The sequence below is a fragment of the Fulmarus glacialis genome, unplaced genomic scaffold, assembly GCF_000690835.1.
Source record: "Fulmarus glacialis isolate BGI_N327 unplaced genomic scaffold, ASM69083v1 scaffold1718, whole genome shotgun sequence".
NCBI classification, from domain to species: domain Eukaryota; kingdom Metazoa; phylum Chordata; class Aves; order Procellariiformes; family Procellariidae; genus Fulmarus; species Fulmarus glacialis.
The window spans coordinates 61567-133655 of NW_009226144.1; the positions used below are offsets into that span (position 1 = coordinate 61567).

General features: G+C 41.4%; 1 protein-coding gene across 1 annotated transcript; it reads right to left on the reverse strand.

The window, feature by feature from the left end:
* Positions 1-5456: 5456 nt before the first annotated feature.
* Positions 5457-34772, reverse strand: LOC104080336 (engulfment and cell motility protein 1). Its single transcript, XM_009582696.1, has 6 exons — positions 34609-34772; positions 28785-28897; positions 20693-20800; positions 16981-17063; positions 11434-11511; positions 5457-6775 (listed from the first exon to the last, which is right to left on the reverse strand). Exons 1-6 carry the CDS (start codon positions 34767-34769, stop codon positions 6575-6577), a joined length of 744 nt encoding a protein of 247 aa, XP_009580991.1. The 5' UTR covers positions 34770-34772; the 3' UTR covers positions 5457-6574.
* Between the last annotated feature and the right edge of the window lie 37317 nt (positions 34773-72089).

The following is a 72089-nucleotide window of genomic DNA, read 5'->3' on the forward strand; positions in this document are numbered from 1 at the left end:
GTGGATGAGCCATTTTCCTCTGGGAAAGATGCAAGCAGTCAGCAGCTTTGCACAACGTACTGCGCCTGCATCTTCGGCGTCCTCATTTTAACCATTTACGGAAAACTTATTTTTTTGAAGCCTGGCAGTTTCCTGCATTACTTTTCCTGACTTCTTCAAAAACTACCCCAACACAACAAACTCCCTGCTAACTGGCAGGGAATGAAGTCCCACAGGCTCAGCCTCCCACCTGCGCGTGGCCTGCTGGTGGGAGAGCAAAGGTCTCCGGGGTGCCTCCGCCCCTTGGGGCAGGTGGGGGGGAAGGAGATACTGAGTCTGAGGCATTTCAAGAGAAACTGAGAGGATACAGACACACATAAAAAACCGCTGCCTCTTATTAAGCAACAGACAACCAGCCTCCCTCCCCCTCACGACAACCCAGAGGAGTCCCAAGACATAATCAGCTTAGGCTGAACACCATGTTGCCTACAAGATTAAAATTAGACTCACAAGGTTTCATCAAGGGAGAGTTTAACTGCCGTTCTCAATCAAGCTGCAAAATCCTCTAATGACAATTGAACTAAAGTCATTCAAGACACATCTTTAGGTGTCAGAGGAAAGAAAGCCTGCCTTTGGCTGCACCCCTTGGCAAAATTATATTAGGTGTCTCTTTTCCCTCCCACCCTCTACATGCACTGCTGTCTTGTGGCCATACCCTCCCCGGGATGAAACTCAAGGCCGGCGTCCTGTTTGGGACAGGCAGCACCAGGTCCCCCAGCTTCGTGACTGTCCTATAGGTCGCGTCTTATAGGAAATGGTCTATAAACAAGAGGCGAACAGGATGAGAGAGGGTTTGGGTGAGGCTCCCAACATGAGGAGGCTTGTTTGGCTCTTCCAAGACAGTATAAAACCACAACAGCTACTGATCTCTGCATAACACCTCCAGCGAGGTGGCTACGGTAAAGCTGAGAAACCCTCTGTTGAAAAAACCTCATCAGTTCAAAAACCTCTTCTATTTCCAATAGCAATATCCCCACTTGGAGAAGAATGGCTAATGAAATGTTTCCTTTGCCCTAGGTGTGTCCCTGCAAGCTAAGCATCATCAGACCAGCTCTGCTCTTCAGAGACCTTCAAGGCCTCCCAGCTAGAAGTGAAAATAAAATGTAAATATATGCTACTCAATGAGTTTGAAACTGTCTCCAGTTCTTTTAACCTTGCCCTCGTGAGGCTGCTGCAGAACGACGTTCCCTGAATCAGCAGTTTAAAATCACCTTGGTATAAAAATTCACGGTTCTTCCAACATCCATTTTACACCTGGTCATGTCCTAACAAACTTGTGCTTTTGACACCACTCCCCTCTCAAGTTTCAGCCTGATTTAACACAGAAAGGGGTTCCCTTTTCAATACTTTTACCTCTGTGTAAGTCCCAGCGATGCATGAAGCAGCTGGAGTGATGTTGAATAATCAGGTGGCATCTTGTTCAACCTCCTGAAGCAACCAGTGGTACCCAGTCCAATTACACATCACTCAGAAAAATCATTACTTGCGCTGCCTCCAAGCACGTAGCGAAAACTCAGTAACAGGTAAAATCGCCTTTCTGCTCACACAGGCCCTGATCCAGCCAGGTCCCCGGGCACCCACCTAAATTTAGGTGCCTGTTTATCAAACTGAAATCAAGTCTCCTTTGCTGCATGGGTAAGTGCTTTGTTAATCAGGGAACTTGTGTAAGCCATGTGGATGCTTAATATTCAAATATAATTATCATCTAGTGAGGGAGGGAGCACTGAGCGAGTCTCGTCCTGATTTAGCAAGCTCCGGGGAAAGCAATGACAGCTCAGCCAGCGGTAAGCGACAAAAAACTCTGTCCTACAAATGTCTTCCAGAGTTTGCAGGGATTTTACCCTCAGCAGCATGCAGAGGTTGTGGGAAATCCTTTCCACTTGCAGCTCCTCGATGCTGCTGTAAGGGGAAGGGCTCTTTTCTTATGCCAGATGCTTAGTATTCCAGGCTTGTTTCTGACAGCTAAGATATCCCGAGGTCAGTAAGGGCTAGATTTAAGGGCTAGATTTTTTTTTTTTTTTTTTTTTTAAACTCTCAAGAAGAATGAAACAAGAAAGGAGTAAAATCTCACGTTCATCTTATTACACTCCTTAGATGAATGACTTTCACATGACAGTGAAGCTAATGGCATTTACTGTGTCAGTGCCGCAGCAGCAACAAAAGAGAGGAAGGCGGGGATATGGCAGTACAAGAGTGTCCTGCTACTCCCAACATCTTCCATTGCTGGTTATTGCTCAGGATTAACAGCTTGCACCGCTGTATAGCTGGACGCATCAGAGCCACCTCTGATCACTGCAGTCCAATGCAATGACAAGCAACCGAAAAGCAGGCTGGCGTTCGGGGGCCTTTGATGCCCATGCCCCTCTCTCCCCGTCTCCCCCTGCTAGAAGGTGGTTTTGCTTCTCCTCCCTTTCATCCCTCCCTCTTTAAAGAGCTGTTCACTGGCCAGAACCTGTGTGATCGCAGCTGGTGGGCTACAGGGCTGCTGCGGGCACGCAGGGCTCCCTTGCGGCTCAGCCGTCAGCCAGAGAAGACAGGGATTTCCTCTGGGCAGTGGATCCCACCGGATTTCCATACAAGCCTTCACATTCCTGTACACATGCGACATGTCTGCATTACCGAGGACTACTGATGGGAGGAGAAATGTCGGTAACAAGCACCCTGGGCAAGCAAAATGCAATCCTGGGTAGGGCATGAAGACATGAAAGGATTTCGCAAATAAAGTAATCAGGATCTTGCACGGTCATTTTGCAACCCAGAAGACGGTCATCACCTGCCTGCCTTTTTGCAAGAGAATGTTATTTTTCCCTGCGAGTTGTAAGGTTTAATAAAAGAGTTCTCTATACTGAAAAATTAATTGCTTCTGAAAAGCAGTAATGAAAGTCCAGAGAGTGCAAGCTCTTTCTATGACATACAGCTTGCTTTTGTGCAAGATTACTTAGCATTGCTGCTCTTCTCCTTGTCCTTACGAGCAGGGCAAGCAGTTGACTTAAGAAGATACATATTTTTCTTGATTCAAGTTTTCTGGTAAAAGAATATATTCACTTTTAAAAGCAAAGTCATTTCAAAAACAGGAGCTAAAATTAGACCGATTATTTTTTTCGTTCTCTCTCCCCTTTATGGCTTTTACAAGCAATTACCCACTTAATGTTTTGAAATTATACAAGAAACTTCAATAACTTTAATTTTTTTCCTGCTGCAGCTCCTTGAATGTGAAGCCTTAAAAGCTTTTCCGGAACACACAACAGCATGAGCAAATGAATTTGCCATTTTCATTCTCATTTTTTTTAAATGAATGGGAAGCAGCAGGATACTTGTTCATCATTAAACTTTTTTTTTCAATTTCATAATGCTGAAGTGAGCCTGTATGACAGCTCTACAAACTGAAGGCAGGATTTTTGTTTGCACCATGGCCCCTCGTATTGCTGTGGGAGCGCTTTTAAAATAGCTGCATAGGCTATTACGCCAACGCATCTCTCGAGCCTCTTCTTTCTTGTGGCAGGATGGGACACGTGGGGGGTGACAAATTTAGCAAAACATGTGACCGGCCCACATGATGCACAACCAATACAAAGAGCTGGGCCACGCGAGGAGACGGGGCTCCTGTAATGCAGGGCTGCAGCAGGCGGTGAGCTAGAGCCACATGGCAGTGCCACCGCATCCAGCCGGCCCCGGACCTGGACCCTCCCAGCCAGGCTGCGTCCGCCCTGGGGAGTCTCAGGGCAGGAGAGAGGCCGCTGGGCTGTGTCGCCTACCTGCACGAGCCCCGAGGGGTGCCAGGAGAGAGTCAGCTGCGAGTATTTCACGGTCAAGAGCCCCATGCTGCCCAAGTGGTGTCGATGTGCCTCTGTGTAATGCAGATGGCCACGAGGTGTTGGTAAAAACTGAGGGCTGGGTTGGCACTTCTTCTCCCACCACCTCCCCTGGGCTCTTGGTGTGCAATTTGGGGCACTCACCTTAGTGGGGGAGGCAAGTCTAACCTTTCCCTCAAGCTCAAGTTGTCTGCCGGAGGAGAGTTTTTGTTTGCTCCTTTCTGATTGTCATGCAGACGCCTACCTGCTAAGATCACGGCATCGGATTGCCACTGAGCCGGCAGCGTTTGGCTCTTATCACTTGGGAGTGAAAGGTGTTTCTTTTGACAATGAGCAATACCCATCTGAAGCACCAGCTCTGCAGTCTGTAAATAAAAAGCAAAGGTTATGCACAGCCAAGCCAGCCAGCTGCGTCAGGGAGATTAATAAAACAACTCAGATTCTCTGTTCTGCTCCGAGTCTTGTCTTCACGCAGACAAGAGGCAGCATCAGCGTCTTGTAAAGAAACGCGTTCCTACCTCCGTCCCCCAAGCCCAGGACCCCTCCAAAATCCCCTGTGGCAGGCAGTGCCTGTGCTTCCACTCATTCCTGACCCCTGACTACCTTTGTTATAGTCTGATAAGGCTCTGGAGAATAAAACATCTCAAACTCTCACATCTCACGTTGCACATCCCTGTTCTCATTCAGACTGAGAACTGCTCCAGCGTTTAACTCAGTCTCTTTTTTCCTTCCTTTACCATCCATTACCACCTAAACCAACTTACGTCTCCTTGTTAGATCAAGGCATTCATGAAATACTGCACACAGCTTCCGGAAGGCACCTTCCTTAGGATCCTCATGCTTGAATTCATACAACGTTCTCCTCATCCTCTTTTTCGTTGCACCTGCAGGACGTCATTTCTCTCCTCACCTGGTGTGAGGTCAGTCAGGATGTCTGCCCCAGAGCCCACTGGATGGAGCAAAGGTCACCTCAGTTGAGGTCTTCTGCATCTGTCTAAACTGGAACCACCCTCTAGGTTTCTCACTGATAAAACCCCTTCACAGTCTTTTTCAGCTGGGTCAGAGTAGGAGAGGAACTCACACAACTAAACATCTGTCTTCAGCCTGTGCGGTGGGAGGGAAAGGGCTGGTGGGTTCCTCTAGATCCAGACCCAGCACTTTTGGAGTAAGAGATATTGAACTTAGTGAAATACCTAGAAGAACACGAGGAGGGAGGGAATCCATCCTGCAAAGCCCAAAGTTCCCCAGTACCAATGTGCTGCACCCAGAAACACTCTCAATGGAGGAAATGGAAACACAGGAACACAGTTACTCCAGCAAACACAGTAAAGGCAGCAGCCTTAAACTGCCCATGAGCACATCAGTATGCTGTGATTTCGGATTTCACAAAGGGTCCTTCTCACAGGAAGGCTCGTTTACCCATGGCAATGGAGATCTCTGGATGCATCTCATCCTTGTCACCACAAACAAACAAACAAGTAAATTAAATCAGGTGCAGATAAGAAAGTTTCCACCTTTCCCTCTCCACTTTGTACCAAACACTTCAGAATTGCTAGGAACCATAAAGAATAAAACACAACTTCAGAAGAAAAACAATGTTCCAAGAATCATCACAACTCAGATTTTTATTCAACAGTGAAGTTGAAGGGAAATATAATTTTTCCCTTCAGGGAGAATGTTCCAAATGGAAATTAAGTAAAAATATTGTCCCCCAAAAGTACTCACAATGAAATTAGTTTTCATTAAATATATTTGTTTGGCAAAATAAAATAAAAAAATTAGAACCCGTACAGAAAAAATCCCTTGCAAATTCGTAACACTGTAGCAATGACAACAATGTAAACCTGGATGTTTGGCAGTTGTAATTAATTTGTGGAAATTACTGTTGAACTTTGGACCAAGAAAATAAAAATCACTTTGAATAGCAACAAGCCAATTTTAGAGGCAACTGAGGCTTAGGGAACGCTACAGGGGTGGGACACACTAGTGGCTTCATACACAGTTTGTGCGAGTGATCTGCTAGTGTGGGGCTATTTAAGAGCTGGGAGGAAAAGAAGTTAAAAGCTGTTGCAGCATTGCAGCGTATGGTACAGCAAAAACCTGCAGACTTTCCATTCTGGGAGCCGATCAGTTGGGTGAAGGCTGGTGGCAAGAGTCGAGATGCAGTGGAAAGAATAATGACAGTGACGAATGGTGCAAGCACTGGGAAGCAGTTAACGATTTTCATCATCGCATTGGATTCAGTTGTGAGCAGACTCTTGGGAGTGTCTGGGGAAATCTTCTGCTTACAGTAGCTGCTTCTGCTCCCCACCTCCCTCCTCCTTCCAGTTAAAGCCTCTGCACTGCCAAGTGGGTTTCACAGGCATGCAGTTTGATAACATCGTCCTTTAGTTAAGAATGTCTATTCCAGTATTAAAAATGTAAAAAAAGTCCTCGGGAGGGTGCTTCTTAGTGGCAGTCTTTGCCTTAAGCAAGGCCAACGGCCTGCAATTACAAGTTAATTAAAGCAATGTGGATTTGGATGAGCAATGGGGAAGATGTTTGGATGGGGAATGGGGAAGGAAGGGATGCAGGGAACAGGGAGGAATGCAAGTGTTTCTACACCCCTCCCCAAAGCCAAAATCCAAGGTGCACAAGTGGGTTTCTTTTTTCCTCACACTCTTTTTTTTTATATCTCTCCAGTTATAATATTTCCAGTTTTGAAGCAAGTTTCAGTGGCAGCCTCAGTTACAGTCATAAACAAAGTCGTAGTTGCTGGGCTCCTTTGGGATAGGTGGGGGAGCATCTGGGATCTGTATGTTTTCCAAGTCAAGGAGGCGTAGCTTTATCTCCATGCTGAGCAGCGTGTCTAAGTCATTCCGTGTTAGATCACTCAACATATCCTTCCCAAGGAGAGCGTTCAGCCCATCGGTCCATACACAATACTGCACAGGGAAAAGATAAAAACTGTCATTAATAGACTTTCCATACACAAATTGCTTGTTTGTCCTGGTCCTCTACAGTTATTGCTCCCACGGGGACTTAGGAAGAGACCTAAAATGAGGTTGATTCATTTTTTTTCGCTTGTATCATGAAGAATCATAGAATCATAGAATCATTAAGGTTGGAAAAGACCTCTAAGATCATCAAGTCCAACCGTTAACCCAACACCACCATGCCCACTAAACCATGTCCCTAAGCGCCTCATCTAGAAGGCACGTTCCACTGAACGGCTCAGAAAATGGACAAACAATTCCCTAAAAATGCGAAGAAATTACAATATTTAGTCGTTTGATAGTTAGGTATCTCCTCCAAACTTCTTGTTGAATATTCTTCAATAGCTGTGGGAGAAAGAACAATACCTGACTTACGACAATGAACCTCTGGAGATATCTCCTTCTCCCCCTCTCTTCCTTTTTCTTCAATACTTACACAAAGAGCCTGATTATCTTACACAAAACTTTTAATTCCAAGACAACTTGGAATTAAGTTAGGTAAACTGAATCCCACCCAAAATGCTTCTTGACTCTTTGTGTAAGAAATCCTGTATCAACTATCTAGTTTTACTGTGGTTTGCTTTTCTGTAGATTAAGTGGTATCAATTGACCTACACAAAGATAGGCTCTCACTTGCATATCTATGCCTACTTTATCACTATTTTACACGAAATAACATATTGTGAAAACTACAGAGTCAATCAATGCTGTGACTTTCATGAAAATTAAATGCCAAGCTACCTGGTGTAATTCTAAATGCTGCAAATGCTGAACTGGCCTCTAAAACCCCTTCCTTATTGTTAGCTTTTTCCTAATAGGAGATGCCATCTTCCCCAACAGCTGACAGCTTGAGATAAACATGGGCTGAATAACCATTTTAAATAAGGAACAAACTCAAGAGAGATTGGTGATCTAGAGTCAAATTCTATCAAATAAGTCACTTCCATTTATTACTACAAGCCATTTATTCAACTATGAACAGAAGTACTCAAATGCTATCATCTAAAAATAAAGCTTTCAATCATGAACTTGTGTCCTAGTTTGCAGGAGAAAATTAAATCAACCGTAACTGCATTTTTATCTTACAAATACTTCTGGCTAGATTTCATGCCAAAAAACGGATTTTAAATTTAGCTGACCACTTGCTACATGATACTGCCAAGTTTAAAGATAGCTATGGTTGACTTCATCCTACAGCAGAAAGGAGGATTATTTTTAAGGAAGAGAGAGAAAACCCCCTCTTGGGGTATGTCTTCATCCAGAAAAAGGGCATATTTTTAAAATAGGATGGTTAACACACTTCAACATCCAAAGTGAAATCCGACCCATTTAAGTCAGTAACAAAACAGTAGCAGAGCTAAGATTTCACCCAGGGTGTTGGTAAGCCAAGCCGCAGCTTTAATATGAGATTAGCTATATAGAAGAGACTTTGGGGTTCAGGCTGTCCTGCTAACAAGTACTAAAGAAACAACTTAGCCTGCCTACTCTAGGCTCTCAAAGTGTGTCACTGAAGACAATTAAAGCATGCAATTTTTGTGGAGTGTACGCAGAACATCAGGAAAAGAAAGAAGCTATCCTAGAAATGTAATTATTTTTTAACAGACTATAATTTTTTACGATTGTCTTGAAAGCTTTCTTTGGGAAAGTCTTCCCAGAATTCACTTTGAGGAAAGGAACAGAAAGCCAAAAGGCTCTGCTCGGGTTACAGAACTGCAGAGCATCCATTCAACAGATGCAGCCCCTGATGTAAATCGTCCATCACCTGCTCAGTGAGTACGGCCAGCGCTTTCTCTGGGGAGAAATCCCAGCGAGCCAGAAAGCAGAAATGCATTTCTCTCCTCTTGCAGATATAACTCATTCAGGCCCCAGAGAAACCAAATTCTGGCCACAGTTCAGATGAGTGCAATGGCCTGGAAAAGGGGCTTCCTCTCTAATCTCCATATTGGCAAGTGCGTCTAATTAAACTCCTGTACATTTTGAGCAGAGAGAAATCCTAATGAGATGGTGGAAAAACAGAGGCATTCATTCAGAAGCTTTTTTCTTTTTAATATGCAAAACAGACTAAGAGCCACTGAAAAATTAATTTACTACAGATTCATTTTCATAAAACTCCAATGAAACCTAATTATAGCCTCCCTCATCAGTTTCTCTGTCAAAAATCAAGGATAAGATTAATTCACCTTTTGCTATGTAGTTGAAACCAGCTATTAGTATTTAAATTAAAAACAAATACGATGGAGTGATCTCACAGTGCTGAATCCTCTGGCTAGCAGTAAGCTCCAACAGATGGCTAAGGGTGTTGCCAAACTTAAGGGTGTAAGAATGAGGTCCAAACCTCAATGATATTGGTTCAGTAATGAGAATTTATTAAAGAAATACCTTGGGAGTCTGTCAGGGGAACCAGACAACCAGAAAGGTTGTGCAGGCTTCATCCATCTGGATGCAACCTGGTCTTAGCTCATCGCTGACCTGCTTTGAGCAGGAGGTCAGATGGGGGATGCCCCCAAGGTCCCTTACAACCTGAATCATCCTATGATCCTTGTTCAATTTTTGTTTTTAGGACACATCCAATTCCCACATTCAGACCTCACTCTACAATCACGAGGACTGTGAAGTGCTTGTACTAACATCATTCCTGGTGCTTCACACCAAGCTTTCTAAATCTTAAGATGTCACCCACCAAATCTCCCAAGCTGACAATGCCGCTAAACTTCTATTGACAAGCACCCCAGTTACTTTGTTGAAGAGTCATGGGCTTCATAACACGCTACTTGCCTTTCCTTGTGGGTGCCTCTTGCACTTTTTGCTTTAATTACAACTCACTCTTCTGTAGGCCATGGAAAAGTACAGAGGAAGTGAGATGCCCTTTTGAAAACATTCACTTGGGAACTGTCAAGTAGCAGCAGAGACTGCTGCCTCTCGCCGTTTTTTTGAACATACTAATTTTGTTTCTAAGAAGTTGCACAAGATCAAAAGGAGAAATAGAGATAGTAGGTGTGTTAACACAATCACGGGCAACTGGGTTAGTGCATCTCACAATGCTACTGCCCATCAGTGGGGTGCAGTAGCAGTTTTTGAACATTTAGACCATGACAAAACACCTGTAGCCATAGGCTATATTTGAGATACAAGTGGCTGAAAAATTTGTCGATTTTCATGACCATTTGCTCTACTGAGCTGAATCAGACTAGAATTCAGTTTCTGGAGAATTTATATCAGAAAGCATCTAACATATGTTCAGTACAGAGGATGAAGACAATCATGCTTTGCTTAGACCTACAGCTCTAATGGCACATTATGCCTGGGATCCTATCGCTGCTTTCTCTTAGATCAAAACTGACCAGCAAATATTTCTCTGGAATGAACATACTTGAAAATAACACTCAAATATTAATCCCCAGCAAAACCCAAATGAGCATAACTTAATTTCCTCTCCTAAAATGAACATTTATTTGAAGGTTTTAATCCAGAATTGCAAATGTTGAAGCTGTGTAACTAAATACATTTCACTTGTAATGCAATTTCATGCACTTTAATAACACTACAGTATAAGGCAGCTTAATGCAATCATCTGTGTTTCATCATCTTAACACAGTGTCCTGAACTGAGACCAAATGCGATACCACAAACTAAGTGTGCAAATGGAACACCAACTCTTGTTGCTTTAGAAATAAGAAGGAAAAACTTTATTCCTTCTTTATTTTTTAACATAGCATGTTCTGCTAAATCTTTACTTGGAAGTTCTTTGAGAGAAAGACATCCAATGCTTCCACATAATTAGGTAAATCAGTTCCATCACCTTCCAAAAGGCAATGATGTTGTTTATTTCCTTGTGTTTTCAAGTAAGACAAGGAAGCAGGGAGGAGGCTGTCATTCTGCTTTGCTATTGGTATTTATGCTGTTTTCATATAAGTAAAACCCATTGCAAAACAACCCCCTGTGGAGATGCAATAAAGAGGACCTTCTATGATCACCTGTCATGAATGGTCTTAAGCAATGTGAAACTAAGAATAAGTGGATATACTATTCTGGAGAACACAAATCTTTGGCTGAAATTGAGACCCAACAATGGTATAACTTCCCCTGATTACGTTGGCATCATCAAGATGAGCTGAGGATGGCAGTGATTCTTTAAGAGCTTGGCTGTACAAATCTTCGGTGTTGAACTAAAGTTCACTAAAGTGAACACACAGCAAAAATCCTCCAGGGTAGACCACACAGGAGAAATCTTTACTACATCAGGAAAAGGTGAGCAAGGTCTGTGGAAACTGTGAGGTCTGCCCGAGCTCTCTTCCTTCTCTTACTTATGGTTCATATTTCAGTAGGGCTTAGAAATACTGATCTTGAACTAGGACCCCCATGTGCTCTATGATGTACAAATACAAACGTGTTTCTTCTGTGGCTCAGGATATGCGTGAAAATTGCAGAAGGTCTTGCTCCCATACTAATCTGTCTGCTTTCAGTTTGTTGCAAGATATGACACAGGTTTATATGGACCTGCACTCTGTGCCAGGATGACCATTCTTACGTTCTTATAAAGCTGGCTGCTGCCATAAAAGCAACTAAGAGGGCTCCAAAGAAGTTTCTGTACTCTGAACTTGACTTACCTCATGCTTGTCTGGAGCAATGAAATTCAGCTGGCCACTCGAGTCATACAATATAGAGAAAGCAAGCTCTAGCACCTCCTGGAATACAAAGAAACATATATTAATGCTGCATGAGAAAGCCATTAATACATTCAGATCTGTCTTTCTTTCCTACCACTTATTCCCCAAAACAAGTGGAAACATAGGTTATGGTACTCTCCTGCCTGGCCAAAGCTGCAGCAGTACCAGACCATTGCAACAGACTGGCACAGCAAGAACCCCAACATAGATGCTTCAGTGAAAACAAACTCACCCCCCTCAGTGCTGACTGTAGCTCACTCGGTCATGGATTACTTTAGCATTTTAGATTTGAGCTTGGCAATGGCGAGGATTAAAATCAATATAACCCGTAATAGTACACTTGCAACAAACTCTTCATGAAGACCCACGGTTTCTTCAATTTGTATAGATTAAACTTGCAAAGTTCTGCAAGGTTTGATTCCCTGTGTCAAAAATCTTGCCAGGACAATCTCCCGGTATATGCTTATGCTCTTTTCACTGCTGGAAATATATTAAATTATTCATTCTCAAGAGATTTTGGTCATTTTGCCTCTACCTGAACCAGAATCAAAAGTCTCAGTCAAACTGAACTATCTGGTTACTTAGTCATAAAGACCCAAATTAATCTTGGGAAAGGAAAAAACAATAATCTTTTTTCCCCTCAGCATTGAAGCTGGAATTTCAAAGGTGCCAAAGTGAATTCATTAAGCACCGACCTTCCCTAAAAGTCACCTGGACCTGGGTTCCTATGGGGAAACCCATCCAATTTGAATAAATAATGAACTTCCACTGGCCAGCAGCGAGCACGTAAAGATGTTGTGTTATCATGGTTACTGCACAGATTACTATAAGCACCATTACAATCTGTAAGCTAACCGATATGGATATAATAACTCTGTGGATAAAAGACCCAGCTACAGAGGAGAGTGCTGACTTGTAACTACTTTGATCTGTATCATGTCCTGTTCTTTTTGCCTCTTGGCTTCCTAAGCCCCATAATACTGATCGCCTTCGCTGACGCTCAGTTGAAGACGGTCCCTACACTGCCAGCAGCGACAAGAACATGGCTTCTTAAATTTGCTACACTAAGTTTTAAAATGGAAGAATTGACTGCAGGGCCTGCAGCATATGCATTGCTCTAGACTTCTACTCCTGATCTCCTGGTCTGAAACAGACACAGGTCTTTGGATTTCAGTAAGGGTTATTTCGTTTTTGAACTTGTGTGATTAAGTGCAGAGTCTGATTCATAAAACTTGCAATCCTTAGGGATAATCTTGGATGATCAGAGATCAGGCTTCTCATGGGAAATGCTCTTGATTTCCTTGAGTTTAATTATTAGGTTCAACTTGCTGTATTGCCAGGCCACAGGAGACAAGGCTGTGTTAAATCCCCACGGAAGCTGCAGATACTAATAGTGCTGGTGCACACAGCAAACAAATAGCTCACGGCTCACACAGCCTTTTTGTGTTTTAGGCATGTCTCAGCCACACCTTATTAAGAGTGATGTCCCTCATTACAGAAACAAATTTACCTCTGCCCACACAAACCTGGCATTATCTCCTCACAGGGTGTTAGAAATTACTGACAGAACATGCCAAGTCATGCAACTGAGGTTGTGAAAATAAAATGTATCACTGAAAAAAGGTGTTGTACTGCTCTACTATGATCTTCCTGAATTTCATGAAGGTCAACGACAATCCCATAGGCCTGGCCCCTGTATATTTGTCCTTTGGGAAATTCCAAGGGATTAAAGTTTTTGTTCATCTCAAAGAAAGGAAAAGGAGAGAAGAACCCTGCCTGAAAGAGGAATATCCCAGGGAGTCATGGGTTTGGTCATTGCCAGTCAGGCAGAGAATGAGAAAGGGCTACATTTAGGGGACCAAGCTTCCCTTTATGGGGGAGAGTGGGACTTTGGCAGCCCTGCCTCCAGTTCAGCTTCTTTGCTGGCTGCTCTGGAGACTAAAGGAATTACAGCTTCCAGGTGCCAGCGTCTCTGTTACCTCATGCACAGCAAACTGTCAAGGAAAATGGAAGCCTAAGGAGCTGGAGTTGCCAACTGGCCCTCCACACTGATGGTGGTCTCAGTGGTTGAGCTGGCTGACTTGTCAAAACCCCACCTGGTTTTGTTACATTCTCAGCAATGACAGGTGATTTTGAGGAATCTGCAATTTCTAAAGGAAAACTGGTCAGTCTCCATCAGCCAACTGTGGCTTTCTCCTCCCTTTTCTGTCCTAATTCTCAACCTTTCTTAAAGTCATTTTCCACCCCAGCTTTTCCCACCAGTTTCTCTTGCACTCTGGTATTTCTTCTCTCCCGTTTCTTCCAACCTGCTCCTTCCCTCTTTGTTTTGCTTTCCTCCTCCCCCACCTCAATCTGCTGAACACGCTCCCTTGACACTCCTAACTCTTTCCACCCTTGCACATTTCAGACCTCTGCCCTTCCCTAGATGCCTGTTACCCAAAGGTAACAGTATTGGGACCCACGACGTGCCTCTCTTTCGAACTTCACTGAAAACAGGGAACAACAGACTCTGCGCCTGCTGGCTGGACACTTCCCACTCCTTGGTTTCAAGTCTGCAGGGAAAGCTGTTGCAGGCGGTACGAGGGGAAGCTTGTTCTCCCACGCCCAGAGCTTCTCTCTTCTGCAACCTCCGCTGGCCCGCACGTGGGCCAGAGACAAGCTATTTCTGATGAAGAGGCATTTTAGGTGCCTACGACTGAGTGATCCCATGCAGCTGGAATGACCTCACTACTCTCTGCCTACTCTGTCATTAACAGCATCAAAATAACCATGTCTTTGCTGGAGGTTGAGACCACAGCCATCTTAAGTTTCTTTGCCAGAGCCAGAAGATCCCCCCCCCGAGAACTATGTATACATGCAGCGGCAGGGAACTTGTTCAACCAACATGAAATAAAAGAGAACAGAAGCTGCAGAAGAAGGGGGAAGTGAGCAGAACCATTTCTGTTGACTAAAAAGGCACCAAGTCTGAGGCCTGCCACATCAGCAAATAAAGGGTGATAGAAGAACACTTCGAAATACATGGCAAGGTTTCTTCCAAATTCTTCTCTCATGCTTTGTTTTGAAGGCTGCAAAATCGAATATATTTCATTTCCTTGAAATTCATTAATATTACTCGAGAGTCAGAAATGAGGGCTTTAAAATTAAACCTAATTTAAAAACACAAGCAAGATGAACAACAATGGATTCAGGTCTGGTCCTATCAAGTTGCTGCAGCTTCATATGCATGCAAATTCCAATTCAGTTTAACTCTTATTTACTTCTAAATGGTCCCACTGGAAGAATAACGGCCATGTGCCAGCAAATGAAGAGATGCCGAAGCCTTTGTAATGGACATTCTGCCAATTCCAGCTATGTTCATAGCACTGGCATTCTGCCATTCAATTTTCTTTTCTGTCAATGAATAAACATTAAGGTGGTCGTTATATATGTACAAAGAAAGCACAGGATGAAAAGGCCTCTTAAAAAATATATCACCAATTGTGAAATTTCAGGAAGTGAGAGGTTTCATACACCAAACTCAGCCAAATTGCATTCTGTGTCTGGCTTTTTTTTTTTTTTTTTTAGTTTTCATTTCATTGTCCACATTAACCTGGTACTCCACAAACAATGACGTGTTATTCCTATGATGTCAGTTAGGTAGTTGCAATATTGCACATGATAGTTTGATTGGGATGACAACTAATTTCACAAATTCTGTGATTCTCAGGGGAAAAAACAAGGAATCGAGGAAGGAACACCCCCCACCCCCACCACACCAGAAACAGTAAAAAGATCGTAATTATTATTGCTGGGATCACAAATGGAATGCTCCAGCTACGGATGCAGCCATGCTACCTATCAGCTCCTGATCTTCACATTCTCAGCCAGCAGTTTTATGCCAATCCAAAGTAATGGGGTGATGCTGACAGCTGACGAAAAACTCATCTGCAGCATTGCTATTTAGCATTAAATACTATCTAGACATTACTGCTCCATAAAGATGACACATTTCCATCACTGCCACCCACTCCTTTCCTTCTTCTCATCTTTCCTTTTTGTGCGGACATATGAGTGCTAAGACAAGGAAGCACTAAAAATACTTTATATGCATCATATAAATGCCCCAGCCAAATGCTGTTGATGGTTCAGCTGTAACATGAGGTAGGAGTTGTATGCAATCTATTGTGTATGTCTGTGTGTTAGTGCCCTGATTCAGAAAATCAACAAGGAAAAATACTCCTGTGTTTTTTTTCCTGGTTGGCTTGACTTTTTTATTTCCAACCATGTAAAGCCAATGCTAAAAGGAGATGACGGTATCCTGATAGACTTAGAGCAACTCATGTATGAGAAACACATGCAAAGAATACTCGAGATGCTCCGAGTATCTGCGTATAGTTAAGGAAAGAAAAGTTGCAGCTATGAAGCTGCAACAGTTGTGTGATGTAGTTTTGACAGTGCCTTTTCATTTTCTGTGGTTCCTATGAGAACTGTTTTTTCCAGTATTTATTTGAACACTAAATGCATGCATTTTATTTTTAAAGTGCTGAAGCAGAAACTCTTAACTTCACTATTATGTCCATCAAAATATCTTTCTGGTTGGACCCAAAATTTCTCAGTTTCAGGAAATTCTGATTCAAATCCTCTGATCTGGTTCCCAGACCTCAAGGTGTGGTTCTAGAAATCATTAGAGTCTCACTCCTTCTCATAAGGTCAGACAGCATGATGTGATGGAAAACTTATGAACATACCTCATACAATATGGCATGAAGGCCACCACTACCAAAGTTGTCAGACTTTGCTAGTAACTCAATTTCTTCTTGCTGTAGCGGCAATTCTTACTAACAAAAACTCTGCAAGATTCTGGCACTGTACAATTTGAGTCCTACTGTCAGTTCACAGCTCTTGATCTGAAACTCTGAAAGGTAGCATAAATCTAATTTAAGCTGACCGTTGTCTCCTACACATTTTTTCCCAAATGCACTGCTGAACGTATCTTTATACACCTCATTAATTGCCTAGCATTTACCTTACATCCTTTTGTTGGCAACTGTTTTTCTACCTGACTGGACCTGAAGTTATCATCAGCTGGACATTAATTGCAAATTTGGCATATGCCAGTGTTCACTGAATGTGAGCTCATCAGAGAATACAGTTGGAACAAACTAGTTATTTATCAGAGACAATATAGGAGTAGGTACCAACAATCATTGCTGCTCTGCTCTGTAGCAACAGTCAAAACTGCTTTGCTTTAGAGGTGGAAGACACCACTACTAAACACTATCCTAATGTGCTCTGGGCATATGCACGTCTGCCATGAAATCTGAGTAAAGCAGCACAGACTGTCCTAATAATTTAACTCAAATGGTCTGAGGTGAAAACGAAGTGTGTGTGCATACACAAAAAGGTAGCAGGCTGGAATGAAAAATACCTGTATTACTTCAGGGAAGGTCAAGTTGACAAGCTTTGTATTCTGCAGGGTGTGTGTTCATAACAATTTGAGAACCATACCTTGTTTTGTTTAAGAGCTCCTTTCTCCTTCATGTGAGGGCAGTCTTTCCCAGTCACAACAGCTTTTATATCTGCCACTGGCACTGTATTAAACAAAAGCAAAAACCAGAAAATGAGTTACAACCAAGGTGTGTAAAAGCTACAGAGTCTAAAAAGAGGCAAGACTAATGTGTTAAAATTGCCACCTCCTTTGCCATTTCCAGCCTGTTGTAAGAAAGAAAACCAGAAGAAAACAACTAAAATAGGGATCAGTGAGTCTTGACAAAATTTCAGGCATCTGGATAAAAACCTGAGTATGCTTTTTCTTGCCTGTTGAGACTACTTTAAGAGTGTTTCATATGGACGCATACCTGTGTCTGGACAGTTTTTATGTGTACTCGTGTATCTAGAAAACATACACTGTTTTCTGCCTTACTAAGGTAATATGCCTGCCCTCTTGCTGCTCTTTCCTAGGCATCCAGGTAAAGTCTCTGCTGGAGAGAGGATGCTGGGCGAGTTGGACTCTAACTCACTTGATACTGTTGTCCTTCTGTTAATGCCTGTGTGAATTTTTCAAATAGTTTTCTATTTTACTCCCATCAGCAGTTTAGTCGCTTTCTGGTATTAATAGGAATAAGGACTACTAAGGCTTATAATGACCCACTCCAATTGCTTTAAAATGCGAAATGATCAGAAATCATTAAAAAAAAAAGGTAAGAAAAAAGTATTGGAAGCTGCTGACACTCAGACTCACTCACAGAGTGAGGTCACTAAAACATAAAGATAAATTTCTCTGAGTTTCAAGTGGAAGTCAATTTTCCAACGGTAATTACATTATGGAGAATCTATATGCTCCACAACAGAATATGGTCAGTGAGTGACAGTTTCTACAATCTATAAATAATCCATTATCCTTGTGGATGCAGAAAAGCATTATATATATATAGAACAGCATAATAATATGAAAGTCTGTTACTGCCCAGTTCTTTACAAACTCTAATGGAAATACTGGAGAGGAGAAATGCATTTTCTCTTCTAGTGGGTACAGCACACTATGTATTTTATTACAGATTATCTCGGCACTGGGAGATAACAGACATTTTTAAAAGACTTTCTTTGCATGGAAAACTAAAAGAAATGGAAATTATTTGGCTCTTCTCTACTCAACCTCTCCCGCCTTTAGTCTCAGCATTTCATGCTGTGGCCCTGCTGACTTTTTATGTCTCTGACACTACCGTATTTTTTGGCAAGAAGAGATATTATTTGTGAGAGGAGAGAGTGAGCTATGACAAACTGGAAAGTAAAGGAGATATTTGACTGCAACTGTGGTAGAAAGGTCTTCTTAAGAAGAGTTCCTGCCATTTGCTGAAGATGCTCAGAAAAACAATTTCTCTGATTGCATAAGGTAGGATTTTCTCAAGTTAGATCTCTCAACCAAGAAGGCTTTTCTCCAGGTTTCATACACTCGATCTCTCTGATCTGGAATGCAGTTACTATGGGAGATCACAGACTGATGTGACATCCCGATCTTTCTTTATGTGGAACTTGGCCTATTCTTTGCTTTGGAAAAACAGGATCAAAGACTTCAGATGGTATCAGAAGCTGACTACAAGATGCTGGAGGGTGTTGAGTGCAGATGTGATGTGCTCACAACAGATAAAGCCCTGAGAAAGAGGGCAGCTGTTTACTGTCCCAGCTGGAGTCTGCACAGCTTGTTAACTCTGCCAGCCTGGAGAGAGAGGTGACATTCACAGAAGTGAAAAGGTTAAAAGCCCCCACATTTATTTTTGGAGATAGACAGTAGTTATTCAAGCTTGGCAAGGAGTATACAAAATGTCCTATGCTGCTTCTCTTGGTCCTCTGTTTTCTTACCCTCCTATTCTCTTTCATCTGTTGACCTGCTCCCAAATGCTGACAATCTGGTCATCATATTCAGACCTTAATAGTTCAAAATTCAATACAAGTCTATACAAAGAACGCCAGAATATTTCTGGAAAATGTTCTGTAAAATTACCAAACCAGTTTGGCCTGACACGTTTCGAACAATAGTGCCACTTTATAATCTTGTATCTTGCAATATTCTCAACTCTGTTTAATTAAACTCTAATGTGGGTGGCACTCATATCCTTCATCACCTGAAAACCTGAGATATTGATGAAATAACCAGATCTTTCTCAAACTGCATCAGTATCAGCAGGCATCTCAACCAGCAGGCATGCACAGGGAATATGTGGGTCTGGCCCAGTGGTTCCTAAAGTAGGAGCGTTCTGTCCCCATGGGATCCTGACATTCCTGAGTAGGCTCAAGAGCCTATGGAAAGTGCAAATGGAAGATGAAGCTTGCAGTCAGGGTCAGGGGTTTGAGTGTGGAAGTGGGCTCAAACCAAACAAATCTGGGAACTGCTGGTCTCGCAACTGTGCTTGCAGTTCAAGTGTGACCTTCATTCTTCTGCCATTCTGACGCTACTGTTAACGTTCAAGGACTATTTCTCTAAGCCTCGTCCAGAAAAACAGCCTTTTCTAGTGCCAATGCAGCAATGTGAACCCCCGTCCTACGTTCTGCCAAAACTGCAGTAAGAGTGTGAAACATCCTTGAGGCAATCTGTAAGGCAATGAAAATAAGGGAACGTGACTGCGAACTGCCAGGGCTCCAGCATCAGACAGGCTCTGCCTCTTTACCTCCCAGACTGTGTCTGGGAGCACTTAGAAATTTTAAAAGGTGCTGCCTGGAGATAGGTTGGGGGAAAAGAAAAGAGAAACAATTCTTTATTTTACTAATATAAAGGAAAGTTTAAAGCACTGATTTTCTCCTTTCTCAATTTTCAGGCTGGAGAAATTTCCAGTGTCTGAAAAATGGGTCTTTCTGCTATTCCATGAAAGAAGTGGAGCTACAAACTGGAATACTTGTACAAGTGTGTCTAATTTAATAACGCCAAGAATGGCATTTATTACTAACGAGGGTTCAGAAAAGAACAAAAAGAAATGATTCCTTATTCAATGCTTGATTTCTTGGAGTCACTTTCTGGTGACAGAGCTACACTGGTAATTATCTCAGTCACCACAAAAAACTTTCCCACGACTGCAGGTAAAACATCTACAACTCATGTTGAAGGATTAAGAAGAAATTTTCATGAGAGTATGATTTTCTGAAGAGCTCCAAAATTACTTTTGTCCATAAAAAATATCCCGATAAATCCCCTTGTAGGAGCTGTCACAAAGGCATGTCCTCTCCCAGTTGGGCACACAGTAACTGCAAGGTCCTCTCAATACTGTTCACAGCAATGTGTCATCTTTAAGTCCACTCTCCACGCTAATGAAAAAGACCTCTGCCTGTCACGGATTTCTCCTTCAGTCACTAGACTGTTTGCCACAGAAGAAACACCTGTCTCCATGGACAGAAAGTGCTCTTGAAGATGCCCAAGTATTTTTATTTGACATCTGCAGTTAGACAAGCAATGAAAATAAACTGTGTTTCTCCCCATGAAAGGCATGACATTTCCAAGCTGAATGAAATTATAAACTCATTGGAAAGCTGAGCTCATTTCTCACACACTTGCCAAAACCAGGAGAGCAGTGTTGGAATGCAGGAGGAAATGTCCTCTGCTCTCTCTCTCTGTAAAAAGAGCTGTTGATCATGTCCTGTGTTAAGAGAAACCTACTTAGAAAACTACAAGTCACAAAGAGGAATTAGCATAAAAGAAGCAGAAGTGGCACAATCCTTGTGCATGACTTACATTTATCTTGCAAGGAATCATGGGGAACTTCTCCCTGGGGACTTTCTTCCAAGTCTCCATAGTGCAAGACCTTGTGATTAGGTGAAAGTCGACAATACCAAAATTTATCTGTTAAAATAAATGCATTAAACAAGGTTACTCACATTATCTTCATGAGCATTATCAATAGCATAGGAGAAAGCTTACTCAAACAAGGCACTACAGGGAAGGACTCTCTTTTTTCTTTCAGAAGAAGGAATGTGTGGGGTGTATGGAAAGTAGGTCAGGGACTTTGCTCAGTAATTTTACTTGATTAAATGAAGCCAGCACTATTATACAATTTTTGTATTGATTTAGTCACTGGCTCCGAAAATAAATATTAGCAAGAAACAATTGACTTAGTTTTACATGATATTATATACCCCTATGGCCAGAAGACTGGCCAAGTAACCACCGCTTTGAGCGGCTAACTTTAATGTACCCATAAAAGCTTCATTTTTAAAACCCACTATGTGAAAATTAAGCCCTGCCAGCTGTCTTGTGTGGGACACCCAAAACCTGATACATTTGAAATATCCCATACTTTATGAAAATTATGACTCATGTCTTTTTATAGACATGGGAGAACACCCCCATATTTATGGAGGGACTGGACACAGCAATCATGAAAAGATTTGAAAAGCAGACGCTAACTCCCTTGTCCTGCAGCTAACTCAGTGCTTTGCATGGTCACAAATATACATGTGACCATGCAGTCCCATTCCAGTTTACATTTTAGCCGTTCCTAGGAGATGGATGTTTGCATCTCCCGCCACCTCCTGCTTTGCAGGGGTATAATTCCACCTTAACAATATTTGTTAAAATCTGCTCCCATGAAGAACATCAGCTTTGCAGAGCCAGGCCACCATGCTGCCTAGAGTGCAAGGGTGGTGCTTGCCAATTCCCTTTCTGAAATGGCAAGAATGAGGTTACTCTTCCTTGTCAGAGCACCTTCTATCTAATAAATAGATCATATAATGTTAAGCTGTCAAAAATCCAATCTTGTTACATCCAAGCTGTAAGTCTCCAAATGCTCAGAGCAAGGCTAGATGTTAAAATGCCAGTGGAGGGGGCAGAGGGTTTCTCTGCCTCTGTGCTTCTCTCGCTGCTGGCAGCGCTGATGCTGTGCCAAGCAGCAGCCTAAGGGTTAATTTAGAGGAAATATTCGCATTGACACAGCCCCATGGTGCTGCAACCGGCAGGAGCGAATGGAGCCATGGTTCGGATAAAACATTGGAGGAGCTATACAACCACCAGAGCCAGCACATGTGAGCTTGTTTGGGGTGTTAGGAAACGAATGATTTCTTGGCTCTGTTAGTAAAATACTGGCTTCATGGACCCAACTTCTTTCTAAAGGACACTCTCCAGTCCCTTGGCCAGCCATTTAAAATGCAATGCAATAAAACAGAGAAAGGCAATTCGGCTTTGAATGGCAAAAGTGGGCTTCCACACGCCCTTTTAAATTTCTTTGTCATAGTGGGTAAAAATGTTTGGGGGAAAAAACCCACACACTTCAAACCACTTTTATACAAAAAGGTTTCAAAAGACCTTACAAACCGTTGGCAAAGGCTCAAAACAGCAATGGGAGAGATTCTGGTTATCATCTACTTCACAGGCATGTAAAACACTGAAAGATTTACGGTAGAGAGCCTGAGATTATGATTTTGTGATGCACATAAAAAGAGCTCCTGAAATACAAGCATCCCTGGATTGTAAGCAGTACATATGATGTTGCACAGTACGGTGTCAAGAGGAAAACCCACTCGCAAAGCTTTTGTAGGGATTTGAAACTAGAGCAAGCAGGAGCCCTCATTCAGTAGACTCTCATCTGAACAGCACACACACAATCAACTCGTTGGGTAGTTGGTTTGTCTCAGAAGGATGTGTGTGAAACTTTTCTAGATTCGTACCTTTTACCGGAAACTCTACCAGGACCATTTCAAAACCTGATGCTTAAAAAATATACCCCGTTGAATATGCCTATAGACCATCGTGCCCCCTGCCTACCTAAAGAAATGCCTCTACTAACTGTAGCAGGAGGCTCTCATGTCTAGCTTTAACTGCAACCCCATTGCTTATGAGACTGTACAAAAGAATGTACCTTTCTGTCTCTAAGATTACAACAATCACGTTTTCCTAATAAAAGTCACTACTTTCTCAATAACCTGGCCAAGAAGATGGTGTAACTGAAAAAAAATATAAATTCCTTTCAGTTTAGCAAAAATGGGGCTGGTGTTGTTAGTGAGGGTTTGAAAAAGGTCTCTCTAACCTCCTCACGGTTACAGTATTTTGGTAACCTTGTTCCTGTTTCAACCTCCTGCTCCAATAATAAAAGAGGGAAAAAGCCCTCAGTGAAAATGTCTTTAATTTGTTTTTAGGAAGGGGTGGGTTTTATAGGAAGAAACCCTAGTTCTGAAGGCTTGTGGAGCCTTTTACAGCAATTCCCCATAACCCAAGGTTAATTAAAGAACTAATAGCCATAGGCTGTAGCTTGAAGCATGTCCAACGCAATTCTCCTGTGGGCTCACACCACAGCTTTGCTGTCAAGAGGAAAACCCTTAAATGAAACCTACAAATGGAACTAACGAGGTTCCCTCAGCCACAGCCACTAACGACTGCACCAGCCAGGCTGAGGAGGGCAATCAGCACCTTAGTGATGGGAAGTAACCCTTGCTTCTACAACCACCTCAGCCTTACCAGCTGGGTTTTTTTTTTTTAGCTCTACATGATGTTACAACCAGTTTATCAGACAATATCCCACTTATGTGAGATCTCAGTGCCTTGGAGGGGAACAGTTTTAAACAGGATGCGTGCTATTTTACTGTAGTGTAGGTGCTGAACCCAATTTTATTAGAAAAGCAGTGTGTACAATAATGCTGCAATCAAAAATTATATGAAATTGCTTCCACTGACAAAAAGGGTGAAGAAGCCTTAATTACAGAACAGCACGTGGGAAGTGGCCAGCATTTACTTTCAGCTCTAAACTGATAAACAAACAAACAAAAAAACCAAAAGCTCTTTTCTACCATTAGAAAGGGATGTTTATAAAACAAAGAAAAACTACTGTCCAAACTCTCCAGAGCTCTTAAACCCAAGTCTGCAGAGTTGAAGTGCTGCAAGAGGCTTTAAAGACAGGACAGGCATTTCTCAAGAGACCCCGTACTCCACAGCTGGCAGATTCGTGTGTATGTGCACAGCTGGAGTGGGGCAACTGTCTGTTCAGGAAGGAGTGGAGTTTGTTTTGGTTTTAGGCCCAGTCTTATGAATTTGCCCCAAAGTCTAAGTCCCTTCTATGAGCTACAACTCTTATTTTGTATCCAGTGTTATTACACCTGCCTCTGTAAAACTCCTCCTCAGAGCACACAGGTGTAGGGGGAGCAGTCGCTAACCACAGAGTCTTTAGAGACGATGTGGACTTGTGATCTCAATGCAATTTTTGGACACTGCATCATTTACACTTTCCAGTGAGTCCTTACATCTTTTAGCTCACAGACCACTGATGCAATCAAATTAAGGTGCTAGAGATTCTTCTTTGGGAAACAGAATTAATCATTCCAGTTTTTAACCTGAAAAGGTTTCAAACAAATTGTTCTGATTTTCAGATAATTGCTAGAGCAGCCAGTGGGTTAAATATATCGCAGCACATTGTTAAAGATTACAGATGAGGTTAAAAAAAAATCCCAAATAACAAAATCAGCTACAATTTGGCTAGAAGACTAGTATTTAAAACTGTGACCAAATAGTAGGGCACAGAACATTTTACTGATGGGCTACAGAGTGCTTGGCCATTCACACAGTGTGTTTCCGACTGCATTAATGGCCGATGACTCATATGCCCGTAACAATGCTATCCCAGGTAAACAATTGCTGTGGTCAGTACAGAAGTGCTCTATGGTTAGAATCTGGGGAGAAAATAGCTCAGATATGCATGGACAAAAGTCTGAGAGTATACATTTTATCCCAAGATACGTTCCAGGTTACTAAAGAAGTTTTTTGTTCAAAGAAAATCTTCCTCATGGATTTAGCAACAGGAACACACTTTTAAATATATGAGCGAAACGTAAGTATTTGTGTAGTTTTTCGATATATGTGCGTGGACTCACCCTTTTTCTTTCATTGTGTTGTCTTTCTCTAATACAACTGTAGTGACACATTTTCATTCTAACTGGTCTTAACTGCTTAGATGAAAGCCAGCAAGCCCTGCAAATAACTGGTGAATAATTGACCTGTGGCAATGCTGGAGGCATATTTGGTTAACTGGTTCCTCTCAGCAAGTCACACACACTCACAGAAAATTATTTTTTATGGGACTACGGTGGGTGGGATGGTGTAGCAGTAGCAAAGAGGCTTGGCAGAAAAAAGACAAAGTGAGTGTTCTTCAGAAGTGTGAGTTATTTATCCCAGGAAGAGATGGAAAACCTGTCTTCACTTGATTTTTTGTTTTAATTTCAGCTTTCTCTTTCCAGGTTACTTCCATGGTGCCTTGTGGTTTTAATTTAATGGTGTGTATCACCAGGCTTTCCTTCCCTTCCAAAAATTATTGTTCAAGAAACCTCATCTTTGGCTGCAAAACCACTTTAATAACATGCAATTTCTCTATAATCTTTATAAAGCTAAAAGGGGAATTTACTTCCACGAGTGCACCCAGCAACATAAACTACAAATGTACGGGATGACAGCATCAGAAGTATCTATTATCCTCCATAAAATGCCTTTATCTGCTACTTAGCTCTACTGGAAATAATAAATTTTGGGGTTGTAAAGTGCTTTGCAGGCTTTCACTTTAGTTTTCTCCCCTTTCTCTTAGGAATTAACTAAGGAAGGAGAAAGCTGAAGAGGTCTATCTGTCAGCTGATGTCCATGGTCAAGGAACAAAGCGGAGATTTGCAGAGCTTCATGATCTGTTGTTGAACAATGACCAGAAGGGCAGGCTAGATTTTGCTGTTTCATTTCCAACTGATTAAGAATGCTTAATAAAAACAGGAGTTAGTGCTGCGGTTCTCCTATGAAACCTTGCAAGGGAAAGGCCATGTATTCTTTGAAAGTGCTAAGGATCCTGCTGGGACAACAATGATATTTCTCAATTTCGGCTACAGAGAGATCCTGCTGATAGGACAATCCTGTGCTGAAACACAAAAGGCAGAGATCTGACTACAGTTACCTCACAGCTTAATGTTCAGCATCCCCCCAGTGAATCACCTGTTGGATTGGAGGCTTTCCAATGCCGAGTATATATGAAAGTGTTTCACCTCTTCTCAAAAGGCCGTAAGAGGCTATAAACTCCCTGCTCATTTTTTTGTAAATCAATTTTTTCAACTTACTGTGACTAACCATGTGTGTCCTACCACATGTTCAAACAACAGTCTTAACAGAAGTTTGCTCTGGAGTCTTTATCATGGGATAATACCTGTTAATTATTTTTTAAATGGGCAATTTAATGCTTACAGCTTCTCCCATGTAGAGCATGTTCAGGTTGTTCTTGTACAATCTGTAGATTTGCGACATTTGTTCCAGAATTGTCTCAAGGGAAAAAAAGAATCATAGGAAAGGTAAAAGAAGCAGTATACATACTAAAGTAAAACACCTACCTGTTCTTACTACTCTTACAAGTAGGTTGCCACATAACAGGCAAATTATGATGCCTCACAGCACTCGCCATTTCTGTTTCAGCTCCGTGGATGGATGGACCTGGATGGACCACGGCCCTTTGAGGGCCTTGGTAACGCTCTGTGGCAAGTGAATTCAGTTGGAGCAGTGGGCAGGTGATGGGGCTCCTGAACCCCCAGGTAGCACAGGGCACACATACACGGAGGTGGGTTGGGGGAGCGGAGATGGAGAGGTGGGACAAGGCTAACAGAAAACACACTCAGGAATTTGGAACTTGCACTATTTTTATCAGGATGTTCAAAGAAAGCTTGTTTGAAAGCTTGACTATCCCGATGTTTAGTATCACTAGCTAAACCGCATCCTCCATTCACTTTACTTAATCTCCTAGTTCTTGACATCATGACAGCCCAGGTCTTACAGATTGCTCAGCTTGCTCTACTTGGGGTACAAGAGACTGATTTCAAGAGAGCTTCTTCTGCTTTGTGCCAGCTGCCACTATTTGCTATTTGGACTGTGCCAGGCACTGTACATACCTAAAAAAGGATCCCAATTGAATGGCTTATATGCCAAACATGCTTGTGTTTACAAACCATACTTTGCTTCTTCATTAGACCACACAGTGTTAGATCTTACTGAATTTAGTCCTGGTGGCCTCATGCATCATCATCTTCTGTAATGGTTGCGTCTTCTCCCTCCCTCCCAGGGGGATAATTTACACTGCTGTTTCAGGGAATACAGGGAGTCTAACATAAAGCACACACGACTCTTAAGGGCATGCGGAAACTTGCCCTTCTAAATGGGCTTGTGCCTGACAAAAAACAATATATTTTAGAGAAGGTCAAGTTCTTTGAGGCATGGTTGCGTGATTTATTTGTTTCCAAAGAACTGTGAACTTTTTTGGCCCTGTATAAATATGGCATCAAAACAATTAATCTGGTGGCCTATACAATTCACTCCAAGGCATGATACATAGTAACCTTCTCAACTGTGGACCAGAAGATTACATTGATTTATTTTTTTAAATATTTTTTTTTAACTTAAACTCCACTCATGTAAGTTGAACCAATTTATATCCCCTAAGGCTTTAGATCCTATAAATCATGAACAACGGTTTAAGATAAAATAAACAGCCTATCTTCCTCTTGGAGAGCTGCCCAAAGAAGAACATGTGCCACAAACCCTGCTCCTTCCCTAGAATTTCAGTCATTCAGATTAAGGCTCTGAGAGGAAAATAAACAACCCTCACTACTGATAGCCAAACCAAACTAGGCATTACTTTAGCTACTTTCACTCCGTGAATATGCTGCTGAAGGGAGAACACATATCATGCCTCCCTATGAAATCTGTATAGAAAGTCACAGTGGAGTATTAATGTTCTTTCCGTAAACTCTGTTTAAGCAGCAGGCTTCATAGGTGTTTATAGGCTTGACAGAGAGGATATAGAGCTGCATCACATTTTTTCCTGCAACTCAACCCTTTCATAAAGGCTTTGAAATTTTCCAAAATAACCTCCCTACATTAAGGAAAATTGCCTCCTTGTTTCTAAGGAAGGAGGAATTACAGGGATACTTCTCTCTGTGAAGAAAGCGGGTTTCCCCAATTTATCTGAAGGTTTCAAATATTGATCTTTGTCAGTTCTTACTCTTAGCTTTTTTAACTTCCTAATTTGTATTGTATTTACAGCGGAAAACAAATGGCAATCTGAATCCTCACAAAATGAGGGTTTTAAAGGGAAATTTTTGGATACAACTTCTAATCAATCTGCTGAATTTATACTATGTCCCGTTATTTTGTCTGGAGAAAGAAGCATGCCTCTCTGAGGGGAAAAGAACCACAGAGTTTGACTGTGTAAAATGAGCTGTAAATCTAGCACTGAGCTATGACTCAGGATTGGGAAAATAATCTTCTCATGTCAATCAACTATTCATCTGAAGGTACACAAATTACTGATCTAAGTGCTTTTAAAAAATATATTTAATCACCATAAGATATTTAATGTATATGGTAATGTAAGACAAAATGACAGGCAGTACTAGAGGGAGGGGTGCAGAATGAGCTCATCGCATATATAAAGGTGGTCCAAGTCTGAGAGATTAAAATTTTGGCTACACCAAGTTTCACGTGCTATTCCTGCAGAGGCAGACATTTTGTTTTGAGATGAACAAGAAGCCTGGAAATCCAGGCAGAAATCAAAATACTCAGTTCTGATTGCAAGACTGCTGCTTGAGATTTTTGTCAAATGCTGGACTTGTTCAGATGATCTGTGTGATGAAGCCAAAACCAGTTCCAGGGAAACACAGGAAATCCTACAACAACTGTAACTAGGAGATGCTTTCAGATGCGCCCTGGTAAAAACAGTCAAGACAGCACTACAACCAAGGGTCTTGCCAGTAAAAGTAGTATTCCTCATCCCAACTTTTAGACAAAAGTGACAATAAAAAGCTAGACTAGGCAGTCTGAGCTGTACCTTGCCGACGCCGACTGTTGAGTTTCCTAAAGCAGGTGCCCTCCACAAGTCGATTGAGACGTTGCTGCTTGATCAGTTCTAAGATCTCAGGCTGAATCTTCTCTTTTAGTTCCCTTGGGAAGAGAGAAAGTAGGCACTTGTCAAATTCAATCAAAGACCATCCTCTTTCCTCTGAAACAGAGTCTCACAAGATGTTTCTGCAAGGAGTTTGAAGGGGACAACAGTCACAGGCAGGCCCAGGTCGGAATTCAAGTCTGCTCCAGAAAAAAAACCCTTTTTCTTATAAGAATGGGAGTCAGAATATCTCTGTTGTAGACATCTCCCTGCTATGACATCAGTGTATGACTCAGGCAAGTCACTTATTTGTTTCTTACTTTACTCATCTAAAAATAATGCTTGCTATAACGCATCAACAAGGTTTTTCTGTGGCAAATAATGCTCTTTCATTGTACGAGCACTGTGAAGTTTATTTGAGGGCCTGTCACCTTTTGTTCCACGATCCTCTGCTGGTATACCTGACTAGCACTATTGTTTAGGACAACACAAGAAGGCTAAAACACATTTTGAAACCATGATAAAAAGCAGCGAGCAATGCCAATGAGCTAAAATAATGACCAGTGCTATATGCTTGTTCTTAATTCCACATCATTCAATTAATTCATTATTATCAGAATTTTGTGGAAGACTAACCCATGACTAGGGGACTGCTCAAGGAGCAAACTTTACCCTTGCCCAGGAGTGCAGAAACCCACAGTGCATTTAGAAATAATATTTATATCCTTCAGAATATCGATTTTCTACATCCTACTTTGATAAGAGTTCAACATGTCAAGAACTAGGCAGAAAACGTATGCACGTAATATTTAAAGTTTGACTTCATACACCATCACATGGATTCACAGATGTCTGAATTCATCAGTTATATCCTCACTTAGATTCATTAAGAATACATAAAAGACAGGTTTAAACATCAACTCGACAGCAAGCCTAGGAAGATTAAAAAATAACTGAATGTGTAGAGGATTTATAAAACATGAAGTGTGTCAGAACCATAATTTTCCATTGCTGTGCAAATTAGGTAATACCAAAAATCATTCTGTCTGGCAGTATATTCCAGCAATCATCATCAAAAGGAAGCAAAGCTGTGGTATCCCATAGAGACAACGAAAATTTCTCTCTTCTTAAAAACTTAGGGAGCCCAGTCTCTGCTGATTTCCACATTCATTTCGATCCTATGCCTTTGATCTGCCAGACTCCCACTGAAACCACCTGAAGTCCTCTGCTAGAAAGATCAGGCCTTTAAACAAAAATGCCATCTTTCCCCCAGGTATTAACAAAATGGTTGGAGTTCTTGATGCATAACCCACCACATACTTACAAGCTGTGAAAATCTAGCTGGTCAAAAATCAAGGAAGCATTGTAACTATAGAAACAGGCCACCTTTTGGAAATGTATTATTAGTCCTTTAGGATAATTTTCAAGCACTGTTGTTTTCTCATTGGGAACTAAGATATGAATATGCTGAATGGTTAAATACCGCAATTAAAAGAATTTTGTGCTTGAATAAATGTCTTGCTTTTACTGAGCTGATGAGCTTCCCCATTCCTCAGGTAAGAGCTAGGAGCAGGGGCTGAGGAGAACAGTGTTAAAAACCAGTGTGGGTTACTCAGCAGTCCAGGCTGCAGACTAAATCTCCAGCTGGACTGATTTCAAACATTCAAGACTGGTATAAACATCAGTTTGATATTTAGGTAGTTTAATTCAGAAATTGCATGGTTATCATCAAATAGGTGTTAAAGATATCATAACATCATAGTTGTAAGACACTACTGAAAAAACAAAAATGAATGGGTCACCCAGCACATTAACATCTGACTGTTTGCTCATAGTATTCCCTCTTCTGTCCTCTAAAGACCCATCTGCCCTTTACAAACCAGAGGAAGAGAAGGATTTTTAACCAATCCAAAAATAAACAGGTAATTCTCTCTGAAGTACTTCACTGTCTAAGGCAAACTTTCCATAGGAGGAAGGGAGGTAGAAAAAAGGGACACCTTCTGCCTCTTTGCTGATGTGCTGGAGTCCCTCCACACATGTGCATATATTTGCTCTCACAACCGTGAAGCTCAGAGGTAGTACTCTTCTGTTTTACAGTCCCCATACTTGAACACACAGAGGTTGTGGAGACAACCCATTACTTCACGGAGAAACAGTCGTCAGTGACTTTGGACTTTAGTGACACCCCATAAGTCCATCCATCCCTTGCCATGGTCACCTGCACTTACTGTCCTCAGCAGCTCATGCCAACACATGGTTTCTCTGACTTGTATGGTTTTCAGCTATTTTTCAGACACCATGACTCTAGATATGTTTTTTCAAGGTGATCCTGCCACTTAGTGCTCCTCACTGTCAAGGTTTCTGTTCCATCACTTCAAGGTGACAGAAATGGGGCAGAACAATCAAACCACGGCACACAGTTAAACAAATGATGTGCTTCCTTGAATCTTTATATTTCCTTCAGAAAGTCCTCTGAAGGCAAGGGAGTTCAGTTTCTCAGGGTCAGTGTTTAAACACAGGAGGGTTAGAAAAAAAATCTCTGTACAAGAAATAGGTCATCCTGCCTCATTTTAAAATCATTGCGCTAAAGGAAGATCATAAATGCAAATATGTTTTGTGAAAATTTTATTTATTGTCCTTCAGATGACATCCGCTTAACAGTTTGTGCCTTGTGAAGAGAGAGAGAACAAACTCAGAAAGTCTAACGAGACAGCGGCTTTAAAAATTGCTATTAGTTTCCTACTGTGTTCCTGTCATGTAAGAATGGCAGAAGTTAGTGGGCTGGTAAGACAGAAGGGTTGGGGGAACCACACAGTAATATATACGATCACTAATTTTCTGATCTCACTAGTCTCGGTGCTATAGGCAATACTGACATCAGTAACTTGCTTTTAAAATAACAGAATTGTCGGCAAATCTGAAAAACATTAGAAATTATTTTTAAATTATTCAAATGATACTAGTTCTTCTTCAGCACCAGTTATATCTGTCCCCAGCTTTTACCTTTCCAGGTTATAGTTAAGACTCTTTCTTGTTAGCTGTTTTCCTTCCAGGATGGGGCATATTAGACATTTAAATCATTACAACACAACAGAAGAGTAATCCCAGAACTGCTTTCATGTGTTTTGTCCTTTTATCTTCTGGCTTGTAGCTATGCCCTCTCCTAATCACTTCACCCATTCAGAGCAGGCATTAGTGACTCCTTCTAACATTGCAGAGAAATCTGTAAGATAAAAAGCTGAAAAGCATCCACATCCCTCCCTCTATTTCCCTGTACCTTGCTGATTTTCATACAGATGTTACTTAGCAATGGCTCCCTAGCTGACATTAACTCTACATTAACCAGCAAGCCTCCACTTGGACATCAGATCTTTATCCAGTATTAACCCCTCTGTTGCCATTTAATGTGTCAGGGAGATCTCTGGTCCTCTACAGGCCAACTGGATTCCTAGGCACCTTCTTCCACAGCCATTCAAAATGAACCAGTGCTACTTCGTCATTTCATTGTGGAATGGTAGTTTGGATGATCAATAATGATTCCAGAATCTTGAATCGATTCTGTTCTGAAGGACTTTTTATTTTCCCTAATCAAAAGCAGAAATTGAAAAAACTTCATCTCACATGATGCAACAATGCTTATATAAAAGAAAAAATTAATCCTTGCAAAACAAGGCTGTTGTAGTTACGAGGATCTGAGGCAACACTTTCCAGCTTGCATTCAAATCCAACTTAACTGAAGCTTCTCTCATCCAGCAGCTTGAAAACTTAAAACTTCCGTGCTTCATACAACAAACAGCAGAAGAAAGACTTCTATCATGTTCAAGGCAAGAAAACCCATCATCTGATTGCCATATTCTCACGCAGAATTAAACAAGGCCTGCCGACTTTACATTCACCATTGTGCGCAATCACTTTTAGCATATCTACAAGGCTTTAAAATATACAGCACAGCCACGATTGCTCTCTTCATTCACATTCTCTCCCTACAATAAGGCCATGATTCTGTACTTCTATCAATTGTGCCATCTATGCAATTTGAGAGAGTTCAGTACAGGGAATCAAATCGAACGGGAAAATGAAAGAACCGTTTCTTTTCACAGTCAAGAATAAGTGATCATGGATGCAATCAAAATGCAAATGCATAAAGTTAAATCTCTGCAAATGCAGTTGTGATTGCTTAAACACCTTATTGATTTACTCAGCCTTTATAGCCTTTAGGCTTAGCCTTTGTCCTGAATCTGAAATGAGTCTCTTCAGCTGCTTTTAACTATTTGTGTTGGCTGTTTCACTCATTCCATGATGGGGAAGGAGACCCGCACTCTGGCAGCAACTAGCCAGAGTGATACTGGAAATAAAGAGCTTGCAGAGGGCACTGGCAAGTTTCACACGGCTGGGCGATGGTGCAAAAGAATATAAATAGTTGACCTGTATCATACTTAAACAGTTGACTCACAGGGAAAGCGAGAAGTTTTGGTGACAAGCTTAGCAGTACTGAGCGGCTTTAAACCACTAAATGTTGCAGGGGATTGGCAGGGGATTTCTGAGCAGTGTAATGATGCAAAACTGACTGGAACCATTTGTACTTTTTAACTGATGCATTACTATGAGTGACATCAGTTCTAATTGGGCATTAGGTCCTATCTTCTAATACACTGAAAACATAAAAGAAACATTCCCCCCTTGATCCACATTGGTGTGATTAAAATTTAAGTGTGTAATTCTACTTAGCTTATGCTTCCGCTGTTGCCCTGCTACCCCTGGAGGAATGTGTCCCCAGAGCTTGTACTTAGATATCTGTATCCTTTAGAAACAAATCAAAATGAACGCCCTGCTTCTGAATCCTGAAACGCTCTGGTCCAAACCCTTCTCTATACCTCTGCCTTGAAAAGGAGATTTGGAAAATCATGAGCCATTCCACTTGAAACATGGTCAGGATTTCATGACATTTCAGCTGATGCTTCTGGAGTCCTCACCATTTCTCTGCTGTTCTCAAAAGGGTCCTGCTATTCTCAGTACATCATTTGTGCACCACGGAGTCTGCATCTGTCCTGTGCCATCAGTTCAGCCAGAAGCCCAGACTTGGTCCAGAGCCAAATACGGCCTCCATTTTTCATATAACAGAACAAAGGGTATTCTGAGAAACGGAAGGAGCTATGGTGGCGACTTTGCAGTTTGATACTTTGCAGTAAACAACAAGGAAATGAGAATCCCATTGGCTAGCTGCCAGAATGTTATCATTTAGAAAGAAGTAACTGCTTGTCATTAACACCAAAGATAATGCCATAAACACAGACAGTCATACACAACACCACTCTTTTGGCGAGCCAGTGTGTATTGGCTCCTCTTCTTCTGGGCTTCTCCCTGTCTCACTCAGAGAAGTGACATTTGGAATTTTTAAAGGCCCTTGGACAAAAGACAAAGTTGTGGTGTTTGTTGTTTGTTTGTTTTGTTTAAAAGCCACTACCAGCACCAAAACCAGGCTCACATTCATGCAAAGCTAGGAAATGTCAAAGCATTGTTTCACACAAATAAGCCATGTGAGACCCTGTAGGGATTTGCTGAATCTGGTTTCACTGAACTCAAAGAAAAAGTTATGATTCCCAGCAGAAGAAAATATAATGCACTTCAAGCAGATGCCGCACTACTGCTTTTGAGCCTGGCTCCCTGGACAGCTTTCCTCCTTGGGTTCCCCTAGAAAAGCTCACAAATGTCATTCACATTTGTTAATCCTTCCATGCAAAAATGAGTGGGAAGAGAAGACAGTACTTACAGAATCGGACGAGACTGGAAATCTTCCTGGTTCATTCTTTCAGACTGGCGTATTTTCAGTATTTCTGTGTAACTGAGATTCTGAAGTTTGCTCTTGAACTGATCCAGAGAGCTAGGCTTGGTAGTGAGCGCTCTCATTATCTGTTCTTTCACTACCTGCATTACCTGCAGTTGACAAGGAAAGGAAAAGAAAACCTGTGTTAACACTTTCTGCATTTTTGTTTCAAATATTATTCTGGGTCACAGTAAGGTTTCTAGGTATAGAAGATGATTAGTACTATGTGGTCTCAAGACAACTTTTCAGTAGCATAACAAGAAAATAAGCCAATTTCTGACAGGGCATCACAGCTTACAGCAAAAGCTCATCTGCTCTGTAAAAAGAAAAATTCTTTTTCGGGGGTGGTAAGGAGGGTGTCATTTATTGCTTGGCTGTCTCCCTAGACACCTAAATTACAATTGCCGGTTATAGGATTTTAAGTCCCACTCTGCCTGTGGCTTGTGTGCCCACAGCAGCAGTAGCGTGGCTCTTTTGCATTCTGAGCTGAGATGATGCTCCTGTCATGTCAGGGACAGGCACATATACAGCACCAGACTTGTAACAGCAGAAAAAAGCTGTGAAGTCCTAAGGAGCCGACTGAGAGCGCAGGTGCACATCCTGACTTCTGCAAACTCAACCCAGGCGAAGTACACAAGCTGCAGGGGCCACAAGAGAGACTGCAGAGAGTTTTTCAGGTCTTACAGCTCTCCTGCTGGGTCTTAGAGCTGCTCTCCTGACCAGAAGGCAGTAGCACAAAGCTGCTAACTGTGGCCTGTTGCTTCCCTTATTCCTTATGCCCAGAGGCGACGTGCACACGCTGAAACACAGGAGGTTCCCTCCGAACATCAGGAAACACTTTTTCACTGTGAGGGTGACCGAGCACTGGTACAGGTTGCCCAGGGAAGTTGTGGAGTCTCCATCTTTGGATACTCAAAAGCCATCTGGACACGGTCCTGGGCAACTGGCTCTAGGTGGCCCTGCTGGAGTAAGCGGGCTGGACCAGATGACCTTCAGAGGTCCCTTCCAACCTCAACCATGCTGTAATTCTGTGAGAGCCTTACGCTGCAGGCACATTATGGCCATACACAGTGAAGGAAAGAGAACTTGCTAAAAGAGACCATTAGTCAGGGGAGAGAGAGAAAGAGAGAGAGATATCAATGTGCCAAGGATATTACAGGATTGCTTTTGAAGCAATGCCATGAACAATGAAAAACAAAAAATGAGAATGAAGGATGGCTCGGCAACAGCCATCTATCTGCATATTAATTATTTTATCAGGAGAAAACTGCTGAGACACAGTTAACTAAGGGGAATTGCTTGGCTCTAGTTCAAATAAATACATGTCACAGATTACTGTTTGTCTTTCTGCAATCCTAGACTCATTTTGTTGGTGCTGGTGCAAACCACACACTTTGAAATATTTATCTTAGACTTAGAAAGGCCCATCCCACCCAAATCCAACAGCTAAAAACCAGTAGGAAACGGTAACACCCCCCTGGTATCAAAGTGGGTGTGACAGAAGTTAACAGCTACACAAACAGAGGGCAAAAGCTTTTTCTGCACTGTTAATTTTCCTTTATTCTTTCATTTTCACCATGTATCTTAAAACAGAAGCTTAGCCCCTCAGATGGGGGGCTAATCATTCTGAAAATTTTTCTTTTCACATGAATATTTCATTGCTTCACATGTGTTGCCTCAGTCTTCTAACTCATTGCCTGCCCGATGTTTTCTATTTTTGCTTCCTGAGATGTAACTTCTTTCTCAGATGTGATCTAAGCACTCATTTTAGCTGTGTCCAGCAGGTGAAACTAAACAATTAAAAAACTGAAGGTAATCTCCTTCCTTACTATAGGGACTACATCCATCCCAGAGATCTACTTCAAGAGGACAAGATGCTTCTCCCAAAGGTGTTGGCTCAGGTGGGCAGCAAATGCCTTTGCCACATTTCCACCCCCTGGGTGAGGCAGCTTACCCACAGCCCCTCGGCTGGGGCCTTGCTTTGAATGCATCCTTGCAGTTAAGATCCTACTCTTGGTAAATCTTGCAAACCTGGCCGAGCAGAGCTGAGCTCTGCTCCATCCACTCCTACAAATGTAATAGGTACATTGCTATGTATTTGAGGAAGCCTTCTAAAACTTAAGTTTGATGGTGAAAAGCAACGTTGAATTCTGTACTCTACACCTGCATACTCTTCATTTCACATGCAGAAGTATTTGTTTTTAGGTGGTGGCCATGTGCAGCTAAATCCCTCTGAAGGGTTACTTAGCTGGTCTGCCAGTGGGAATCAGCTACTTTCCCATCTGAAAGACGAACTCCTGACTGCCATCCGACTCCTTAGAGGGATTAACGCCTCCTTGACTGCATTCAGAGTGCGCTCACTGGACCACGCCAGTCCAAGTAAGAAACGTGCTGTCATACCTTGAAAATGACAAATCAAAAGGTCAAACAACCGTAACAACTGAACGTTAATGGATCATGTCCAGCAAGGCGAGTGGCATACTCCTACTGATGTCACTGAGTTTGATACCTAAAATGGCTTAGGAAATGTAACGAAGGAAACGTCCTCCAAGAAATAGTGGGAAAAAAATGAAGCAATCCCAGTGATGAGTTGGATGTTTAAAAATACCTTCCGTCTTCCTCTTTCTGCCTTCTTTACAATGACTACTTATTGCTGCTAATTAATTTAAATTTATATTCTATATGTTTAAATATTATTAATTAGGACTAATTATTATTAACTACCAGGAATGGAGAAGAGGGGAGAGACTGGAAACTAACCTTGCACATTGAAAATGTATTCAGCTATTGGTACCTCCTAACACTACTGTCCAGGCTCCCAGCGAACTGGGCTTAACTTTTCACCCTCACAGAGAACGTGACATTCAGCCACTGCCTTCACTTCTGCCTTCTCAGGCATGCTGTTATATGCGGTTTTAGAGCCAGCCTGCAGTCATTATTTCCGCAATATCGTGCAAAAGAAGCATGCAAAACCAGGTAGCTTAATTCAAACATGTAAGCCCCGTCACTGCTCATGGGTTCAAATTCCCTGGCTATTAGAAAACAACAAATTACTGCAATTTCAAACAGACAGGCATAGTACAACTACTAAACTAACCATATTACACTGCTACATTAACTATCACTGCCGTATCACCTTGATTTTTCAGCACTAAACCAGATTTGCAAGCAAATATAGTCCTGCAATCGCTTATGCATGCATGCAGTTCCAGTTTTATGCATTCATTCAAATATCTGTACAAATCTGGTTTTTTGTTGCTTACATATAGGTTTAGTTTCCTAAATTCAGGCACTCATCCTGCGGAAACTGCCTCTATGTGTAGTTTTTTTCCATAAAATAAATGGATAAACAAATAAATACTATATTTTAGGGAGCTGCATGTATGCAGATCTTCTTTTCAGTCTGATCTCTGAACCATCCATATGAAGCAGCACTCATTCTTGACTAAACAATGCAAAAGAGGTTCAAGTTCAGTAGATTTAGGGCGCTGTCATTTATGCTTAGTTGCAAAATCCTGTATAAACCCTTGTCTTCCTTCTCTGGTACTCACTGTTGTGGTTAACGTGCAAACAATGCAAATTCCTCTTCTTTGCTATGATCTGTGAAGTTATTCACAGGGTATCATCAAAGAGCCCCTTGGTTTAGAGGCTCCCATTGCTCCCGAGACAGACGGCAGGAAGCGTATGCCCCAGACCCAGCACATAAGGGGGTGATCATTTGCCTTGTAATGTTTATAGCCAACACTATTTAACTAGCTGGCCAAAATGTCAAAGCTGCTGATTGCATTGAGTCTCCTGAGCATTTGGGAATCACTGCCAAGAACTTCTAATCTGTTCAATTTCCAGAGCTGAGTTGCCAGCCTTTGATTACTGCTGTCTGAGAGACAGTATCAACCCTTCCTCCCCATGTGTCTGACCTTACAATGAATTAAAGGTATTGTCTACTCAATGTGATTGTACATAAACACTGTAGACAGCTGTTTTAATTACATTATGCTTTGCTACTCTTACTGAGAAATGAGTGTTTCAAGGGGGCACATGTGCTTTAAATCATGTCCTTTTTATCTGACGACCTCTTGCACGGTAAGAGAATCCCAAGTTCTACATTACGACTAAGGTAAATTCACTGAAGACATGAAGAGAAAGACAGCAGGCCTGTATCAGAAATAGTGTGGCCAGCAGTAGGGAGGTGATCGTGCCCTGTACTCGGCACTGGTGAGGCCGCACCTCGAATACTGTGTTCAGTTTTGGGCCCCTCACTACAAGAAGGACATTGAGGTGCTGGAGCGTGTCCAGAGAAGGGCAACGAAGCTGGTGAAGGGTCTAGAGAACAAGTCTTATGAGCAGCATCTGAGGGAACTGGGGTTGTTGAGCCTGGAGAAAAGGAGGCTCAGAGGAGACCTTAATTGCTCTCTACAACTCCCTGAAAGGAGGTTGGAGCGAGGCAGGTGTTGGTCTCTTCTCCCAAGTAACAAGCGATAGAACAAGAGGAAATGGTCTCAAGTTGCACCAGGGGAGGTTTAGATTGGATATTAGGAAAAATTTCTCCACCGAAAGGGTTGTCAAGCATTGGAACAGGCCGCCCAGGGAAGTGGTTGAGTCACCATCCCTGGAGGTATTTAAAAGACCTGTAGACGTGGCGCTTAGGGACATGGTTTAGTGGTGGACTTGGCAGTGTTACGTTTATGGTTGGACTTGGTGATCTTAAGGGTCTTTTCCAACCTAAATGATTCTATGATTCTATTTAATCACATAGGACCTTATTCCCCGTATTTTGTATCCATCTAACGTATCTTATATTTCTACGGTCAGCATCACCATAATATTAAATTATGGTTTTTTTGTTAAGCTGTTTTAGTCTAGCTTTGTGTTTAGCTTATTTGACCTCTTCTCTGTCATATCACATTCTGACTACTTTGCCTTTCCAACATTTACCCCCTCTTTTACTCTTCTTTCTCTCTCTTGCCATGACAACTTTTGCCTATGCAAATAAAGTCTCTTCCTTTCAGCACAGAGCAGAGGTCTGAACAATGGGCTCTACAACAAGGGGACAAAATAAAAAGAGAGAAGTTGTCAATGTCAGAAAGAGGAGTTTATCAGGGCCAAACTCTACAGCAACCTTCCCACTGACCGCATTTCAGTGGCTTGTTTGCAACTACGGAAGGCACAAACCTCTCAACTCTACTTGCCCCATACCGATGCAAAGTTTGTCCTTGGCACTGACTGGAGAAGACAGGCTGCCATCTCAGACACCTACCATTGCCTGCAAGCTTCTGGAAATTTAAGTCTGAGCCTTCCACACCAGACGCACTCTTTCTATGAACTCACAGCATCAATCTTCTCAGAAACTTCCCCCAAAACAGCCTGAAGGGCTGGACGTTCACAACAACCCCTATGTGGAGCACCAGACAGGAGATGAACCCTTCTCATAATTTCCCCACAATATCAGTGTTTCTCTTGAATAAGCATGCCCTTTCACATGTAATGACCCTCTCACAGCAGGAAGAACACATCCAGAGACCACCACAGAAGCCACTAAGTTGTACCTCTAGTATCTTGGGGCACATGTTACACTGACTGCTACTTGGTGACTAACTCGGGGGGTTGTGTCAGTATGTTACACTGACCGATTGCCATTAATCTTGACAGTCCACCTTTCTTCTGCACAGACAAGACTTAGGTATAAATCCTGAGCCCATGTTACAATGATGTGCTTAGTTCAGTGCTTTCCTAATTTGCCTCAAAATTAGCAAGTACTGCAAGGCATGATTCCCCTACCTCGTTGCAGCATATGATAAAAGAGCAGTCACTGGACTGCGCTATATCCAGAGACCTCCCTCTACAACCAGACTTGAAGCATCTGAGATGTGAGAAGTTTTAAGGCTTCATTCCCTAGCTTTTCCACGTGACTATTCAAAAAATCAAGAAGCCAACAAACAGAAAACTGGAGGAAAGACATCTCTTTGCAAATTGGTTGTCAAGAATTCATACCTAGTTCCCTTCCCATCTAAATGTTCCTGAAAAGAAGCAGTTTGGTTTATATAGGGTAAAAAATGAAGGAGAACACATCATTTGGTGATTGAGATCCAGGTTGATCATTTCAGTCACAAAAGGATTTCCTTCAGTTAAATCCACAGAGCAGGCAAAAATAAGGTTGTAGAATGAAATGGCCAAATCATTCTTAATGAACAGCGCTTACTGACAAAGGAGGCCATAAAGAAAATCTAATTCTGAAGGGAAAGGAAATGACTTCAGTTTACAAGCAACCTGTCAACTCCTTTAATGAAAACTTTACATGTTTAACGTGTGCACCAGGTAATTCAAGACAATTTTTTAGACTGTTCCAAAGGATAAATTATCTTAACTAGATCAATGGTTATATTTTCAGAGTACTCAGAAGAGTCATCCTGAGAGACTTCAGGGTCCTTGGAAGATAATTTAATGCTGGTTTTTCCCCACCCCCTCTTTCCACATATTGCAGTCTGTGAATCCACTACACTAGTCTCTTGGTTACAGCCTGTACCAAACTTCCACTCTACATTACTTTAGAATCTTAACCCAAACATGCCATCCTACACAAGCAAATTTAAAGTCAGTGCTGGCACAACCTAACTATTGACAGGAGACTCCAAAATTCCCAACCATTTCTTCTATTACAGCCTGTGTACTCTGGAATTACAAAAAAACCTCGGTTTTCAAACTTCTTAACTATTCCAGAACACTAGGACAGTTACTGTAGCCAGCGATAAAGAGGCATCGCTAAGCCGTCTGGATGTACGTAGCCACAGGAATAATTAAGTTGATTCATTTTCAGGCAGCAGGATGAGAAAGCAGCTGTCAGAGGATTTAGCAGGTATAAGCTCTGATACATTTTATCTCTTCATTTTCTGCAGAATTTAAAACCCTTTGTGAAAAAAGTTTGTGTTGCTGGGGTTTTGGCTTTCTTTCTTCTTTCTTCTTTTTTTTTTTTTTGTTTAAAACCCTTTTGCTTGTGATTATATTTTTCTAGTATGAACCAAGATATCTTTCAGTCTGCAGAGAAGAGACTTGAAACAATGCAATGGTTTTGATCAAGCTGAGCAGTCTGTTTCCATGTGGTAGCAGTATCAATATCATTATCCAGTTCAGCAATGACTATCATTTTGCAGGAATACCTAACATGAACAAATGAGCACACCTAACAGATGTGACGATGGAGCTGAGAGGTAGGAGATGTGACAGCAGTTCCACACAAGGTGTTTAAAAGGTCTATAGCAGGTGTCTGAAAACTTAATGCTGTAGTAATAGGTCTCTTCAATGTGAAACCTTGTTCAGAGCCTCAGGACCCAAATAAATTGCCTGCCCTCTGGCGAGGAAAAGAGGGAAGAGAACCTGAAGGAGCCTAACCTTGCACTGGATCCCGAGATCCAGAAGGTCGAGCGGTGAAGAAAGAAAAGGGTGAACATGAAGGGAGGCCCATAATTGTTTTACATTTCAGAGAAGTTCTTGATTTTTTCAGCTTTTCATGTTCCCTTGACTAATGAATCACAGGTGTGGGAAACCAGACTGAAATCACACGGTTCCTGGGAACTGATGGGCTGAGACTGTTGTTAATCCAAGACTACAAGAGAAGGGACAGAGGATTCATTACATTCTTGTAAGAAGGGAGGAATAACAGCCCCAGGGCCATGAGCACAAGACTAGTGAGCGCCATGAAACAAGGTGTGAAAGGGAGGCTGAGAAAAAGCAAGGAAGGGGTCTGAGGAGTGACTGCATCTGAAGGAGCTGATGTAAAAAAGTTTAGTTCCTTGCAAAAGATTCCTGGCTCATCCTGCTATTGGATGCGAGCATTCTGTAAATTGTGTTCAGTGGAAATGGACCACTAGTTGCTGCACTCTGTTATGTTACATCCCTGGGCTACTCCACCTCTGCAAGAAGAGCCTGTGGCCACAGCTTGACTTGGCACTTTCCAAAGAACCTCCCAGAATTCTGTTAGCTGCACTGATATTTTTCCCTTGGATAGATCCTGATGGACAACCACTGGATACCAAGGAGGCCTCCAGTTCTTTTTTAACATTACTATTTATTTGCTCAATTAAAACCAGGAACAGTGGCAGAGGCTTTGGCTGCAGCAAAAAGCAGCTTGAACTTGATTGAGAAAAAGACAAAAGGCTACCAAAAAATTCCACTGAAGGGTAATGGGGCTAAAGGGATGGGCAAAAAGATGATTTTGACAATGAGTATTAACAGACTGGAGTAGACAAAGGAAAAAAGAAGTCAGCTAGTAGGAAGGATGTTATAAATATGGAAAAGTGACCAGAGCAGGAACAGAGGTTCTAGCGGGGAGTATCAGCAAGTGGAGGTTGATGGCTTGCAACAAAATAAATGAAGGGGTGGAAAAGTCTGAAGGAAAAAAAAAGAGGCTCTGGCTCTGATAGATGTTGTATTTCAATAGAAAATGAAGGCTTAAGGAAAAGAAGAAATGAGATTTTGTTAGAAGATCAGTTAAAAGGAAATAGGAAAAGAAAGGGTAAAATATGGGGGAAATTATATATTTATAAAATTATGGCTCGGGAAAGCAGCTGACAGAAGGGAAACCTTCCTTAAGGACTGGCCTGAGGAAGTTGAGGGTAAAACTGATAGTAACAGAAAGGGAAGTGAACAGCAGTCCTTTACAAACTTGAAATGCATGTGGATTTAGAATAATCACCAAAATACACGTAAACACTGTCCATAATGTCTTCAACCATTTTGGTAAAAGACAACGTGAAAGCAGCCCACGGGCTTCTTGCAGGGCTAAAACCAGATGCTATCCTCAAATCCAAGGGTTCTGTTCAAAACAATGCTAATCTAAACACACAAGTCAAGTATCACTTACTTGGGTTGTATTGGGCTGAAACAGCAATGACTGATAGACAGGAAATGTCTTCCCCACATTTAATATTTGCAGAATACTATTTGCACCAGAAATAAGGAATAAATTTCTTCCTTGTTTGCGCTTTGTGCCTTGAGGTAAGCAAAGCAAGAAATAAGTGCTGTGTGACAAAGCCTTTCTGCCCCAGTAAAATGATGTGCAAAGTTAATATGACAGTTTTTGTAAACTTCCTTGCTAGTTAATTGAAGTCTTAGGTCAGCCAATATTACATTATTTCCCCCAATGTCTGACAACCTCCTTTGGCAGAATAAAACATGCAGAAAAATCATTTGTGGGTGGCATTTAATCCAGGGCTTTTCACAGACAAAATGTACTGATCTTCTCAAATAAAATGTTAAGTGAGGGGAAGGGGAAAAATGAGGAGATATTTGTATCCTTAGTCATATACCAATGTAATAATTAACATGTCAAATAACACACTTGTGAATTCTAAAGGAAAATAATACAAGAGTTACCCATGATTAGGAACATACATTTGGGTCCTGCTTCCCTTAAAATACACAATTACATTAAATGGCATACACTAAATGAAAATTAACTGTAATATATTGGCAAACAGCTGGTTCTAGAGAAGGAAAGCAAGGATAAGATCCTAAGAGGTAGTTTTTCCCATAGAAAAGTGTAAAAATCAAAGAACTCAAGTTCTGGGTATTAATGATGAATAAAAAAGACTCTTTGAATGGGCAGAAAAACAGGAAAAGTGGAGGAGCGAATTTTTAAAAAATGGGGAACAGAACAGGCTGGAAACGTTGCTCAGTACATCTGATAAATGGATAAAAATGTAAGAACGATGCTTTGCATTATAGCTTCACATCTTCCTATCTCCTTTAGCTGAGATAAAAACAAAATAAAGGTGCGACCAGCTGCATTTCTTAAAAGATCTCCAGGCTCTTTTACCAGTGCAAACTACTGTGTTGAGGTCCATCCTGTCTGAGGTATGAACAGCCACATGGAATTGCACATGGTCCAAGCCTGTCTCTGCTTGCGTTGTCCCTTTCCTTGTCTCCACTCCACTCCAGGGACTCTCCAACTCCACCTCTAAATGGAAGGGGGGCCAGTGCACCAGGTTTGTGTCTTTTTAATACCAAGAGAAATTGAGATCCCTAGTCATCCAGGTGAACCATAAACACAGCAGCTAGCCCAATGCACCAGGCAATATGGGGACAGCTTCTCTAACTCTCCCCTTTGTGCCTCTCCTCTTTGCTAACCTTCTTCTTCCAAACCGAACAGACCTTGAAAATCCATCTACTGTGTCTATAATGAACTCCACTTCTTTCAATTAGCAAATTCTGCATCTCTATTTATTTCCTTAATTCTGATAGGCATATTAATAAAAGAGATGTATGGGCCCTGAGATTAGACATAGGGAACGCCTTGCAGGGGTTGGTTAGCTGCCCAGGATTGTAGCTGTCAGTAAGGTATTGCGCTGGTTGGACACAAAGAAGGTTGTAGGCAAAAACGGACAGTAAAAGTGAGTTCAGAGAGTTTCAGACCCACATGCTATTCTCGATGGTTTTACTTTGATAAGTAAAAACTTAACCTGCTCAGGAAACAGACTTTTCATCCTAAGTAATTGTTTTGATGTTTACTTTTCCCCTAGTAAGGAACAGAAGTTGAAATACTGAAAGCTTCTATGCATTAAAATAAATTGTTTAGGAATTAGCTGATTTAAACATTCTTAGGGTACCCCAAAAATGTGAAGTTTCTGTTCAGGAATCTGAGAAACAAAACACTTCAATTTTTCCCATGTACATTTTTCACAGAAAAGGAGATTTGCCTATGAAAAACGTTCATCTTGATTAAACTCTGTACAAGCAAAAGCTCTGTAATTTTGCCCAGCTTTGCTAATACTGCTGTGTTTCTCCAGCAAGTTCAAAAGTTAGCCCACCACTCAAACAGTAAGCACCCAAATAAGGAATTTCAAAGTACCATCTCACATTTTATCTATTACTCACATGAACAAAGGAAAAGAAAACGATAAGTAGAAGTTGGAAGCTTCAGCTTTTGTTTTTCTGGACTTCAGTTAAATTGCATTCACCATTTCAATGCTACCATTTTGAGTTTTTTTTCTGACATTCCGTTTCATTAAAAAAGCAAAACTTCCAAAGTTTCTACCCAAGAGAAATGACCAGAAAGACTGAAAATGTGTTTTTGGATTCAGTTCTCTAAATTAGAGAACTAGATGATGCACTCAGGTTTTCCTGATGAATGTGGAAGCGAAATCTTCAATACACTGGTGTTGGACTATTTCATTCAATCCAGTTATTTGCACATCCTTCCAGTTATGGCAAATGATAGGGCTGAACATCTAGGAACCATGCATAAATGCAGTTGTGCAGATGTGCTACTCCTCTGAATGAACCTATGTGTTATTATGCATCATAATTTATAACAAATAAGCTGTAATAATTTTTAGGTAAACCCTTCTTTTCACATTCAAGTCACTGAAGAAAGCAGTGAGCTGAAAAACATGTCTACAGAACAGCAATTTTTTAGCACATCTCATATTAATAACCATTTCAAATGCTAGTTGTATTGATATCAGAGAGTCCAGTCAGTGCCACAAGAATAAAAATAGCTGCATGAATTAACTGAATGATTCACAAAAATACACGAAGCAATGAAAAGATTAAATCCATCGTGACTTGTTAGATGCTAGCTATAAAAGTTATTCTGTAAATCCAGAGCTCACAAATTACTGACTTGACAGATTGTAATAAGTGCTGTCAGGACTATTACAAACCAAGATCTGCTTGGAACTGCCAAACATACAAAAAATGTCTAGTCCAAGTAAAAGAAAAAGGAAAAAATGTTTTCATTGCCATTTTAAAAGGTTCTGAAATTATTGCAGAATACCTTTTGAAAATTCTGAATTTGTGCAGTCTAGTCCAATGAGATCTTTGCCTCAGGTAGTTGTATCATTACTGTGCTGGTCATATAAATAAGAACAATGCATATTATTTTTCCCCGAGTTGAGGTACGTAACCAAGCATATAAAGAATTCAGCTAGACTATTCTTAGAAGAAAAAAAAAAGCACAGATGACATGTTTTGCCATACCTCATTCTAAAAACTGCAGTGGAATGGTTTATGGCTTCAGAGACCTGTATTTTTGATTGCTGCAAAGGAGCAATCTTTTCTCCCCCAGATCAAAGGGAAGCTTTTTGGGGATCTATATGCAGTACAGGAGAATAAACTACTCCCCAGGACAGATAGCAGTGATTTATCTGACACCTAATACTAACATGAACAATTCAAAAGCATTCAATCACCTCACTTTGATTACAAAACTGATCTGCTAGCCAGAGAAATTAGGAATGAGGTTACCCAATCCTTTGCTTCAGGAACAGGATACACTTCCACAAACGCAGGGCAAGTCATCTACAGCTATATGAGACCTTAACTAAAGATATATCAGTGACCATCAGGCCTGAGTAGACTGGTCCCACTGCTCCATCCCCTTTACTACGTGTATAGGAAGCACCTGAAAAATCACACTTTTTTTCCTCTAGTGAGTACTATGTCATTACTACATTCTCAGTTTTGTTTTTTTCCCCTGTTCCTTTTACTCATATTAAATCAGAGCCAAAGGAAATTTTCTCACAGAAGGACTAAGACAAGATTGCAGTATTTGGCTTCAAGTCTACTTCCCACTATTGATTTGAAACTACCAATGACATAACACAGAAACACACATCTCCAGAAACACATTGATCCTGCCTATGAGGGTAAATAATGTCTTAAACTAGTGTTATTTCCAGTAACCAACTAGTGAGTTATTGATGGAGAAAGGCTTATGATCTTCCAGTGATGAAAGACCCTTTCTCTAGTAACTTGAATGCTATCACTGCACTTGTTTCCATATTGTCATAAACCACTGCACTTCTTTCCATATTGTTATTAATCTACATTTCTAATAAGCCAGCAGACTCCTCCTTCCCTACAACTTCGTGACTATTTACTTTGCGTTTTGGGGCAGGAGATATATTTAGAATTAAATGCAAGCTATTTGTTTTCCTTTGAAAGGTTAGAGTCGAATTCTGTGCACTCCAGATTGCAGCAGTCAACAAAAACAAAGTATCAGACTCATTCTGAAATTCCCCTACTGCCTCGCACATGATTACACAAAGGATTTGCTTTGGTAAATTTGCTCAGGTCCAGAAAGAAGCCAAACGGGAGATGTCATGCTAGAGTGAACATGGTCCAGGGGCACAGACATAGTGTATCCAATCATCTGTTTCACATGTTGGTAACAAGGAGCCTAGAACTGAGGCTAAAGATAGGAGGATGCTATTCCCCCTTTTGAATCTTCTGCTGTATCATGTAATTAGAGTGCAGCAAGAGCACGTGAGGCAATGAAAGCAAAAGCTTCTGTAAAAATCTTCTACTGTTTTATCCTATTGGAAGTCAGGCAGAAAGGGGGAGGAAACTTCTGTAAGGGAAAGATCGGTGGGAATGATGCAACCTGTGTTTCTTTGTATGAAGTGCTTGCAGAGTCAATGTGGTAGAGTCAAGGGGAAACCACTGGGTAGAGGTGATGGGCAGCAGGTGGGAGGGGGCTGGTAATACAGGGGCTGTAACGCCAAGGGAAGGTAATAAAGATTCGGGGAGGGAAAGGTGATGATGGCCTAACTTGGAAATGACTGTGTAAAACACATCCAGATAAAATTCTACCTGATTTTTAGGATAAAGCGTGTAAGCCTGGATGAAGCTGGTATCAATACAGAGCAGATATTTTCTGTAAAATAAGATACACCCAATATTTTAACACCAGACTCTTTTGGAAACCCCCATACCTTCTCTTGCATCAAGAACGCATCAATTCCAAAGACTGCTGAGAGCAGTCAGCCATCTCTGGCATCTTCTCTAAGTAGATTCCTCTTATTACTGGCTTTCCACTGAAAAATTGAGATTTCCCAGTGTTTTCTGAGCACTCCCAAGTCTGCCCAGCAGAAGGCAGATGCCTGCGCTGTCACTGCCTACTCCGCCGCACAACCAGTTCAGCAAAAGCAATTTTCCCATACAAAACCGCTTCTTGTTTTTAACAACTTCTGTCTAACTCCCGCTGCAGACTAGGATTTCCCTGACCTTCCTTTTTTTTTTTTTCCTTTTTTTTCCCCCCTTCTTTTTTTTTCTTTTTAGAGTTAAAATGCGCTCCAAAGAGCATACTAAATGAACCCAAATATCACATCATAAACCACACGCGGAAACATGTAACCTTCTATTGCAGAGGAGAGACAGGCTGGGGGAAGCCGCATAAGGATGCTATTATAGTAGGAGAGAGAAAACCAGCAGCTCCCCACGGCAGCTGTGAACTGGGCAAAGTGCCCAGGGGCCCAGTGGCGAGGGGCAGCGAGCGCCGGACAGCTGGTTTCCATGGAGGAGTGAGCCAGGGATGCAGGAGAAATGGCTCGTGGGAGGCACTGCTGCTGGCTGCTGGCATGAGGAGGAGAAATACCTCCTGCCATTTCACCTGCCATCAGCACCCGTGTCTTCAGGGGCTTGGTTCAAATTTGCTTACAACTTCAGCTTCCTCAGTCCCGTCTCTCCTGGGGGAGGACCACAGCTTAGAACACATTGTGCTGTGTCTTGTTTGGTGGGTTTTAGTGATTTACAGGAACACAAAATGCTAGGGTTGAGCTTTAAATAAACAGAAAAAAAATCCAGCAAAGCAACACGATCCTAAAGCTGAGTGATCTGTGGCTTTTGGCACCCTCAGTTCTGCATAGAGGCCCTACAAACTTCTTTTACACGTCATGAATCTTTGCCAAACTAAACGTGACCTTAGCAGAGTTGGTGTTGCAACTCACAGCCATTACCTACCAAGAAGACAAAAGTGATGGTTGCTGGAGAGACAGCCTGTAGAGAGCAGGGTTCAGACAATTACCATTATTTTTTGTACAGGTAAAAATAAGAAGCTGCTATCCTGATCCAGCACTGTACATCACTGTATCCGAGTCCTGCATCAACATGTAAGTGGGGTACATATTTGCTACACATTAGAATGTTACTGGAGTGTAATTAATTCTGGCACCCCACAAGGCTCCCTTGCACCATATAAACCAATGCTTGGCCTTGGGAAAGCACCGCACCTGCCTTGTGTCACATTGACTCTGCTGTAGAATATGTAGAAAAGTATTTATTGTATTTAGCTCATGGTAAGACTACAAGACCCTTCCAACATTTATCATGCACACCTGAGTTCATCAGATAAAAGAACTTATGTAGGTGCAAAACACTGTTATTAGCTTTGTTCCCATTTTTGAAAGTTGTCAGAAGGAAATAGGGGCAGGGGGGAAGCTACCTATTAGAGATCCTTGGGAAGGTATTAAAGTATTCCAATAGAGATCTGGGATAAATAGCATCATTTTTAAAAGAAAAGATGCTTGGGGTGAAAGTACAAAGGTCAGCCAATTGCTTGTTGCCATCTATATAAACCCAAGTCCTCAGAATTGCTATTTGACACAGATACCTTCACAAATAGCAGGACAGAACTCAAAGATAGGTAAATATTTCCCAATTAAAACAAAATTATAGTTTTCTTATTGAGCGTTCACAGCAAATGTACCTAGCATAGCTCTTGATACAGATTCAGGCCTGCACTGCAACAAGGACAATTGATGGAGGGTCCTTCAGTTGCTGGGTACAACGCCAAGGTCCTTCCGCTCCCAAATGACCAGCCGCCTGCCCTCCCTGAACCAGTGCTCTTCATGCGCCTGCAGTACATTGCTTATAAAACTCACAGATCCTAAGTCAGTAGTACCCATGTAAAAAACACAGGTGGCAAATAAACATTTCTCCAAATAATCAGCTGGCATTACTGACAGAGATAGCAACACAGCAAGTTTGGATGTGAGCACTTCCTAGGATGTTAAAAATACAACCAATGGAACTGCTCATTAGGAAAACCTCTGTTAGCTGAGATGCAGCACTTTCTGTTAAGGAAGGTACCGTGCGAAAAACAAGACAGCGAATTCCCTAATATCATATTGTCCCCCAGGTACCACCTGGGTGCTCGGCTGCCACGCAGACCCTGGCATCGGGTGCCTTGCGGCACGGTTGGCGGCCGCGGAAGGCCAAGGCTGCAGAGGAAATGGCTGCTCAAATCAGGCCAACTTTTCACTGCGTGCACATTAGGGTCCAGTGGCTGCAAAGGAAAAAGGCAGATATTTAAGAAGGCTCGAGTGAAGATAAGGAAAGTGCCGCTGCTCTAACAGGTTTTGCTCAGGCAGCAATGCAAGCCTAACTTTACCGAGCGAGGGAAGAACAGTAGAGCTCCCCATGTACGCAGAGAGTCTTCATCTGGGCTTAAGTTCACACCCTCTATCAGCAAAAAATCCCTAGTTTACACCCATTTTTCAGGACTGCTTTCCACTGCCATAGGGTGCCTATCAAAACAAGATAACAAAAAGAGAAAACGGGGGGCCAAACTACCCCAGTGTTACTGTAATCAAGCTGAGAGAGACTGGGAAATGATTCAAGTTCCCCCAAATTTAAGCTCTTCCTGCCCTCCTCCACGAAGTAGGATAAAACTTGAGGAGAGAGAAACAGATCAAAGAACTGAAAAGAAGTATTTATGTCTAGATAGAAACATCCGAGAAGTTCCACTGAACACCAGACTCTACTTAAGAACCTGGTAAACGCTCCATTCAAAAGTCAGTATATTCTGAGAGACAGCAGTGGCCGAAAAACCATCAATCAGCAGGGACTATTGCAAATAAGCCTTTCTACATGCATGTATAGGTCTAGCATGCAAGAGGCTTGAATCTGGACTGTTATTGCAATAATATACCTACCACAGGCATTATCAATTCATTTGGATTATTTTTTTTTTCTTATCTCAACCTCCTGTTCACAAAAATAGTCCAGTAAAATCTATTTTGAGGTGCTTTTGTTAACATGGGCTAGATTTTAGGACATTTAAAACATTTATCTAAAGAAGTTAGAGATCTCACTTTGAAAAAAATAGATAAAATATTATCATCAACCTCCTCCTCAAAGCACTTTAAGAGAAGCTTTATTTATTCTTGGATTTTTGGAAGACTGCAGCCCACATATTATTTGTCATTTTCATCTTTTTGGTCAATTTGTCATTTTAATCCTTCTTCTTTTCCTGCTTGTGCCTCCAGACCAACTTCTTAAAATAAAGGAAGCCACGAACAAGGAATCATCAGTAAAAAGAAGGCATCAGGAATATTTCCTCATTTGAAGATTAGAGCTACTTAGAGAATCAGTAACAAATGAACAACAGAACATCAGATACAGGATGGCCTGGAAAAAAAAAATCATCCAAATAATCAGTTTCTAATGGATTTTATATGCCAGTCAGCAGAGATCTGCCAATGACAACACTTTCATGCATATCCTATTTATTATTAATTGTGACAAGTAGTGAAAAGAGGTGAAACTGAGTAGCAAAATCTTCATATGGATAGGAGACTTCCTACGGTAGGAAGTATCTCCAGAGTGGTGGGTGATACGCATCAAACATATCCACGATATACAAACCTGTGAAGTTAAAATGCCCTCGGTTCCCAATAGACTTTAGGGAGTCAGGGGCACTCAGTTGTCAGTTCAGACTAGATGAGTATGGGATGACCACCAAAGGACAATCTTGCAGGAATGTGGATGTGGCCCCTGGGACTGGAGACAGAGGCCATCGATCCTGCAAATTTCTCACCCCATCAAGAAGCTCCTTCTGCTTTCAGCTTCTCTTTGTGTTTAGGCATCACTTGACGCCCCAAACTAGGACCTGGGTGCCGAGGAGGGAGCACAAATCAATAGCCAAGTACAGCTAGGCGAGAAGGGGGAAAAAAAAATCTCAACAGACAGCTTAAAAATCAACCCTCCGAGCCCAGCAACCAGAGCAGCCTGCGCATGGAAGCACCACCAGCAGCTGAAACTCTGGCAGGGAGACTCGTGTGGGAGTTGTGCTCGCGCTCGCTGAAGGGCTGTGGGCAGGTGGGAGGAACCTCGCTTTGCTCGGGGAAGGGAAGGCAAGGAGAGGGAACAGGAGCCCTATTGTGATGTGCCTATGGTGGGGAATATAGAGGATGTAAATTATCATACTTTTCCCTCTACGTTCTTTATGTCTGATTTAAGAAGCCCACTGGTGGAGGGTATTACTGCGTCAGACTAATCTCAGGCTCCGAGATTTACATAAAACAAGTGCATTTTTATTGCCAAGGAATATTATTATTATTAGGGCACAGTGCTTCTTCAGGAAGTGCATCCTTTCCAGCACCAGCGCAAAGCGAGCCTGCGAGGGTCGGGATGCCGCAGCTGTAGCATCCCCCCACGCCCCGCCAGCCCCCGGATCATTTACATCCGAATGGGGCAGGCAGCAGCAGGGCCAGGCACCCTCCATACATTTCTCCCCAGCGCTGTGACAGCCAGCATTTCTCAGGGGGCACCTGACAACCACTCCCCCTTAGTCAGAGATAAAATGTAGGGTCAACCTCCTTCTGCTGCCACTCTCAGCCTGCCTGATCAAACCGCCTCTACTCGTGGCTTCTCCCGCAGTCCCAACCCCCTCCTCCCACTCCAAGGATTTAAGATATTACAGCAAGCACCTCCAGCACCTCTGTCAATCTCATTCTTCCCAGACTACCATTTTTATTGCAACTGCTTAATAAATATTCCATTCCCCTAGCTGGGAAAAGAGGGAGAAAGACTTTCCGCTGTTCACAAGGATGCTGAAGGCTTGAGGGGTGAAAGTGATGGATGTCAGCTGGAGCAAAGGGATCGCTGCACGTTCCCTATCACAATGGAGGCTCTGGCTCAAAGGAACAGAAAAGCACCCGCACGCTCACAGACAGCAGGCACTTCTTGCAGGGCAGCAGAGCATGGTGGCACCGTGGGTCAACCTCTGCCAGTGGGCAAAGGAAAAGCCTTTTACCTATGGGCTTCCACAAGCAGCCCTCCCTTACGCAGGCCAGCCTAACATCACCTGTACCTAAAGCTAGCTGTGTTTGTTGGGCCCTTTTACTTGCCTTGTCCCCCTTTGGCACTATGCTTTTCCAGAGATGCTTTGCTTATCCCTGAGCAAGAGCCACACTTGAAACATGGCACACATATAATAATGGTGCTCCCGTAATTCTCCTTCCTGCTGTTCTTTTCTCCTTCGTTAACATCAGAAAAGGCAAGCTGCTATTCTGGATGACTGTAGCAGAAGTAGGTGTGACAGAGACGTGTAATTTTTTTTCCTCCTAAACCATCAGGAAGCCCGTTTTCAAGCGCAAAAACCAATACTTGGCACACACATTAGTTGTACAGAACAAATGTGGCTGCAGCACTAACACCTCTGATGCACACGTGGATGCCCTGCTGGGGAGCCCCTGTCTGAAAAGGAGGTTCTTTTTGGTATACAGAGAACACTTCATTCCCAAGGACTGTAAAATATCTTATCCTACCAAAAGAGCTCAGCAGAGTGTGCTGCAGATTCTTCCCCTTCATTTTACATCTCCTTGGCAGAGTAAAACAAGTTTTAGGCTCCACTGGACAGAAAACAGAATGCTAGACAGGACAGTCAGCTTTCCACTTCAAAGAGATGATAAACCTGCATATCTAAAGTCATGTCTTTCAGACTTACTAAATTCACTCATTGGAAGGAGCAGATGTTAAATTTCCAGTTTCCATCTTATCAAAAGCAAGAAGGGGGGAAAGCTTTTCCACTCCTGAGATGCTCAAAGATTTGGCCAGCTGAGACCACTTCTTACTTTAGACTTCTGAGTACAATGCAAATGTGTCTAAGTACAGCTGAGAGGGAAATCTGTTCTGTGCAAGAATACTTCTCTCCATATTTGTAGCTGTGCCCTACAGAAGCCAAGATGGTAGCTATGCGAGAGGCACAAGAAGAATTGGCTTTGATGATATCACTTGTCCCCTACTCATAAATCGTGAATTTATCCATCCAACCCAATTCCACAGGTACTGCAGCAAACAACTCCTATTTTATTTTATGAAGACAACTGATTAAGCATTATTCCCAGTATCTTTACTGAAACAATAAACATAATATTTTCTTTCATTTCCACTAGAAAGGAGTGAAACCTCCAAACAAATGAAGTCGGACATCAAGCCTAAGTAAATGCCGAGAGAGGCAAAGACTTAGTCTCAGGCTAGTAACAGGTTTCCCAGACTACAGAATATCAGAGCTTTAAGATCCCTTCTTATCTCATAGCTCTGCAGGCCTGGAAACAAGGAGGTCAAGGACATTGCAAGAGTGAGATTCCTACCTTTTAAGGACTGACAGTGCTTACCTCAAGTCACGCAGAGTCAAAAGGTGTTAAAACGACAACAGTTTCACCATTAGAAATGTTAAGTCATTCTTGTAGCAGTTTTACATCAGTTAGAATTAATCTTTCTTTCCCCATGAGCCCTGGACATTTGGACTAAAGGTTAATCAGGCAGACTTGCCTTTTAGTTGCAGGAATGTATTTTTAAACTTCCTAATTCACTGCAGAAATAAGATTTTTATAATACTCGTGCCCTTCACAGAGTGGTATTAAGATTTTATAATCACTCCTATGACTGGCCTGCATAATTAAACTGTGCCTTTATCCCTCCTGGTCAGTGGAGCCATTGCAAGCTCATACAGACCACTTATTTGCTGTACTGTCACTTACCTTTTATACCGACAACACACAAACAGTAGAAGGTAGAATCACATAGAATATGTAAGAAAAGAAGAGGTGAAAAGAAAAGGGCAAAGGGATTTCAGCTAACTTAGGCCCTGATCTGCTTGCTCACCTATAGCTGCAGCCACTGTGTATCATGAGAACAAAAGTCAATCAATATAGACAGTTTTATACCTTGCAGGACACAGTAATCATTTCACATGTTTCCTTTTCCATGTGCTTAGGAAGTTCAAAAAATACCATGTGGAAGAGCAGTTTCCATCCTCATCTGTGCCCCCCAACTGCGGGGGCAATCTGCACTCTGCTGTGTTGTGATTGAGGCCCTTGTAGTTGCACAAGGGTGAACTGAAAAGGTCCCTAAAGGGGATAATTACAGTTTAAAGGTGATTAAAAGTACAGGTAAACCTCAGTTAAGCAAACAGGTGAAACACAGACAACCTCGTCTACACACAGTACTGGTATGTCTATGCTGGTTACCCAGTTCCTACCTTGCTCATGCAAGTGCAAGGTATTTCTCTCTTGGCTCCTTCAGCTCCCAGAGGTAGCATCAGCAGTGAAATCGTTTCCCCATTCATGCATGGGGCAGAGCCTAACCCCTTTCAGCACCATTTAGTTCTGCACAAGAGCAGTCCTTAGATCAGTCCCACAGGTCACTCCTTTTGACCTCCTCCCTCGTAATTACCAGGGCTCCATAATCAACTTAATAATGGTCATATATCAATATTTGTGGCCGTCATATACCCTACCTGGGCCCATCAATAGCAAATCCTTAGGAAAGCTGGTGGCATTACCTTGGGAACAGAAGGCAGTTCAGAAAATAAGGCTTCTCCAGGGAAACTCAGAAAAAAAGTCTCCATCAAGACTGTGCCACCAAGCCACCCTGCTCACTGCAGCAGACAAATTACCTCCTGATTAATTCTGTCCCAACAAACGTCTGCAAGGGCTGCCAGGCAGCAGCAACATTTGTTTAATCAGAGCCTCTGGAAATTTAAACACTTTTGGTGCCTGTGATAGATATCACCTTCCTCCCCCTCTCTTGCTCTGTTCCCCAACCACAGTGCCAGAGCCGCTCTCCTCCTCTGCAGCACAGTGAAGAATGGAATACAGATGAACAATTCAGAGCCGATAAATCAATCTGGTTTTACTTATTCTTGCTTCCTCCTCAGCTTTCATCCCACTGCTGTCCCCTGCCACACAAGTACACATACGTATAAGCACTGCCTCAGCTAGGTCAGCATGATTTTTTTCTCCTTTTGTCTCACAGTACATAACAAATTAACCTCATCAATATCAAGACTCCCACCAATGCCTTCTGCACTCTGCCTGCTACTACATCATCTGGGTTCATACTGGCCTCTTGTGAACTGAACTCCCACTTGGATGCAAAGGACAGTTATGAATTTTATAGTATACTCTTGCCGCTTTCTAAATAGATTTTTCTTTCTGAAACATGATGTCCAGGTAAGACTAATCAAGGAAAACCTACTCAGGGAAGAGCTAATTAAAAGGTTTTTCCCCATACTTTTTGGTATACCCATTTGGCAAGAGATCTGGGGAGCGTGACAACTGGCTAATTTGGTTGCAGAATATTCCCTGCAAAGCTCTGTTACACAAAACTATTACAGTGAGATTGGTTATGAATTCTGCTTGACTTCTAGCTGAAAGCTAAGTAATTATTTTGCTGTTAAAAGAGAAAGACACTTGCTCTTCATTCTTTTGCTACTTAAGAAAAGTATTAGCAAAACGACGTAACCTTCCCAATCCTCCCAATAACAGAAAGGACTTTGGGTCTAGGCAGAGAGGATCACAGTACACACACAGCTCAGAAAGGAAAGGTTTTTGCTGCTTTTTTACTCTTTGGAGTGAGGAAGATGAGATTGATCAGGATTCACAACTTGCTAAATAGCTGTTCACAGCCCATGATGAGAATAGAGATGCTTGTTTCTGTCAATACAGAACCTATCCTGTGGGCTTTTACAATGTTCATCTGCCAATTTGCTGTGCCTCTGTCTTTGCTTTTTTTAAAAAAAAGTAATATTAAATTGCTATTGTCTTTCACACAACTATCATTTAAATGAAAACCAGGTTTCTTCCAGACACGTCCAGAGCACTCTAATTCAAAAAGAATTTTACAGCCATTTTTACTGTGAGAAAGTTGTTAAAGTTCCTCAGGAAGGAAAGAAACGCACGGATCAGTTCTTTCTGTGCAACCTCAAATGTGTCAGAGCAGTGAAATAAATGATGCTATTTCAGGCATATCGTGTTGTATTATTTTTGGTAGTTCCCAGCAGTTTGGTAAAACAGGAAACGCAAACCACCACCGAGAAAGGTTCTGTTACGCTTTCTATAACCAGTAGCACACATGGATTTTTGCCCAGTGATGACGGTATTTATCATCTCAGGTGTTTGGTAGACATGCTTATTTTATTGCGGTCACCAGAAATTTCTGCAATAGCAAAACAGTTCCATCCAAATAGGAGCTAATCGGGAACTTGGGAACGTGGCTTCGTAAATGTGACAGGGAGTTTGGAAGTCTGTATGTTTATCATCGTAAAGGTCATATTAACAAACATATCAGTGGGCACTGGCAGGGGCACTTAGCTCTGGTTGATTCCCTTGCTTTCATGCTCTGAAATCTCTCCTGAGCGGAGCAGACTTGCTACTGAGCCAGAAGCTCCAAAATCTGATGCTTACTAGCAATTATACACATTATATACAAACCAGAATTGTGCTGTCTTCTCACCCATAAGCACAGAAACAGGAGTAAAAAGTAAAGGAAAATCACATCAGTAAACAAGTACCCACAGCACAGACAGATATTCATGGGGTAAGATGGTGCAATGTTAAAGTACGTTTCAGAGCAGGATTGCCCTAATTGCTAACGTTTTCTGCTGCAACTGCTGTAATACATCTGGCAAAACTCTCTTTTGGGGTAAATAACCTTAGCTTCATCGATTAATGCCATTAATTTATTCCAACAAAGTTTTGGCCAGCTTGTATCTGGATGAGCTAAAAGTTATACGCGATCTACTTTGCAGAGATTTTGTTACATTATAAGCAACCACGCTGAGGGAAAACTCTAGGGAATAGGCCTCAGAACTATGTTTTATCTTTATGCTTTTAACAGGAAAAAAAAAAAATGCCACATCAAATATAGCTTGTCATAAGAGTTCTTTTTTTCTTGTCCTCGTCTGAACTGAGATTGTTGCCAAAATGAATGAGGTGAGCATCTCCTTTTGCAGTTACTATTATTGTCCAGCTATGGCCAATATTGCAGACTGCTGTGGCCGAAGGACAATTGTCCATCTCTATTACAGGACAGCGTCCAAATTTTGCTCTCTAGCTTGAGAAAAACAAAGTGCAATACCTACTAAGGCTTTTTTACTTAATTTTCCCTTTTTTTTTTTTTAATGTATTATAACAGCTGCAATAACCTCACTTCACTTTCGTCAGTCTTAGTAACTTGACATGCAAGATTCAGAGCCTTTCAGTTCAGATGGGACCACTAGTCTGAACCACTCCCCAGCAAAGGTCACTATATTCTGCAGTTACATGTGCACTGATCCCAGTAAGTTACAGATCTCTAAACCATCTCAGGCTAGCATCTGGCTAAGACTGGTGGACACTGAGAGGTAGGGAATCCATCTCAGGGTGACTAATTTATCAGTCTTTATATCTCCATTCATTTGATTTTAGAAATAACCCCTAACCACCTATAATGGGCTTTCAGCAACTGTATTCAACAGAAGCAAATTGGCAAAAATGCATGAAAATTGGGGAAATTATAACAAAATAGAACAAACTTCACATTCTCGCTAAAGGACTGGGGAAGAGATCTAATGCTCCTAACCAAAATTCCCTCTTTCTCTGTTTAAGATCCATCTCTCAACCATACACAACCATGTATGGTCTCATACCCTCCATCAGACAAGGTAAAGACAACAGCTATTGTATCTTACAGCTGAATGTAGGAAATACGTCCAGATAAAGATATTTGCCTACAGTACAAATTATAGGAATGATCATCAGAAAGGAATTAATGCATACCTAGGCACATGCACATATAATATACAGGGCCCAATTTAGATGCTTTTAAGTCTTAGCCATAGGTGGGAGTGCATTCATGCTGAAAGCGTGGTATTACTGTGGAAACATATTCAAGATACAGATGCTGCCTTAGGCAGCCTTTCTTCCCACGCAAATCCTTCTTTGCCAACACTTGGATCAATCTGCATGGACGTAAGGTGCTGAGATAGAGTAATGCAGGCTTACACATGCTTCTTATGTCTGCTCCTAGTCTGTCCTGCAACATTCTTCTCCCCAGTCTTTGCCACAAAAGTGGCAAGGTATGTTTTCTTGGGTTAGCTAGTTCCCGGGGTTTTGGAGGATTGTAAAATGAAGTTCAAAATCCAAAATTGAGCTAGCTGCAATTTTTCTCTACCCATCCGAAAATGCATTAAGTGGTAGTGTGAGCCAAGTCAGAGAACATTACTAACATGACTGGCAAAGGACATTTGAAATTGCATATGGAAGAATGTAGGTCCTGAGCTTGACGGCATAATGATGTGCTTGAACTGTGGTGCTCTGTTTAGACAGAGTTTGAATAAACGCTGACTTCCTTCCCTGACAACTAACAAGACAACAAAACAACGACAACTCTTGCCAATTCTCAGCCAGGATTTGTCAAATGCTTAAAATGCCCAGAAACAAAAAAGGTGCATACGTATTTGTATTCCCTAAGGTAGGTATGACATTCCAATCTGCCACACTAAAATTGCTATCCCTACATCTACCCTTGTCATACGTACTCCAGTTGTCTTTTTTTTTCCTTTTTTCTATTATTACTTTTGCAATGTGATTTTCACTCTTCAGATATCAAACCTACTGTCTATAATCTCATCCTTTCTTCCTCATTTGAGCTTTCCAAGACTGTTTCTGGAGCTGATGGAATCCAAAAAAGAATGCCATGCTGTGCTGCCAAGTAACTCACTCCTTGACATTTTCAGCCATGTATTGTATCTTACAGCTCAAAGCCTATTCCACAAGCTTCCCAGGAAGATGGGTGCACAACCTCTCTTCCCACCCCACCGCTCCACAATCCTGTTTCTGCCATCTAGACTGAACACATGAGAACGAGAGAACCCTCCCAACCATCACCTTGTTATTTATGCAACGGTATGTTGCCATGTGTGCTGATCACCATGTAAGCAAGCAAAATACCTCCACACTGCAAAGACCTGTAGTTTAGATAAGGCAAATGATAAAGTGGAACATGCTCCTGAGGAAAGAGAACTCACAAGGCTGTACAGCAGCTCCATGCAAGTCGGACTGACTGCCCCTGGGGCACAGTCCTTGGTCCTGACCTCTTGACTATTACGCCTCTCCTTCTCGACGTGGGGTATTATAGAAGTCGCTGTTTCTCATAGCGTAAATGGAGCCCAGCAAATGTTCAACCACTCAGAAGCCTGATTTCTGTGGAGTCCTGCTAGTTCTGACCATAAGCTCATTACAAATATTAAAGAGAACAGGTTTCAGTTTATGAAAATATGGAAACTACAGAATACCAGCTATCAAAAGTGTACGTATTTGGGCAAACAGGTGAGGAGAGCCCCTGAGGGGCTCTCAGTGAGAGTACTGTTCTTGCCCACACTCAGTGTAGCACATGCTGCCACCCATCAGTCACTAGTGTACAGCTTCGCCGCCAGTGAATCAGCTCTCAAGGCCAACAACTAGCCTTTCAAATAGTCAACTTCCTAAACTGCTATGAAGGATTAAAAATCAGTATGGAGAGAAGATAAGATGCAAATAAATCTTTCTTATTTATTTATCTTCTTGAAGAATTCTTGCTTACTAAACTTCTATTACTTTCAGTTTCAAGGGAAAGATCACTCCAGAAACCAACTAAGCATCACTGTTTCTTGCTACTCTTGAAAAGATTTTGTGGATTGAGCTTCCAATGCACATGGATTGCATATGATGGCTTTCTATTGTGCTCCCAGTTCTAGGATCCCCGGCAATAGTTGTTTGACTCCTCTTCAGACAGCATGAATGGAAAGCACGTGCTGGTTCTGTAGCTGATAGCTATATTTCTTTCTTAGCGACTAAGCATCACTGTTTCTTGCTACTCTTGAAAAGATTTTGTGGATTGAGCTTCCAATGCACATGGATTGCATATGATGGCTTTCTATTGTGCTCCCAGTTCTAGGATCCCCGGCAATAGTTGTTTGACTCCTCTTCAGACAGCATGAATGGAAAGCACGTGCTGGTTCTGTAGCTGATAGCTATATTTCTTTCTTAGCGACTAGGGTACAAGTGGCTTGAAAACTTTTGCCTTTCTTCACAGACAATGAATCTCTTATACAAAGTCCTTCACATAGCCCGATATCCAACCTAGTGCTCCACGCTGCCCATCTCTTTTGGCATATGAAGCAGATTAGCAAACACTCCTTATTTGCCAATTTGAGGAGTTCTGCCCTGCAGCTCTCTGGTCTCTAAGCCACGCTTACTGGCTTTGTGTAGTTCCCCATGACTGCATAGCCTGCGCTCGAACATATGAACACATTTGCAAGCTGCTTACTTAAAAAACCTGATCAACAGAAGTTTGGAGGAACTAAACCTTTGTCCCTAAAAGCATCATCATTACAATTCACCCTATTACTACAGGAATTATAACCAAGATCGGTCTGCTGGAAAATGGAGTATTTTTCACATCTAGGTTACTTGAGATGCTGATCTACTGCAAATGTCACTGAACATAGACTTAATACATCATGCTGGAAGGCAGCCTTCACATTGGTAAAAGACATTCTGCTTCCTTTTTCTCCTCCCAATGAGTGCTGTCAATACCTGAAAAGAGCAGAGGACAATGCTCCTCCTGGATGCAGCTGGCATAAAGAGCTGTCATAGAATGGAGGGAACATGTAACCTGAAACAAGCAAGTAAAGTCCATAACGAACAAGAGGGCAAATTTTGCAGTCAAATTCACCCAGTCATTTTGGTTTTAGTGAGACTATCCAGATAATTAAAGGAGTTTATTTGAATGGATTGGTGCCCAAATGCTCTTGGCACGTAAGCAGTCTGTGGGACGATATAAACGAAAACAGGAGAAGGCAACATTTCAGCTAAATATTAGAAAAATAATGCCAGACTGTGGAATCACCTTCCAACACAAATGGAAGAAATAGCCTATTTAAAAATTAGCTGGACAAATCACCTAAGTTGCATGCTCACTGAGGACTGGACAACATGACCCAAGAAGTCTTTTGTCATCCACAGCGTACATAATTCTATCCTAATTACAGATGTAAAACATATTAAGCTTAAGTAAAAATGTAATTCATTATATTCCACGTTGGGTGCATCACTTATTTAATGGGATGTCTCGCAGGAAAACAATTTAGTAGCCAATAACATCGTCTGCTGTTTAACTGGGACAGAATTAGCATATATTCAACTTAATGGGGACACATTTAGCTAAGACCAAGTAATTGTGCTGCATCACAGTAAAATTCTACAATCCTGAAGTTTTACAACCACTAAAAGAGACTACAGAAAAAGTGCATATATATGAAATACCTGACCAACAGAAGGGGTGGTTTTAAGCACAGTGGTACATTTTTCATTGCTATCATATTCTGTTGCTATTTGAGGTCTTTTTAAATCTTGTTTTTAATGGCCTCATCACTTAGTTGGTATGGGTACTTATCAGAACAAGAAACTTCCCAAGTACTTGTGATTACTGTTCCACTACCATATGGAAACCCATGCCTCGTTATCACCTCAGACTGGAAAAGAGGTGGTGGATGGCTGCTGCACTTCAGCAATCTCCCAGAAGCATTTAGATTCTGATACAATTGCTTTTAATAACCCTCGCTAAATTACGGAAAATGACCTTATCACATTTTCCAGATTTTCCTGCTCCTCAGCAAGATGAAACAGCCATCAGAAAATTAATCTGTCAGCCTGGAGATCTGGACAAATGCTACTATTTTCTGCAGGTAAAAGAAGAGGTCCAGGCTTTGTTAAAGGGTACGAGCAATCCGTTAAGAATATATGATCTAGAACCCGCAGAAGCATGTTACTGTAAGAATGACTCAGGCAGTTATCATCACAACATACTTATAAATAGCACAGAAAAGCATTAATTCAAAATGACTTCTCACCTCATAAAGTCACCGTATAGAGCAAGCCATGTGTCAGGGAGTCTGTGTAATTTGTTACCTGTCTCCTATGCCAATCCTTCATGGAAAAGTTCATCATGCTCTAAATAATTATAGGAAAGTTTTCTTCTAATCTTAGATGTAGACAGCTAATTCTCTGCAGCCTGGCAGTGACAGATTCCCTACAGCTAACTTTTAGTTGTCAACATGTCGGTTGTTAATCTAATTTTTGTACCTCTTCTTCCTCAAGAACATGACAGCCAGCAGTCACTCTATGAATGACTACAGGAGACAAAAATTTCTCTCTCTTGAGTTTACTATTGAATAAACCTGTATTTGTCCTCCAGAGCAGTAGTAATAGTGTTCCAGAGATGATCTTGTTGATGATAATGCCAGGTGAGTCTGGGGACTAGGTGTGCTAAGGACAGCATAAACAAATACCCGTGTTGCCAAGAGTGTGTATCTCTGTGGAGAAAATACACAAAATACATCATTCATCTTTTCTCCTGAACAATCCAGGAGATACTGTTAAAAGGGGGTTAAGTTTCAAGAGTTTATAGGACTCGCATAATCTGCCTGTGACTTCCAGCTGCCACCATGGAAGGACTGGGAGCACCTGCAGAACCTATGTCGCATCTGCCAGACCTGTGCAGATGTTGTGGATTTCCTGTGGAGCTGGACATGACACTGGACACCGAAGTTTAGGCACCTGACTAGCTCCCACAATGACTCCAACAGTACTGAGGGGGTCTAGAAAAGAGACACATCTTCCGCAATAAAAGTGGCTTCCACAGAAGCCTACCAGCCCTTTGAAAACCCAGAACCAAAGCAGAGCGTGATGGCATGATACAGTACTACAAATTTCCTCATCTTATAAAAGTGTAATACAAAAACTCTCACTTGAAAGCAACCCTAAAAAAAAGAATCCCACTGCACACAGGTATCCTGCAAAAATACAAACACCTTCAAAACAATCTTGGGATCATATCCCAAGAGTTGTCTTATTCTGGGATTTCTTATCCACCAGATACTAAAGTATTTCAAGCACCTCCTCACTCTAGGTGACTGAAAAGAAATTTCATCATCTACCTTGGTTACCCGTAGACTGAATGGTTGGCTACCATATTCCTGAAGAAGAAGAGGTATAATGAGTAGATTAAATAAATGAGGGGGAAGGTATACAGATATAAAGGGGATCTGTAGCGGTAATTTAATAGCCTCCCACATGAGATAAGAATTTGTAGTATCAGTGTACACTATTTAAAAGTTCAGGGTAGGAACTGGAACCGTTTAACTGAATCAGTAGAAAATCACAGCAACTAAATAATTAATTTGGCACAAGTGTGTAGAGGCTCCATCCCAACCCAGTTTTCACTGGTTGTAATGAGCTTTTGTTAAGCATTGAACTCTGTATTCACCTGTTTCTTTCCATGCATGAAAATTATGATAACTCACAGCACACAGAAATCGGTCACAGGCAACAGATGTCAAGTGCCACAGACCCTGCTCCCCAGTCCATTTTATGAATATATATTAAAACTATGGCTTAGTTTACCAGAGATGGAGAACAGCTAATTGGCCACCTTTAGGTCACCTTAGTTCCATCAAACCATTTTAATTCAAATGTCTGAGTTCATGTTTAAAAGTGGTCGTATTTGTGTGAAATGAGAGAATATTTAAACCCCCTGCCATGAGAACCCTGAACACATTATTTACTTATCCCTCAAAAAAATCACGTATCCTGGTAAATAGGAAGTTAGTAACTTCAGAGAGGAACATGAGGAACCATACTGTGAGGTGTATTTAAAACAAAATAAAATGTTTTCAAGTGTTTCTATTATAAACCTGTTTCCATTATAGTACTATCAGTATCCTGGGCAAAAGTAATTTAAATGGGTGAAGCAGAACTGGAAACAGTATATGGAATTATTATTTGAAATCAAATAATTTAACCTGCCTCCTGGCTTTATCCATGACTCTGATATTTAAACTTTGAATAAAACCACAAATCTGTACTTCTTCTTTCAAAAATGTTGTGAAGAGTTACCTCCATCCAGGCCTCCCTTAGGCTTCAAGCAACTACAGACAACACAGAAATAAGGTATGTCCTTGTGAAAATCCCACACCCCTTTGCCTTGAGATTCCAAGCATGCCAAGTTCAATCAAGAAAATTAACAGAGAATAGTGATTTCTCAATTTCCAATTATTTCTCCAAAGAGCAGCAGTGTAAAAAAAAAAAAAAAAAAAAGGGAGGGAGGGGCAGGGGGAGAGGGAAGGACCACCTCTACTATGCACCAATTTGAGGTCTGCTGGCTGCAGTAGGAAGAAATGAGTATTAAAGTAGGTACCATTCACCTGGCTTCTCAAAGAAGCTGGTAGACATGAATCAACTGAATTGTCTCAGCTCCTGAGTTAAAGCTTCACCCCATCTGAAATCCTGGTCCTGGTAGTTAAAGCCCTCTAGAAGCTAGGACCTAGCTTCTGAAAGACCAATCTGAAAGACCTCTCCCATGCCGCAGAAACAGTATGATCAAGAAATAAAGTGAGGCTAGAGAACTCACTGCTGATTGCAGTCATCCATCCTACAGAGGTTATTGAACACAGCAGGTTTTTCAGGATGTCCTAAAAATTCATTTATTAGCACCTCAATGCCTTGACAAAGGCTGTACTAGAAACAAAGGGGAAAAGAAAAGCTGAAAGAAATGTCTGATCACCTGTTAACGTCTCCACGCTGCAGCACTGGAAAAAGTCTTTGTGACTATGTAATTTACTGTTCAAGGAGTTTTGCAAACATTATATTCAGAACGGAAAGAAAAAATTTGAGCTGCGCATTTTCCTGTGAACAAAGGGACAAAAGTTTTCTCTCACCTGGGTGATAACTTATGTTGGTTTCCAGTTATGCTAAAATTCCTACTAACTGCCTCTCACCTAAAATTTTTTATTAAATAACCTTTCCTGAGGCCCCCATATTGCCGTCCAAATATGTATTTCCCACTGCCTTTCCTAATGTTTTCAGTCTTTAACTGAAGCCCTTAGGGCGTTTTCCTCTTGTAGAATAAAAGCCTCATGGAAAGCCTTTAAATACTGCACAAATGACCTAGGATTAAAAATAAGTAGAGCTGCTGAACATACCTATCAATCCCATGACATGCAATTTCAAACAAACCTAAACTTAAGCAGATGAACAAATGCACGCCAATCTGTGTGAAGCACTCACTGGATCGTTCAGATGGTGCCTTTATACTACAGAGTATTGCCCTCTGGACTTCATACAGAAAAAGGAATGCTATTAAAAATTCAGAGGAAAGCTAGGTTTGTTTTTGCCAGCTTACGAATTTGTCGAAAAAGTGACCTTTTAGTTCAGTTTCCCAGAGGTGTGAACATTTTTTCGTACTGTTGATATATGTGCCAATTTAGAGTAAGTTATACACAGTAGGTGTTTCTAGAAATATTAAAACCTCGGGGCTTGGTTGGACAGCAATTTGAAAACAGATTGCTGAAGGACAAAGGGACATCGCTACTTCCTCTTCTAGAAAGGCTCCCTCTTTAAATTTTTATTTTTTTAATTATATATCACTATTGACATCAGACTTTCAAAGAAATAATGGAATTAAAGTATCATATTGGTTTCAATACTAAGTATCTTCAATAATTTTTTTCTTCCATGCTGTGCTTACAGTGCCTAGACCTACTGTAACAGACTACATCAAAATAATCAGAAGTAACTCATTTACTTTAGTTTAGGTAAGTTTTCTCAAAAATCTGTTTTACCTTGGCAGTAATTTTCAAGGGGGAAAATGCGTAGTTTTGACAGTAATATTAGTGAGGCAAACTATCCCACTGAGTCCTACAGGCTTATATTCTCCTATTGAACCGTAAAGACCATTAGTATTAATAGAGGCTACATACGTGCGCTTCTCTCACCACATCAATACAGCACCACTGTCAGGGAAAGAAAGGCCATCACGAAGGAGCACAGTGCCTATGTTTCCGCATGCATTTCTTGGAGGTCAGTGCCTTCAGAACAGTAATAGGCTGAAGACTCACACACAGAGACTTAGCTCGACTTTCTGAAGCATCCAGAGAAAGTCAGCTTCTGAGGATGATTTGTTAACTCAGCTCAAATTTGATAAAATCACCTTTCGAAACAGATACAGACTCCAGGATGCCACTTCTAGTTGCATATCTTGTCCATGAGCATCTATTACATAAAAAACCCAAAAGACTTAAAAGCAGACTCCAGATTTGCCCTTGATGTACTTTCCAAATTACTTTATGTATCAGACATTGTGCCTAAATCTTTTCTTTAGTGTTTTTTATTTCAGATTTTATTAGGATTCAACTGAAGATTCGTATCTCAGTATTTCCCTTACATATTAAAAAAAGACCAAAAACTATGTCAAAAAGAGGTCAACCCACACCAATGTTTCTGTCATTCATTATCCAGATATAGAGCAAGAGCATATTACACACCAGAAATGTAGGTCAAAGACTCATCACCGCACATGCTAACAAAATAAACCATAATGATGTTCCATTTACATAGTTTAATCTTCTTTCTTTCAAAAAAGCAAATAAGGGACAAGAGTCAGTCTGAGATTTAAATCTGCACAACTAAGTAACTTATTATGCAGCATTCTGGAAGCATGGTGTACTTTAGGGAAGGAATTAAATGTTAAATAATGGGAACCGGCAATACCCAAAATGGGTGTTGTTCATGTGGGAGTGAAGAAAGGTAATCAGTAAGTGATTTCTCCTTACTGATCACATGTAGGAGACTGCACTTTGTAAAACAATCTGATGAAGAAATGTAAAGCCCCCAAAAAAAGAGCTTTGTCCAAACACGACAAGCAATAAACATATAGTAAATATTATCTGCATATTGAAAAGCACATATGAAAAATGTTTCTATAATTAAATTTTAAAGAGGCGGTGGAACATGCTTCTTTATCCTCTTATCCTCATTTGTGATTGAGCAAGTGGGTATTGAAAGCAAAAATAGGCATTTTTCAGCTTCAACCAGGCGAAAGCTCATCTCTCAGTTCTGCTATTACAGTGCCCATGGCAACATATTTACCAATACACAGGCAGATTAGCGATTAACCTAGGAAAACATTAGCTTACTGCAATGCATGACATGTTTTGACAGAGAGAGATGAAAACTCATTGTCCCAAGAAAATACTACAGAGGACGTACAGGTCTGTTGCTAATGTATATACATGTACACTACTGCACATACATGTAGGCTCAGTACACAGTGCAATTTAAATGTTCATTCACGCAATATGCTTGCTTGTATTATCAATGGATAATATTTGTATTTTTTTAATTGGCAATTCCCTTTAATTGTGAGAATTTGACTTAAAATTAATCACAATGACAATTATCCACTTTTTTCTTTTTTAGGTATTCTGATCTCACAATCATAAACTAGGAGCAACTTTAGTGACTTAAAAAGGGAACATAATGCTGAAAAAACCAATTATATTAATTTAAAATCTAATAACTGCTCTGCACTAGCATAGGAACATATATTGTGGACAGGCTTTTAAGATTCTTTAGGTGACTACATCCAGTGTAGAGGATCACTTTCTACTTTTTAATTTTATTTAATGCTCTTGCCCAACATTTCTGAGGCTCCTATCAACCTTGCTGTTGTAATTCCAAGTGACCTCTGATATAGCTATTACAGTAAGCATCTGACACTGCTGGTTCTGTATTGTTGACTAACATGTACCAGAAAACACAAATACATCTCCTAAAAAAAAAGAAAAAAAGAAAAAAAAGACCTCAGAGAAGTCTGCAATTATCCATGAATATCCTGAGACAGGCAGGTGGCTAGCGCATGTAAACAGTCCACATCACCAACCACAGAGTTATTAGAATTAATTCCAGCTGAAGTTTTGACTGGCTGCTGGGAATACTTTGATGTTGCTTTCTTTGAACACATAACTCTTCCCTCTCTTCCCCCAGATCAGGTTTAAGAAAAAAGACTGCAATAACAGTACAATGAAAATGTCATGAACTGTACTTCAAATGAGAGAGCAAGGAAACGGTAGCTCACAGGTCACTAAACCTCTAAGTAGTACAAGGCAGTGGCAACTGACATCATATTGTATTATACTCTTACAGGATGCCCTTTTTTCCCCGCCTTCTCTGAGCAGACACAAATTGGTATTTTATTCCTCTGTTGAATCTGTGACATGAGAAATGAGATTTCAAAATAGACAGTGAACTCTGATTTCAGGGACAGCTTGAGATTAAGTATTTATATTAAAACAATATATTTATATAACATGAGAGAGAAAAATCTAACAAAATGCTTGAAATGTATTCAGTATTGAAACCTTTAGCACATCATATTCAGATCAGTTTGTAGTTTGCATACCTCATCACATGCATCTAGCTGTGAAAGATGAAGAATGCAGCATCTAAACTCACAAAGCTCTGGAGAAGCTGACAGGGATGGTAGTAGGACACTGGTGTCTTAGTGTCAGTATGAGTTGTGTGGGGCTCAGTTACAACCACAATGGGCAACAGCACACACACACACAAAGCAAGCTTGTTGACCTGTCCTTGTATTTGTGAATTTATTGACCTACAACTCAGAAACCACGATTCTTTCTGCCTGTTGTTTCAGCAAATCAAGGCAGAGTTTCAGTATGGGAAAAGAACAGCTTTGGATGGAACAATGTAACTTCTTCTACAAGACACACATGAGATTCCTTACTCAATACTTAAAAATGCTTTAAAAAAAATAAAGGCAATAGATATGCAGCCTTTCCAGAAATGGCTAGCATCTAGCTCCTTCAGCCCAGAAACATTCTGTAACTCAGACAGAAGTCTCCTCTTGACAACTTCTCATGCCCTACTACTTATGAATTACCTAGATTGTATAGTAATTACTTTGAATAATAGTTAAAGTACTGCCAATTATCTCAAAAAATTCTAAGGTATTTGCATGGTCCTTTTCACAGTCCTGTTTTTTCATGTTCTTTTCCCATAAAAGATTCTTGGTCTATCTTGGGAAAAATCCTTTCTCATTTGGCAACTCTCATTTTTTCCAAAATTGAGACAGAATCACGACAAGTTTGAATTTTATGTAAGCACATAACTCTTGATTTATACTTTTCGTTGATTGAATTGTCTTTTCCTGATATCATTTAAAACTCAGGCAGAAATAGGACAAATGAACCGATCTAGGCCTCCATCCAGGCAAGCACTTAAAGGTGCCGCTAACTGCAAGCGCCAGGAGCAACTCTGCTGAAAAACTCTGGACTCCTGAGGGTTCACAGCAAGCTCAGGAGGAGAACTGAAATCCAGCTCGCACCACCCAAACTTAAAGTCCACAAAATGGACAAACAAATTTAAAAAACCCAAACAATGTAACCATCTATTTCAACTAGGCCAGATCTCAACTTCTTAATTTTTGCAACTTTAGTTATGCAAGCTAACTAAAAAAAAAACCCAAACCAAACAAATCAAACAAAAAAAGCCCAAAGCCACCACACAAGACAAAATGACAACAAAAAGCTGCACCCAGTAATTCTGGACAAAATCCCTGATGCAGATGTAGCTATAACGACAGAGGAACTTTCATTGTCTGGGTTGATTGTGTAACTACACAGAAATTACACAGAAAATCAGCAGAAAAATGCCTTCAAATGCCTGCATCTGCCCCAGGAGATACACAGTTCTGCTACTGATGAGCCCTTGGAGCGAACCTGCACCACAGGCAAACATTTTTACAGAACTGAGATTATGAAGTCTATCTAAGATGTTCCTTTAAACAGCAATTTCAGATATTATGCCTGTAAATCAACATTTTTGTTAATGAGACGGTAGTTGCACTGGCTGATTCTAATGTCTGAAAATCATAATCCTGAGATTTAGACTGCCCTCAAATGGGTCATACAAGCCAAAAACCTAACCACGACAATTTTAAGCGTTTGCCTATTTGGCTGGCATTTATTTATAAGTCACCTCTCCAGGTGCTAGGGATTTTTGGCAGAACCTCCATTTGCATGTAAGGCCTCCCAAAAGATAGCACCAGGTTCTACTCCTCAACTCTAACCTTAGCCTGTTACTCCCCATGATATACAAACTCTTTATTGTTTCCTCATAAGCCTTCCTTGCCCTTCAAGCCCCCCATGGTCTCCTGGACCTCTACAGACCACTCCTGTGAGCTGTATTAAATTACCTGATACAGACTGAGCAAAAGAGACAGGTTCTTGCTGGCTTTTGGTGTGTGGAATACATATATACAGCATTCTCTATAGTTACTCTCTGCACTTGTTCATTTATACTTTGTTGTTTTGGCAGGTTTTTCTTTCAAATTATTTCTTTTGGGCTTTTAATCTTCATCTCTACTTGCCAAAGAAAAATGGTGAACAAGGCACGCAGCTCTCAGCAGGGGCAGAAGCAACACTCAGAACGAGAAGAACAGCAAAGCTGACAGCTGTGCTTTTCTGCACTGAGCACAGTGGGTAAATCAATACCCCGGCAGCCCTGCTGCCATCTGTGGAGTTTCTGGAGCAGACGGGTTATTTATAGAAACTTGTTTGCACAAAGCCAATATTTACCTGTCGGTGCTGTCAAAATTTGCAATCCATCTTTGCCTTTACCGTGCTGTTTTTCATGTCAATAGTAGAATTTTCCAAAAGAAAATACTGTAATGTTTTTCCCCCCCTAAACGTTCCCTTCCTGCAAGGGTCG

What these genes read in the sequence shown, in the direction of transcription:
- LOC104080336 (XM_009582696.1), bottom strand. Translation starts at nt 34,769, where the DNA reads ATGCAGGTAGTGAAAGAACAGATAATGAGAGCGCTCACTACCAAGCCT. An exon ending in TTCCAGTCTCGTCCGATTCT is followed by an intron (nt 28,898 to 34,608) that starts GTAAGTACTGTC and finishes TCTCTTCCCAAG; the next exon opens with GGAACTAAAAGAGAAGATTC. An exon ending in TTGCTCCAGACAAGCATGAG is followed by an intron (nt 6,776 to 11,433) that starts GTAAGTCAAGTT and finishes TTCCCTGTGCAG; the next exon opens with TATTGTGTATGGACCGATGG.